General features: G+C 48.7%; 2 protein-coding genes across 3 annotated transcripts; both read left to right on the forward strand.

Moving 5' to 3' along the window:
* The first annotated feature begins 1,949 nt into the window (after window positions 1-1,949).
* Window positions 1,950-11,350, forward strand: SELPLG (selectin P ligand). Its single transcript, XM_075059933.1, has 2 exons — window positions 1,950-2,121; window positions 9,593-11,350. The coding sequence occupies exons 1-2, from the start codon at window positions 2,079-2,081 to the stop codon at window positions 10,717-10,719; spliced, it is 1,170 nt and encodes a 389-aa protein (XP_074916034.1). The 5' UTR covers window positions 1,950-2,078; the 3' UTR covers window positions 10,720-11,350.
* A 34,933-nt stretch (window positions 11,351-46,283) lies between these two features.
* On the forward strand, window positions 46,284-58,134 carry TMEM119 (transmembrane protein 119). Of its 2 annotated transcripts, none has more exons than XM_032805420.2 (2): window positions 46,284-46,562; window positions 55,855-58,134. In XM_032805420.2, exon 2 carries the CDS (start codon window positions 55,870-55,872, stop codon window positions 56,776-56,778), a length of 909 nt encoding a protein of 302 aa, XP_032661311.1. In that variant the 5' UTR covers window positions 46,284-46,562; window positions 55,855-55,869; the 3' UTR covers window positions 56,779-58,134. The 2 variants fall into 2 exon arrangements, with proteins under 2 accessions (XP_032661311.1, XP_032661312.1); XM_032805421.2 differs by lacking the exon at window positions 46,284-46,562 and adding an exon at window positions 52,034-52,093.
* Window positions 58,135-70,620: the final 12,486 nt, after the last annotated feature.

Below are 70,620 nucleotides of genomic sequence, written 5' to 3' on the forward strand. Positions count from 1 at the left end.
CATGGTCCCTGTGTCGAGAAGTACAGTAATAGCCTCAGGTTACAGATGGTGAAGAGGGAAGGAAAGGGACTTGCCAAAGGTCACACACTGTGTCTGTGGCAGATCCCCTCCCAGTTCCAGCCTCAAACGCACTCTTGTTGGTCAGATCTCAGCAACAGGCTTTAACTGTAGCTCGTCCCTGTCTTCAGCCTTCCCCTGAGCCCTGGGAAATCCTCGGGTTTGTGCTGCAGTAGCTGAGCGGGGCATGCACAGAGGGAGCCTGGTGCTGCATTGTTGTATTCGCTGGTGCTGAAGCATCTTCCAAACATGCCTGGATTTCAGTTCCTCATTCAGCTTGGGGATAGCGCTGCTGGTCCAGCCTCAGACATATGAAGTCGGGGCCAAATGAGGAAGCTGGGCGTGGAGTGGGAAAGGGATGGCACCGCCTATGTCCTTACCAGCTCCTGCTGTTCCAGGCAGCTGCCGAGATCCTGCTACAACAACGAGGAGACCAAAACAAGTCACTTTCCTTCTCTTGACAAAGGGCCAATTCCCTGCCTCCAGGGGAGTGCTGCAGAGAGACGACGGCTTCACGCGAGAGGAAGGCGTCGACTGACCCCCTAGCTCTGAGCACGGACACATCCGTATTCCAAAACCCTCTCTCTGCGGCCAGCACACGTGTTGGCTCAAGCTCTAGCCCTTCAAATTATTCTCCAGTCTCATGGACTCAGTGAGCCCTTGTACCCGCACTCGTGTGCATGAAATGGAGGGGAGGTGGGGATATAAAGGCTTTGTCAGCATAAGCTGCGCAGTGACTGCACTCCACACCTGTAGACCATCCCACAGGAGGGCTGAGGGGCCCTCCCCAGCTCCACAGCACCGCATGTGCTGTGTATGTCTGTGTTGCACACAATCTCCTTTTGGGAGTGTTACTGACTGGGCCATGGGTGGTCTTGCCTAGTGGTTAAAGCAGGAGTTCGGCCTCTGGGTGGGCAAAGTCCAGGAACAAGGGTCAGTGCCAGAGGAACAGAAGCCAAATGCTATAGCTGGAGGGTAACTGCAGTCATAGGTCACAGGTGGAGCCAAGAAGCAAGGACAATGCCAAGTGCATGCTGCACTCAGAGCAGCCAGAGAGGAGCTGCTGGGCTAAGAGCCAGCCAGCTGCCCTGCCTGACCAGTTGGGTGATGCGGTCAATCAGGCAGCCTGCTGCTGGCCAGCTGTTCTTGTTGGGAGCCTGGAGACTGACTCTGCCGTGGGCTCTGAGCGGGAGTTTTAAAACACATAATTGGGGTCACTGTTTTCTCCTTCTGCTTTTCAAAGCCGGGTTCCCTTTGCTGCCATGAATCCAACCAGGCAGGACTCAAAGAGCCCTTAACAGCAAAGATTTACCTGCCACATTTCAACAACCACTGCAAAACTGGCCCCCATTCCCCACCCGAAGCTCAGGGAATGCTGCAAGTACCAGTAAATGGCAAGAAACTAAGAGCACCCTCAGGCCTGGCTGTATGTAGCGTGTAGGGATGGTCTGGTGCCAGCAAAGTACGTACAGTGCAGACTGGGAGGAGTGAGACGCTGCTTCCGTCTGCCGTGGGCAAGGAGAGGCCGAGGTGTTGCCCAGTTGGAGCGGCCTTGCAGCTGACTTTGTAACATGTTTACCTCCTTGAATTCTGACTCTCTTGGGCCATTTAATTGGGGCTCAGTTGCAGGGTTTCCATCTTCTCCTGCCTCTGCCATTGCTCTGGGTAAGGTTTATCAGGCTGCTAAGCCCAGCGTGAGTCTGAGATGCCCTCTGACTTGCTGGCTCCCCAGCTAGTGACACGTCCCTTAAAAGCCGGTCTGTGGGCCTAGTGGCGATTCTCCTTTTCAGCTATGATGCACTCTTTCTGGGAGCAGCGTCATGTGTTCTCTCCAAACCACAACTTCTCTTCCGCCTTCGTCTCTTGCTCATACACGGGCAGGGAGGCTTCCTGAATTATCGCAGTAGCGCAGAGAACCAGTCGGGCTTGGAAAGGGCCACTTCTTCTTTCGGTGTTTTGCAGAGATGAGGCAGTGTTAAGCATTTCCCCCTGGCACACGCTGCACTGGGTCTCTGCGAGTGATGCCTGCTCCCATCCTTTGCCGGCAGCCCTCTTCAAGCCAGGGTAAGCAGCTATGGGGGTGGGGAAGGCGGCGCTGAGTGGGTGGGCTTGGAGCTCAGTCAGCTGGGGGCATGTTAAGAGCCCACCGAGTGATCTTCCTTAACAGCTGCAGCGCCTGGGGCCGCTCAGCCAGCAGCTCCTTGAGCGAGATGTGTTCAGCGAAGCACCAGGCAGATCTGTGGCTCCAGTATGACAATTGACTCAGGTTTATTTCAAATGCCAAACCTAAGACTTACCCTAGACCTAGGCTGATTTCCATGCAATGGGGTTTCATGGCTGTAGAGGAAGGCAAAAACCTCTTTCTGACTGATGCCATTGAGAACTAGCATTTGGGTAGGGCTCAGCTGTGGATCTGTGTGTGCTGTATTGAACTGAGTAAGTGCTGTTCTCCCCACCTGTAGAGATGGGGAAACCGAGGCACATGGAATGCAAAGGCTTACTAGTGTTAAGCATATGGATTAACCTGGAAAAGGTCACAAAGCAAGTCAGGGCAGAGGTGGGGTAGGACCCAGTCGGTCACCTTGACCATTGGAGAGCGCTGCCTTCCTAGACAGGGATCTTGATGCTTAATAGAACGCTACCTGGAAGGCTCTAGAGCCATTTTCCTTGTACGTTAGCCTCTGTGCAGATGTGACGGGTAATGGATTTCAAAGCAGTGCCCATGTTACCAGGGCTCCATGGCTCCCTGAGAGCTTCCGGAGTCCAGTTGTCGGGGTGGAGCCATTCTGCTGTGACAAGGGACCGGAAAGGCAGTGTCGCAGGCAGAGATTTATTATCTTTTGGCCTGAGATGTGGGTGGCATCCTGGTGATTGAATTCTTGCTGGCTTTGTAATAGCATCTTCGCCTGGCCCTTTGTAAGTGCGCCAGCCTTCCTCCCATGGATCAGCTTGTCCATTCTGAGCCAGTGTAATTCAGCACCGCTCCAGGGACTTAAACCTGCTCAGTGTCCACCTACTTCTGGGTGTCCCAGGGTGCCCTGACATGGGCTCGCACTGGAAAAACTTGGTTAGATCACGAAGAGCTCTGTTGGGAGACCCCTGGAAGGTACATCTCTGTAAGGGGCTGCGGATTTGTTTGGCCTAAATTCAGACCCACTGTGAATGTGGAAGTTCTCTGGAAGGCTGCTGTGCAGCATTTCGGTAAGGGGGACAGAACAAGGAACAGAGAGGGGAGGCCCGCCCAGAGAAATCAATCTCCTAGCTGCATTCACATTGCTTCCCCTGCCCCCCCCCCCACAAGACGGTGCGAGACACTTAGTCCTTCCTTGCTAATCCCAGGCCCGCTTTCTATTAGGCTGGAATCAGGGCCTTTTCATTTTTATTGAATCGCCTCTACAAGAAACCCTGGCCTTAAATTATAGGAAAATAATTGTTCCTCAGAGTCACAGCTCTCTCTCTGAACCTTAGAGTTTCAGAAAATTGAAGTGCTAGCGGAAATCTCCAATTGCTAATTACCAGCTTTTAAGATCTGATAGCGCTGCCACCGCAGGAATTCCAGTGCCTGGCTCACTTGGTCTCTCCAAAACCTTCCCTGGGGACCCCACAACTCAGATGCCTGAGTCTTCACAACAAGGGAAACACCCCCTCCTCTTGTCTCCTCGTTACTTTCTCCCAGGCTTCCCTCCCTGGATGGCCCTGGACGATCACCCTGTTTTCAATTCTTGAAACGCAACCAGGAGAGATCCAGGTCCTGTCTCACCACTCACTCCAAGTCCCTGCCAATGCAAGCTTTGTAACTCTAACACAAAGAGATTTTCTCTTCCCCTCTGTTTTCTTCCTCCCACCAATTCCTTGGTGAGCTGCAGAATCAATCCCCTTGAGCCCCAACTAGGAAAAAATCCAACAGGTCTTAAAAAGAAAGCTTTATATAAAAAGAAAGAAAAAGACATAAAAATGGTCTCTGTATCAAGGTGACAATATACAGGGTGATTGGCTTAAAAGAAAAAAATGAATAAACAGCCTTATCCGAAAAGAAATACAATTTAAAACATTCCAGCAAACTACACATATGTAAATACAAAAACAATATAAGCCTATTGTCTTTCTACCTTTGTACTCACACCTTGGAAATAGAAGATTAGAAAGCCTGGAGATAGTGATCCCCTCAGAGACTAGAAAGCAACAGACGAGACAAAGAACACACACCCAAAACTTCCCTCCCTTGAGATTTGAAAAATCTTGTTTTTGGTTGGTCCTCTGGTCAGGTGTTTGGTTCCCTTTGTTAACCCTTTACAGGTAAAAGAAACATTAACCCTTAGCTATCTGTTTGACACTTAGCTTTTCACTGTGTCCCCACCCCCAAAATGAGGGAGGAATTAGTGATTTAACTCACCTGTGCTAATCGTAGTTTAAAGCAGCAAGTAGGAAAGGTCGATTTAAGTGATCAATTTTAGTCTGGTTTTGAATTTGTGCTGTAGTAACCTTTTTCTGATTCTCACTGATTTGTATAATTTGTTACGACTTTTTGCTAAGCAGGAGGAGACACTATCTCTATATCACTTAAGCAATTAGCTAGCTTACTGTACATTTATTCAGATTCTTAATTTTTACATTTTTGATGGTAAGAAAATGGTGAATGATGCATTTCTTTCTTACGAGGTGATTAATTTTTTACTTGTGGCTTGGATCAAGCTGCATTTGTAGAGAAATTGGAATTAAATAAATGCACAAAACCAGTATTTTAAAAATTGTTTTTAAATAAAACTACATTAAATGTACTTGATACATAAGAAAAAAAAGTACATTTCTCAAACATCTTTTGCACTTAAAACTAAATGATTTATTAAACAAAGGAATTATTATCTATAGTTAATAAATAGAACTAATTTCTGGTGACCAGTCCCATCAAGATTTTAGAACCTAGTGGATCTTATCCGCTCTTGCTTCAATTTTATTCATAGATTGGAAGCAGAAAACAAGCTTTTCTGCTCTTTCAACTGCCACTCAGTTTCGCAACTTCAAATGAACTGGTCATTGAACTGAGTAAACTGAATTGAACCTAATATTCTGTCTGAACCAGCAGAAGAGATTACTGCTGTCAAAAGCTGCTTTAGCACTTCAGTGAACTCTGGTTCCAAGTGCTTAGCCAGGGACATCCACCAGTTCAGGAGTTTGACTTTCTTAAAAACTTTTGGCACCAAATGTACTGCTTGATTATTATTTATTTAATTTACTTTATTTTAATAGATTATAGTCAATTTAGGCCTTAATACAGGTTTTCATAATTTCAAATGTACATGGGTTTAATTTTAAAAAGAAAAAATATTTAAATAATAATCAGAGAAGCTTTTTTAAATTTATTTAAAATGTCCTTTTATTTTATTTTAAAAAGCCTGGATTTTATCCATCGTGTTACAAACCTTTCACCTCTCTGCATTTGGTTGCCTGTCCTGGTGTGAGAATAACCTCTCTGACAACAGGCTTGTGTCATGCTGAGTAACCCCCAGGAGTTACTCCTGATTGCCCCTAGTGTGAAGGAGAGAGAGATCAGCCTCAAGACCTCTATCCTGTCACAATATGTGGAACCATAGTGCAATGCATCCCATCTTGGTCCTGAACTCTTGTCTGCCCTAGAGAATCTCCAGCAGATGTTCCCAGTGGTAGCTCCCAGCAGCACAAATAAACCAGGCTCTGGTGGGCTCCTTGCTGCTGAGATCTGCTCCTGAGCACCAAATCCACAGTGGAGTGCTCAAAACCAGGGTCACGTTTGTGTCAATTGGGGATGCCCCTGACCCAAAAAGGGTGGAGTGCTGACCCTTGAAACCAAGGCAGAACTGATGGTTTCCTCCTTCACCCTAGCCTAGCTGCTGTTTACATCTGAAACTTGGCTCTGGGTGTGTTTGCTTTTCTGTAAACATCGTCTTTGTGGTTTGCCCCATCTTCCTGCCCATCCTGAAAACGTTTTCTCTCTACCTGTGAGTGGAGCCATTCTAGAGACCCAAACACACACCCAGGCTCCTTGCTGGGCTACTGCCTTGCTCAGTCCCTCTATAAATGTACCCCAAATCTCGCAGTCATTTGGAAGGCAGTGGCGCATGGCTTCCCTCTCTGCCCACAGCCTTCCAGGGCGGTAGACAGTGTGTGAACTCTGCACTGGGGTCTTTGCTTGAATATTGCAAGTCAAATTGCTGCTGAGGATCAGGAGCAAACAAACTGCACCTAAACCACGAGAATGAGATGGGCGTCATCTGCAGGAGGATTTAGGCAGCTGGAGTACAGAGTGCTGGAGGATCAGTAGGTGGGAGAGCTGTTTCTCCCTGAGATGACGGCGGCAGGGGCCGCTGAAAGAGCCATCTTTCTATTGAGGTGACAATTGAGGTGCTTCAAAAATATGCAGGCACTTTTCATAAGACTACAGTAGTAACATGCTGTCCAGACCAAATTCCTCCTTGGGTAATTACAGCCTGTTAACCTCAATCACTCTATAATTTCACTTGAATGTGAGCGTCATTTCCCGCAAAATTCTACAGTTCATCTTTTACAGAATCACTGTGTTCTGCCCCAGAGGAGGCTGCATTTCAGTGGTGACATGAGTTGTTTTTTTATATATATATATATAGAGGCAGTTTGAGTGCTTTGGGAGCTACCTGGAATGCCAGTGCTACAGCAGGGCAGGCTGTTGAGTTACGTCTAACCCTTTTAACATTGCTACTCATGAGTTAACAGGACTCCAGAGCTTTTACATGGTTATTTTTTGAGCTGGTTTGAGATTCTACTTCCTTAAAGTGCATTTTCTTGCAAACTTGCAAACTTTCTCTGGCTCCCCAGCAGAGATGTTATCTGCTCTCTGTCATAGCTACCTTCTCTCTCTGGGAAGGAAATCCTTGTAAGGTAATTAGTCTGTAACTTAAATTAATGACATCTGAAAGGGACATTTAAAACCACTCAGGAGTAACAGCCATTTGGACTCAAAATAATCCAATTGTTTGGCCTCCAAAGGCAGTGATCTCACTAGCCATGCTAGAGAACCCTCCCCCCCTACTCCCTGGTTTTCCATTAACTCTCTTTCCACAGCACTTGACTTAGGCTTTGTTTGTACAGGGGGTTTGACCTAGTGACTGCTCCCCAGTTAGTTGCACTGGTACCAGATTGCTCACAGTTGGGTTCTGAAAGCAATCCTGCAGCAGTGAGAGGAGCGGTGTGTGTGTGGGGAAGAGCCCCCTCAATGAAATCTGTACACCCCTCCACATGTAATAAAACTCCTATGGTGCATGGAGCCGGGGGCGGAGGGCAGATGGGGGAGGAAGAGGGATGCTGCAAAACAGGATGCATGCAAACCCAGGCCAGTGCATTGCTTTTATCTGCAGTTTCCACAGGTGGAGCCGATTCCTGTTTTGAAACAGGGTTTGTGGCACTGGAGCTAATTGTAGCAGATAGTGCAGTGGTTTTCTCTGCTAGGGTCTTGGAGCAGTGCAGGTGCATGGGTAGCTGACATGGGAGCAAATCCCTCCATGCCTGAGAGCTGCCATCCACAACACTATAAATGGCATGAATCCGAGAGATTCTTGCATGGTGTAAGAGCAGAGAGGCAGTGCCATGGATCAGTGCTGCAGGGAAGGGACAACACATCCGCCCCACAGAGCCAGTGGGGGGCATGCAATTGAAATTGGGGGAGTTCTGAAGTTTGCGGGAGACGAGCTCCCCATAGGACCCCATGGAGTCATTCCACTGTCCTCTGCCAAATCCCCGGGGCACTTGGCAATGGCTGTGCAGAGGGGTGAAGGGAGGCTGATTGGGGTTGCAGCCCTGCTCCCTTGGGTGCCCCACTCCTCTCCCCTGATTTTTGTGGGTCACGTGGCAGCCAGAGAGCTCAGTGAGGCAAGGCCCATCTCTTCGTAATGCGTAGAATACCTAGTACCATCCTCGACTGGGCTTTTAGGGCCTATCAAACAGAAGCATTGCGTCACCATCTCCAGCTCTGAGCAGCAGCAGAAGTCATGCAAGTGACCCATGACTGGGCCCAGGTAGCTGGTGTACGAGTCCCGGTCAAGGCTCATTGGTTTTCCCTGAGGGTAAAATATCCCAGATTTTTGAAAACCTTCGGGAGGTGGGGGAGGAAGCATTAAGGTTTTCATTTCCCAGCTGCTAATGAGGCAAAACCTCACCAAGGAGGGGGCCCCTCATAGAGTGGCGGATGATACGATCCATTCATTTAAGATGCAAGTGTAACGTGTTTCCATCAGTAGCCAGAGTCTTTGGGGTTTTAGTCAGTTCCATTTGCTACCCATCAGACAACTAGGCAGTGTTCTCCCTGGCATGGCTCCCTGATGGAGAAGCCCATTCTCTATAGCAGAGGCACTGCAACTGGGGGGCGCAGAATGTATACTGGCAGGGCATGAGAAGCCTTGGAGGTGGAGGGGTGGGAGACTGACTGCGCACATTCATGCTCTTGCATCCATGGATAGCAGCAGCTGCTGGCTGGGTGCCCAGCTCTGAAGGTATCACCTCCACCAGCGGCAGCACAGAAGTAAGGATGGCAATGCAATACTGTGCCACCCTTACTACTGCTGCTGGTGGCGGCGCTGCCTTCAGAGTTGGGTGCCCAGCTGGCAGGTGCTGCTTCTCTGCTCTGTGGCTGCTGGCCAGACACTCGGGGCGGAGGCATAAACTACCACAGGCACAAAGAAAGGGGGCACAATCAAACAAGTTTGAGAACCACTGCTCTATAGTGTAGTCAGAGGGAGGGAGGAGCCCTACAGAGATTGGCATGTGGTTAGCAAACCCAGGCTGCCTTCTGCATATACCTGCAAACTGAAGGCCCACGCTTGTTAGGATGCTGAAGGCAGCGGTCTCCAGGTGGCATGCTGGGGCGGCAGTCAGTCAGACGTACCTGTTCACTAACAGCTCTCTGGTAGCTCTAGCTTAAGGAGAGGTCTTGATCCTGCTCTGTCATGAGAAATACAGTCATTAGTAGCAAACACGCCTCCTGCGGAGCTGCCTGGTGCAGTTCTCCGTGCCACCTGGTACCCCTTGAATGACATGGACAGCTTTCTGAGCCCATGGGCTGAGACTCCGTTCTCTAGCCAAACACTGTTCATTGTCTCCCCTGCCTGAGAGTGTAGGCTTCCTGGGGCAGAGAGAGGTGTCTTTCTTTATCTGGACAGCACCTAGTGTACGGGGGTCTTCATCTAGGGCAGTGGTTTCTAAGTGCCACTGTAATCCTCCTCCTCCTCCTCCTCACAACTTGCACGTGCTGGAAGCAACAAAGGAGTTATTAGGCTGCGAAGGTGTGAGGTGGGGAGAAGAGGCAGCGAGTGCATTCTGCTGTAGTGACACTTTCAACCTGCGGTGTTGCCATTGGACACACCCAGTTAGCATCGGTGAGACAGAGAATGGAAATGCACAGCAGAATCCTCACACATGTTGAGACCTCATCTCTACTGGGATGTTTTATCAACTTCTCTGGCGCCTGCAGTTACCTTCTGAGCCTTTTCTTTTTTACCATTAATTTAATCTCTTTGTTTTCTCCTCCTAGATCAAATGGCTCCAATCCGGGCCACTCTGCTGCTGCTGTTTTCGAGCCTGCTCCAGGCCTCTGCTTACAAGCTGCCAGCCATCCAGCTCAGTGGCCAAGATGATACAGTTCGAGAGAGCATGGCAGCAGGCGGGCTTCCTGCAGCTGAGGGCTCTCAGCGGGGCCAGTGGCTGTGGGACACAGCAGGGGCTGGGAGCACTGACTTCTCTGTGTTTAACCGTGAGAAGAGGGAAGCTGAGGTGAAGTCATCCAATCATTCCACTGAAGAGACCACCACCACCACCACCAGCCACAACAACACATTCTCCATGACTCCTTCAGAGCATCCCATGGAAGAACCCAAGTCCTCTCCAGATCCTGACCAGTTAGACGAAAGTACGTCCCAAGAAAACCAATATAATGATTCTACCGCTACAGCAGAGCCATTGTTTGATGACAGTACTGACAACATCTCCACAGAAGTGGTCAAAGTTACAGCGGGCAGCCATCTTGATACCCTAGCCAAGGCGGCCCCAACTCAGGGCTGCAGCAATGTCTCCTCAGAAGCGGTAGTCGTTGGGACAGAAGAAATCCTCGTGAGCAGCACAGAGAGCATGGAACATGTCTCCTCTGTCGGGCCAATGGGAGTGAAGGAGCTGGGGGAGAGCTCACCTACTTCACCACCTGAATCTCAGACAGAGTCCTCTGACGGAGTTCTGCTTGTGAAGGAGTTGGCCAGTTGGAGGCCTGGCCTCTCTGTGGTGGGAAAGACGCATTCTCCTCACGCGAGGCCCACAGCGGGTGGCTCTGTCACAGCGAAACTCCCCTTGCAGGTTCTGCCCATTCACACAAATATCCTGGTGGGGAAGTGTTTGCTGGCCATCTTCATCCTAGCTCTTGTGGCTGCCACCTTCATCATCTGCACCGCCATCCTCGCCACCCTGCTGTGGCGCCAGAAGCGTGTCTGCCGGGTGCGCCGGCACAACAACACTGAGATGGTGTGTATCTCGGCCCTGCTGCCCAACAGCGAGCCAGTGGCCAATGGGGAGAAGACCAGCAAGATAAAGAGGATGAAGTTGTCCACAGACAACAGCTCGGAGAACGAAGGAGACAACCTGACTGTGAGCAGCTTCCTGCCAGACCATTAGACAACTTGCCACCTGCCCAGGGGTTCTCAGAGTCTCATTTCCTGGTCCATCCAGCCCCCTCCTGGCACTGGAGTGACCCTATCCATCCCGACATCTCTTGGGTGCAGTGTCCTAGGTAGACATCTAACTAGGCTTAAGGTTGCCTCAGTCTGTGTTACATAAGTACGGGACGTGCTGTATTTAGCCACAACAGGGCCTAGCCCTGAGAACTGCTGAGCAACCTCAACCCTAAAAGACACCTGGCATCCAGCAAGAGAGAGCCTTCAGCGAAGAGCATTTGCCAGGCGCAGACACTGCTGAGCATATGGAATGGGGGTCGTGGTGACCCTGGTTAGTTCTTCCACCTGGCTTGGGGATTTTGAAACTGCTGTTCTGTCCTCTTGACCTTCACTCGCCCGCTGCTTTTGATGCTATACGCAAGGGGCCAGTCGTTAGCTGGCGTGAATCAGACAGCTCCTGGGAAGCCGATGGAGTTACCCCAGCTGAGGAACTGGCCCAGACAGTATTACAACTGGGACGCTGCTTTAATTTATACTAATGTACAAGGGGCATGTTACTATTTTGCACTTAAATGGGTAAAGGAATCTCAGTTTTAATGTTCCTTGTTTAAATGAATAACATAAAAATCTCTCTGTACCTGTCTGTGGTTAAGTCTCTTCTGTGAACATCTTCAGGCATGGCCTGGGCCCTTTAAGACAGTGGCTCTCAACCCTTCTATACAGGGACCCACCTCCTATTCAGCAATCTGAGAAAGTCTGGGTGGTCACACCCCTGGCACCTCTTCAGGGGTCCTAGCCCTGGGCTCACATGCCACCACCTGGAGGGGAGTGTCAGGGCGAGCTGCTCAGAGACAGCCCTGGGCAACGTCACCCCCCGGCCCACTCTTCAGAGCCCGTTCCCTCTCCAGCGCTGCATGATGGGCTGTGGGCACCCCAATGCTGAACTCCAGGCAGTTGCTGGCAGTAACCGTAGGTATCAAACATGGGGCACGTACCCCACACTGGGAGGGAAATGTTGGGTAGTGTTTCTCTGACCCCATTCCTCTCTTGACCGTCCGAGTCATGGGCCTTTAGGTTCCAGTCTTTGTAATGTGTCCCTGTCCCATGGTCTCAAACATCTGACACTGGGTGAGCTTTTCTTATAGGAAGGCACAGGCCAGAGGACAGTTACTGTTTGCTGCATCTTCTCTTGTGATGAGCCTTTTGCCCTGGGGGCCGTAGTGTGCTATTCACAATGAAATTGCAGGCTTGTGGCTAAATGCTCTGATTATTTTTATGCCTCGTACCGAGTTTGCCGCTGTTGAAATCAATATTCTGGGGGCCTCCTAGCTCTGTTGAGCAGTGACTCACTGAGCCCTATCTGATCAGACACAGGGAAGGAAACGGTTCTTTGCACAGGAAAGTCCCAGGAGCTTGTGGTTAGGTAGGGCCCAACTTGGCAAACTGCAGAGCCCCTCCCTGCCTCATCTGTGCTGAGCTGCATGTTGCTTTTTTTGACCTGCTCGGTCACCATCAGCAGGAGCAGGGCTACTTTAGCTTCAGGAAGCTTGTAAGCCTGCCCGTTACATTTCTGCCTTCATCCCTAGCTCACCAGCCGCTAAGGAGAAAATGGGAGGGAGTGTGGATTCTCCCACAGAGCTGCACAATCCTGGAGGGGGTCACTTGGGGATTGGTCCCGCTTTGAGCAGGGGGTTGGACTAGATGATCTCTTGAGGTCCCTTCCAACCTTAATAATCTATGATCTATGTCTGTGCCGAGCGGCAAACTCCATCTGGCCTCTCTGCGGCAACTTGCAAACGGTGCGGGCGGGCAGGAATCTTGGGTAGAGCAGGAGGCGGTAGAGTGGAATTGGAGCCCAGGGTCAGGGATCGAGTCAGAGGCCAGGTGCCAGAGCCAAAGTCACCCAGAGTGAGACAAGGCAGGAGCAGGACTGGAACAAGGCGGGAGCTAGGCTGGGAACTCGGCTGTGGGTGAATGTTTTGGGCAGCCACCACTCTGCTGCTGCTTGGCTTAAGAGCTGGGCTGCTGCCTTTTCCAACCACGCTGGTCCAGCTGCCTGCTGCAGGCCAGTGCCACTCATTCGGTTGCCTGCAGACTGGCTCTGCTGCAGGCCTTGATTCTAGACAAAAGGATGGGCTCATGATTAAGATGCTTGACTAAGAGTCAGTCTGGGTTCAATTCCTGGCTGTGTGTCACTGTGAGCAAGGCAGGTCATCTCTCTCTGCCTCAGTTTCCTCCATCTGTAATACTGATTTAATGGCACTTCCTGTTACAGGAGTGCTTTGTACGTGTCAATAGCTAATAGAGAAGGTGTTCGTAGCTGGAGCTCAAGAATAGGTTGGGGTTTTGCAGGACCAATTCAACTCATGGTGGTTGTGCAACTGCGAGTGGCTTTCTCTAGCAGCCCCAGGAGGTGCCCCTCCCTCACTAGGGAGCTTCAGCTGATCCAAATAGGGTTTCTCTACAAGCACCGCACTCACTGAAAACCAGATTAAACACTCCATGCTAGTCCGTCCTCTGCCCTGATCTTGGAGCAATGGTTTGCTGCGATCAATAACAGTACAGGGAGCCCATGTCACCTGCTGGGGGAGGAGATAATTAAATCTCCATCCTGCGGGCGCTAGAATACTCCCCCGCCTGAAATAGGGGAGCTATCGCCCAGGGCTGCATCAAATGGAAAGTGAGCAGCTTGGCTGAGAAGGCAACAGTGACATCTAGGGCCCTCCAGAGGGACAGGCTGGTTCTTAGCTCATCCATCCACACTAGCTGTCCCGCTGGCTGGCCGCCTCTGTGGGATGGCCCTCTCCCCCCCGTTAGTGCTCTTTCGGCTATCCCCACCCGTGCAGAGGCCCTGCTCTATCTCTGTGCTTTCCCAGGCATGCAGCAGGGTCAAGGTGCTGCCTATCCCCTAGCCCCTGCTGCTCCTGGGCCTCCATTCCCACCCCACCCCTCCTTTCTAGAGCCTCTTCCTCAGGATATGGGCCTGGGCTACCACCTGGCCCATCACAAGCCCTGGGCACAGAGAGCTCCTCTGAGATTATGCCACTGCTGCGTGCCAGCCACTGGGATGTAACTGATGCCAATTCCTCTAACAACGATCATCTCCTAACGTGGTGCATGGCTCAGAGCCAGGCCACAGCTGGCAACCTGCCCAGCACTGAACTGGTCACACTCCCTGGCTGCGTCTTGTGTATCGGCGCAGCGCCCCTGTGAGGTGGGAGCAGTGATTCTTGGAGGGGGAATTCTGAGAGGCGCAAACCCAGAGAGACACCTGAGATAGTTCCTGATGGACTCACCCTGGCTTCTCTCTCTCTCTCAAGGGAAGTTTTGCAGCCCTGGCTCTGTGTGCCAGGTTAACTCAACATGGGCAGGTTTGGGGCCCTGTGTTGGAAAGGAGGGGACACTGAGAGGGGAGAGCCATGCTGGGACGATAACTGCTCCTCAGCCTGGCTAGCAGGCAGGTGATACAGGGAGCAGTGAAATTCCAGAGGAGAACAGGGTGGGGGCCCAGTTGCTAGGTGGGTGTATCTGGCACACCTGTAAGATAGGTGTGCCAGATACACCCTCCAGCAGAGACAGACATCAGCAATGGCTTCTGCACGGTACCCAAGTGGTGGTTTGGATCGACACTGACTTTGTCTGAACCAGTTAATGCAGCTGTCCAAGACCGTGTGCAGGAAAGTCTCTCTCTTCCAAGCACAACATCACCCAGGAAACTGCCCCTTCCAGGAACCTGCCTGGGCACTGTCTTCCCGCCACAGGCATCATTAATCAGTGGCTGAATCTGCCAGCATTATGCTCGCTTGTTTCTGAGCAGTATGTCCTGTGGAAGACAGGGACCACATGTCTGCTATGGGAAGGCACAGCTGGCCTTGCAAAAAGAACCCCTCACTGGCACAATCCTTTGGCTTCTTGGGGAAAAAATGTCTGGCTAGTGGGGAGGGACTTACATACAGGTGTTGAGGAGGACAGATGTTGGAAAATGTTTAGCAATAGCTGGTTTCTGGCTGCTTGCTTGAGTGGTTAACCACAGCAGCAAGCCGGCTCCCCGAAGGAGATAACTTGTTTCACAGGCTTTGCACCTCCCAACACAACTCAGCAAATAAACTGAGTATGTCCGAGCCCCATGTTATCTCATATGAAGTACAGTATACAATATGTGAGCCATTATGGTCTTCTGTTCTAGTAGGGAGCTTTGAAGCAGGCAAAGCAGCGGGACAGAGGCCACTGAACTTAGGTGAGAGCGATGAACCAGGGGAGACATCCTGCATGTTCCTGGGTAGAACTTTGGATTATAGACTAGACTGACCCAAGAGAATCTGTTTTGGCTTTCCTATCACATGGAACCCCTGCTTGCTGGGACAGGACTTTGGGAGTGCTATGGGCTCCCCTACAGGGCAGACATGATCAATAAACCCCATGGTTAATGTGTTTCAATAGACAGTCTCAATGTCTTGATTTGAGGAGCTTCTTGGAGAGAACCAGGATGCGCTTGGAACCTGCAGGCATTAAGCACTCCCAAGGTCCTGTAATTCCCTGTCTCCCTCTGAAGTGCAGATCCAGGGGAAAATAGCTCTTGTAGTCATGGCTGTGCAGCTCTGAGTGCCAGGGTAGCAGAGATTAGCAATGAGGAGATCTCAGAGGGTTTGGCAGCCAGCGCATGGAGATGCCTGGAGACAGCACAGTGCAACGATTGCTGTTCTTGGCTTTCTCTGGGGAAATACATTGGCGGGAATGTTTTTACTGAGGTTTGAAAGCCAAGAAATGGAATTTGAGAATAGGAGCTTCCCAGTGTTGGATCTTGTTCATCTGCCTACTAACCGAAATGAAATGCATGGAGCAATAGTCTCTCTTAGCCACTGTTCATGCCTTAGGTCTGCAACTTTCCACAGGACTCATGCAAAGCTGAGGCCTCTGCCTGTGTGCGGGGAGCAAAGTGACTGACCATTTATCTGGATGCCCACATTGGTAGAGTTTTCCTCCTGCAGACCGAGTGCAGCAGGAAGAAACCGCCTGGTTTATTTGAGAGGCTTGCTCAGCTCTGAATAAGATGCTGGTTGGTTTTATGCTAGAACATGGTGTTGTCACTAGAGGGCGCTTAGACTTTGCCCATTTCAGGGCTGCATTGGTGAGGTAGCACCAGCCAATGCAGGGAAGGAGAGCACCTGGGACAGATTCTGGTAGCTTGACTAAAGTGAAATCCCTGCAAGTTGCATGGGCCCTTTTTAAAGACAACATAATAGAGGCCCAACTTCAATGTATACCCCAAATTAAGAAACACAGTAAAAGGACTAAAAAAGAGCCTCCGTGGCTTAACAACCATGTAAAAGAAGCAGTGAGAGATAAAAAGACTTCCTTTAAAAAGTGGAAGTCAAATCCTAGTGAGGCAAATAGAAAGGAGCACAAACACTGCCAGCTTAAGTGCAAGAGTGTAATAAGAAAAGCCAAAGAGGAGTTTGAAGAACGGCTAGCCAAAAACTCCAAAGGTAATAACAAAATGTTTTTTAAGTACATCAGAAGCAGGAAGCCTGCTAAACAACCAGTGGGGCCCCTTGATGATCAAATACAAAAAGACGCTTAAAGATGATAAAGTCATTGCGGAGAAACTAATAAGAGATATCTTTGCTTCCAGTCTTTCCGGCAGAAGATGTTAGGAGATTCCCAAACCTGAGCCAGCTTTTGTAGGTGACAAATCTGAGGAACTGTCACCAGATTTGAAGTGCACTAGAGGTGGTTTTGGAATTAATTGATAAACTCAACATTTAACAAGTCACCAGCACCAGATGGCATTTACCAGAGTTTTCTTGAAAAAACTCAAATTGGAAAGTTGCGGAACTATTAACTAAGCCTTGTAACCTGTTCTTTAAATTGGCTTCGGTGTCCAATGACTGGAGTTAGCAATGTAACGCCAATTTATTTAAAAAAGGGCTCTAGAAGTTGATCTTGGCAATTCACAGACTGGTAAGTCTTAACATTGGTACTGGGCAAATTTAGTTCGAAACAATAGTTAAGAATAAAAAATTGTTCAGACACATTTAGAAAATATAAAACTGTTGAAGCATAGTCATGTCTTACTATCTATTAGAGTTCTTTGGAAGGGGTCAATATAACATGTGGACAGGGGGATCCAGTGGACATAGTGTACTTTAGATTTCCAGAAAGCCTTTGACAATAGTCCCTCACCAAAGGCTCTTACGGTAAAATTAAGCTGTTCATGGATAAAGGGAAGGCCTTTCATGGACTGAGAACTGGTTAAAAGGACAGGGACAAAGGGTAGGGAATTAATGGTAAATTCTCAGAATGGAGAGGCGTAACTAGGTGTGTTTCCCCAGGTGGTTCAGTCTAGGACCAATCCTATTTCAATTTTATTCATAAATGATCTAGAGAAAGGGGTAACACAGTGACTGTGGCAAAGTTTGCAATTGATACCTAACTACTCAAGACAGTTAAAGACCAAGCAGATTGTTGAAGAACTTTCAAAAGATCTCACAAAACTAAGTGATTGGGCAACAAAATGGCAAAATGATATTTAATGGGATATGTAAAGAATGCCACATTGGAAAAAATAACCCCAACTATACATACAATATTAATGGGGGGTAAATTTTAGCTACAACAAATCAGGAAACAAGATCTTTAGTGTCATCGTGGATAGTTTCTTTCTAAAGATGTCCACGCAGTGCGCAGAGGCGGTTCAAAAAAGCAACAGGATGTTAGGAATCATTAAAAAGGGGATATAAGATAAGACAGAGAATATCTTATTGCCCTTAATATAATCCATGGTACGCCACATCGTCGAATACTTGTGTACAATTTTATGGTCTTCCTCACTCAAAAAAGATATTCTAGCACTAGAAAAGGTTCAGAAGGGCAACTAAATGATTTAGGGGTTTTGGAGAGGTTCCCATACGAGGAAAGATTAGAGGCTAGGCCTCTTCAGCTTGGGAAAAGAGGAGACGAAGGGGGATATGATAGAGTATAATAAAATCATGAGTGATGTTTGGAAAGTGGATTTAAGGAAAAGTTATTGTATTTATTCCCATAATCAAAGAACTAGGGAGTCACCAAATGAAATTATAGGTAGCAGGTTTAAAAACAAATAAAAGGGAAGTTCTTCTTTCACACAGCCGCAAGTCAGACTTTGTGGAGCTCCTTACCTGAGGAGGTTGTGAAGGCTGGGACTATAACAATGTTTAAAAGGGAACTGGATAAATTCATGGTGGCTAAGTCCATAAATGGCTATTAGCCAGGAAGGGTAAAGAATGGTGTCCCTAGCCTCTGTTCATCAGAGGATGGAGATGGATGGCAGGAGACAGATCACTTGATCATTGCTTGTGAGCTTCATTCCCTCTGGGGCACCTGGCATTGGCCACTGTCGGTAGACAGATACTGGGCTAGATGGACCTTTGGTCTGACCCAGAACAGCTGTTCTTATGTTCTTATGTTATGAAGATTTTTTTCAATTCTATTTTTAAAAACTCATGTATTGAATTTAAAAATACCAATCTTTCAAGTATGCAACGGGGTTTTCTGCTGTGCTGCCAATGTTAGGAGGGTCTTTCCGTGTGGGTGGCCTACACCAAGAATACCAGCCACCCCTCCTACCCTTCCCCTCTCTTCACACGCTTGCCTGCAAGTTTTAGCTTTGCTGCTGCTCCTGGGAAGCGCCCCTTGCAAGGCCTGGGGCATAACTTGTACATGAGCTTGTGCAGGGCAGCGTGGGAGCGATGAGGTTACACTCGGGCAAGAGATGCCCAGTGCAAATGGCCATCAGCTGGGGCACAGCATAGTCCTGGAGCAGCCCTAGAGCCGAAAGGTGAAGAGTCAGAGCCGGTTAGCTCAGGATTAATAGCAATCATTGTCTCTCCTCAGACAGAGCTGATACCGATGGGCTCTGGGACTAGAACATACCCCATCGCTACACTTCCCCACACACTCCCTTCGTGGCTTTTGGTGATAGCTGGAATGAAAATAACATGATTATTAACCTCAGCTGATGCTTTCTGCCCATGCCTGCTCATCCCTAGAGTTTTCCTTGTAGAGACCTGGCTTCTCCTGTACACCTGCACATGTGCCCTACCATCACCACTCATCCCAAGCAACATGCCTCCCCTGTGATCTGCAGGCACCACCTACCTAACCAAACCGTGCGTTTCTCTATCCAGAGGGTCTGGCCTTCCCCTGAGCTAACAAGCCCATGCCTATCTCAATGAACCAGAAGAACTTACTCAGAAGCTAATTCCTGCTAACAGGTCGGGCCAGGAGAAGACTGTGATGGCTGGTTACTGAATTGGGGCCATAGTAAGTAAAGCATCCTTATTCAGCTGGAGTAGTTTGCTAAACAGGGATGGATGTGAGCACATCTTTAATTGCTTTCCTGAATCCTGGGCGATGTCTATTGTATATTCACTCCTATAAAAATAGCTTCTTCTAGGGACTGCTCCCACAGTGCTGTAACTGACTATAAAGAACAGGCCCTGTCCATCCATGACATGATAGTTTTGCGTGAATAGTCTTGTTGGATGTCATAGACTGCGTGTGAACAGCTGCATTATTTGTAGCTGTATTTTCTTCACTAACAGAATAATTTTAAAAAGCTTTTAAACTCCCAACCCTTGCCATTCACCCAGTTCTGTGGAAAGGACTTAGCTGCTCACAATGAGGCACAGATTTGACCCTTTAATCTTTGAGTGTCAAAGCATTTTCCCTCCTCCTGCTTTCCCCTCACAACAGAGCCTACCTCCTTTGTTTTTTCCCAGGATAGCAGCTGCTTATCTGAGATGGCTGCCAGCAAAGGTCTCCTTTGCTTTCTTGTTTAGCTAACTAGTAAATATTTCTCAAACATCATGCAATGCTTTCACTCTTCGTTTTTCGTGAGAAACTAGATGGGGAGACATGGAGCTCAGCACTACTTTTAAAAAGTAATATTTATCACTTTAAAATAATGACTCTCTCCTGTGGGGCCAGTTACATTTATGCACTAAATAATAATCCCTAGCTGTTGCACGGCTTTTTTCATCCATAGATCTCAGAGATTTACCAAGCAGATCAGTATTCTCTCCATTTTACTGAAGGGTGACCTTGGGCAAGTCACTTCCTCTCCCTGGCCCTCAGTTTCCCCAACAGGCCAGTGACAAGGCCAGGAATAGAATCCAGGTCTCCTGAGTTCCAGACCAATGTTCTATCCACTAGGCCATACTGCCTCCTGGAAGACACCTACAGGCCTAATCTGAAATTCAGTGAAATCAGTGGCAAGACTCTCATGTGCTCTAAGGGCTTTGGATAAGGCCCTGATTGAGTTTTTCTACTTTTAAGGCCTGCTCCTGCTTCCACTGAAGGTAATTAAAAATCTCCAACTGCTTTCAGTGGAAGCAAGATGAGGCATGAGTGCTTGTGCAGTCAGTGCAGCCAGGCGCTGTGCAAGCTTCTCCCGAGTTGCTCTGCAAGCCTGGCCCAGGATGCTATCACTCCTAGGCATCTCTTGTAGGCAGCCCGAAATCGGTGGGTGGGCAGGAGTTCCTTAGCGTGATACAAGGGGGTTCATCCAGGAGCCTGGAGCTGCAATAATGGAAGGGAGATATCAAGAGAAATGCCCCACCAGTGAGATCGGTTTGACTGTGGAAGAATCTCCTAGGGAAAGTGGTTAAATGAGATTGAAGCGACATCACTCTGACTCTGCTCTAGACGGGGTTCCTCCGGGTCTTTGCCTCTGAAATGCCCATTGACCTTGAGACCGTCATTCCTTTCACTTGTGGCTGCTGCTAGGGGAGGAGGGCCTAGGAGAGGGGTTTGGAGACAGGATTTCCTTTTCTTTAGCCATTGCAACATGTGTCCCACCCCGGATGAGGGCAGAACATGTGAGGCCTTTCCTGCTATTCCAGAAATGCTGCCTCTTGGGCCTTCTGATTGTTGAGATACTGCAGATAGAGGCCAGGATGTTGGAAGAATTTCCCCAGTAAGGCTAACCAGGAGCAAGAGAGAGCGCTTTGGATATCTGCCATGTGGATGCCAACTGCATAAGTCACGGAGGGTCTATTTGAAGCACTTCCTTCGTCAGTTGCCAGCAGAGTTTGTGTGCTCCTTAGACCCATGCTGGCTGCATCTGGCAGCTGGTGCCAAATCACTGGCTCAGATATGGTGGTTACAGATTTGAGTGAGGTGAGCAAGTTTGCCTCGATTGATACCTGATACTGTTTCCTTGCAGTATGTTTTTCAGCCACTTGGTGACTCTGCCTTCTGTACAGAGCTCCAGATGGGGTGTGGACTGCGGTACATGGTGAACAGAGGAGACCAAGCAGGAACCTGAGCTGTGTGGAGCCGATTTGCATGTGTAGTTGTAGCTGTCTTCTGTAATAAATGTCTCCTGTTTTAAGATGGACTGAGAGGGCTGAGACTACTGCAGTACAAAAGCACAAAATAACGCACAGACGCTTCACCCATGGTAGGAATTCCCCATGAATTGTCCGAACTTCTCCTTGCCTGGTCCTCCCGTTCAAATTCAGCATAGCCATTACCACCTCAGAGCTGCATGGGAGCCAGTGACAAGGACAGAGGGATGGGCATGTCTAAAACCACAATGATTAGCACCAACTGTGTCCCCCTTTGGGTGCTCTCAGGGGAGAAACCAAGGAATGAATGGGACATGCAGCCGGACATCTCCTTTCCCCCTCAGCAGCTGGTACCTGCAGATCAGAGGTGATCCCTATTGCCTGGGATGGGTGGGTATCTACTGGGTGCATGCATGGAACAATCCAGGGCACGTCTGCAGCACCTTCCATCTGAGGACCTGAGTGCTCACAGCTCTCCTTGGGGTCTGATCCCTGTCTTGTTTGCAGATGGCTCTGCCAAGGTCGCATTGCGAGTCTCTGGCAGCTCCAGAGGCAGAATCCAGCTCTCTTGATTCCACATTCTAGACAAAACCATCTTTCCCCCACTTCTCGGTGTGTAGATAAAACTTCCCGCTCCAGGACTGTCAACCAGGCACTTTTTGCTGAGAGGGGAACTGAACAAGGCAAACTCAGATCTCAGCAGTGGTGCCCACTTATCTAATAGATAATTGATAGATGTGCTGTCCCATAACAAGCCCTTCCATTCTTGGACATGAGCTGTAACCCTGAGATTCCACTCACAGACTTAGACTTAAATCCAGTCATTTAGTGTTTCCATTTCTGGGGGCTTTACTTTAAATGTTTCCTTTTCAGTGCTAATTAATAGAGGCCACAGTTTGCTCCTGAACTTGAGCCAGATGTTGGGAACGTGACACCAAGGCTGTTGACCCTGAAGGTGGCCCAGGTAAGTAGTCTTTTGTCACCAGAACTAAACACTGAGCTGGATTTCTTGGTCAAAGTTTGTAATTACACGTGTTATTTCTGGGTCTAAAGTGGCATTGCCACATGGCTGGGAGTTCTGGGTGCGGCCCAGCAAAGAATGCTGAGGGTAGGGGGGTGTGATCCTGGATTTAATGTTTGTAGCTGAAATCGTCCCATGTCTGACAGTGGGAGGGAGACGAATGCCTGTGACACAAAGGCAGCACTCAGTCAAAATAGGAAGGAGATTTAGGATTATTGCTGGGCCTGGATACCATGGGCCAAACTTTTAGAGAAGCCCCACACGGCGTGTGCCCTTCCTCTTGGCACTGCATCTGTTCACCCCATCCCAGTAGCTGGGTGTCTGTTTTCCCAGTGCAGCTCGCATGCCTGCAGTCAGTGTTCTGGTGGGGATGTGAAAAGTTGGCCCTGGCTGTCACTGAGATCACAGCCGTAATCTCAGAGAGGCAAGAAGTGCTAACTGGCTGACCCTAGCTCACCCTCATGCTGATTAACAGAACTGCTAAGTCTTCCCTGTTGTTCAGATGGGGGAAGAGATATACAATGGTCGCCAGCAGCGTTCCAGGGGGAGGCAAATCGGAAAAGAAAAGGCTGATAAAGGTTGGTCTTATTTTTCTTACTAATACACCAATTAACACCTAGGGTACTTAGTCCGTGTACAACTCATTGGCTTAGGTCATGTGACCGTGTCTCCCTCTAGTGGCGGCATCAGCAAGTACAATGGTGTGCCTATTACCACTAACTGCCGTTACTCCTCCAGCTCCCGTGGGAGGAGCTTGTGCTGTTCAGAGGCAATGATGGCCAGCAGAGAGGCCACTGGGCTGGGAATTGAGGGACCAAGTTCTAGTCCCATCTCTGCCTTGACTTGAAAGTCAGGCAACCTCGAGCAAGTCAACTCTCTGCTCTGCATCTCCGCTTCCCATCTGTAAAATGGGCACTGTGGTGCGGCCCTCTTTGTCTGAAATGCCTGGAGATCTGTGAAAAGCTGCTCTGTTGGAGCTAGTGTAAGTTTGGTGCTAAGGATCCCATGATCAAGCTCCATTTACAGCCCATAACATGTGGCTGTGGTTTGTTAGAGTCGGGCCAAATTTGTGTTGCAGATGACTGTCCTGCTTCAGCTTCCATGGAAGTCGAGGGGAATTTTGCCTGAATAAGGCATGCAGGGCTGGGCCCAGAACTGTAATAAATTGTGAGATATGTTGCTGCAATGGCCTTCAAAGGGATGTGAGTGAGCGCAGGAAGATGGTCTGTGATGGAAACTTTGCTCGTAATAGCCCTGCAAAGAATCTTCCTGTAAATAGAGAAGTGATGCCAGTTTGGTTGTTTATGTGGGCTGAGGATGGATGCTCCTTACCCACCCTGTGGGTGCTAAAGGCTTATGTTTCTTACAATGCGACTTGGAGCACAGCTGTGGTCAGCACCATCACCAGTGTCCTCAGAGCTCAGCAGTCTCAGCTTCAGGGGAACTGGTTTTGGGTCTGTTGTGAGAGGGATCGAATGCTGCAGTCTTTCCTCAGGCAAAACTCCTATTGAAAGCAGTGTTTGTTTTCCCCCCACCAACTGCGAACGAATGAATCTGACCTGTTAAGTGATTGCTAGTGGCACACGCTCAGCAGTGGGTTCAGCACTAGCACCTGGTGTGAGTGATGCAGTACACATCTGCTGTCCTGGGTTGCGAGATCATTTCACTCTGAAGGGATTTCCAAGACTCTTGTGGATGTTATTGTCATGGAGTCTGGGGAAGTCCGGCTCTGCACCCCTCTTCTTGGACCCCACAGTGACTTTTAGCCGGCCAGTAAAACAGAAGGTTTATTGGACAACAGGAACGCAGGTTACAGCAGAGCTTGCAGGCACAGTCAGGACCCCTCCATCGAGTCCTTCTGGGCTTTCAGGGTGCTTGGATCCTAGCTAGGATACCCTGAATTCTACCCACACAGCCCCAAAACCCAAACTGCCCTGCCCCTCCTCCCGCCGGCCGATTCCTTTGTCCCGCTTCCTGGGCACAGATGCTGACCCCCCTCCCCCCTGCCTGGCTCAGGTTACAGGCTTAAAGATCCTGTCCCTCACCTAAAGACATCCCCTGCTCTCCCATCCCCCACACCGACAGCCCCTACTCCATCACAGTTATTAACCAGCCCCATGGCAGGCTACAAATTGTAGACTTTAAAATACCATGACCAAGTTCTCCTCTGAGCTCCAGTGCCAGTCCTGGCAAAGGGAACTCCATGTGTGCAGAGAGAGGCAAATATCTGCATCGAGGTGGGATGGGAAATTTTGCCCTGACAGGTATTTTGGGCTAAATTTGGGAGCTTAAATCCCACTGTATTTTTTTCGTTGATTTAGTCCGATGTCCAGCTTGAACCAGCTGTTGCTATTTCGGCTTAAGCCCAAGTCCTGTTAACTTTAGTGAATAGTTTTAAAACATGCAAAGAAGTCTTAGATACAGTGTTTTGTTAGACCATTGGCTGCAACAGAGAGAAAATCTGCCTGCTTTACGAGCTCCATCTCAGAGGCCTAGGGGCTTATAGGAAGCCGTAAATACACAAGGGAAAGAGATTCATTAGCAAACTCATTGGTGTTAATTTTTTTTGTTTTTTAGCCCTCTTCATCTAGCAAAACCAGAAAGATTAAAAACCAGGACAAAACAGCAGTCGGGGAACTAAAATAACATTGGAGGGTAATTTTTCTCAGCAGGACACAGAGCAGACCCAAAGGCTGTCTCTTTTGGCACATTGCCCCTAGGACTGCTATGAATTCATCTCACAGCGCTGTTCTTCTGCGTAGTGGCTCTAAAAATGGCACAGTCTGGCTCCATGTTTATTGTCGTCTTGACTCCAACTCTTAGCTGCGCTTTGCTGACAAGTTGAAAGATGCAGAGTGGGGGTTCTGACTGCCAGCCCAGAAAACTTCTGCAGGGATCTGAGAATCAAGCTGGGTTCCTTTAGATTTCTGCAGCAGGGTCCTGCAACTGGAATTTAGTTAGCAGTTTTGCAGATGGCATATGAGACTGAATAGAATCCAGCTTCCTTTCCACTGCTGCAGAGCAAACAGGAGTAAAAAGGGGTAACGATGTATTTATGCCCCTGAAGTCATCAGCTGTAACTGCACATTTTTAGCGGGGCTGTGGAATAGGAAAGGCTCATTTCACATAGCCCCTTTCCAGATTAGAACCACATTTCAAATGACTGTCTCTGCATTAAAAAAAAAATTGCTGTTAACTCAGCTGCTTTTGCCTTCCTGGCAATGCCACTGACTGCAAGGCTGGGGGGGCTGACTGAGGAGAGTGGCATGTTGCTAGACCACAGTGGGTTTCTTCGAGCGGCAGAAGACATCTGATACAGCAGCCATCTCTGAAGTGTCTGGGCTGTGGGTGAACTTAAGGCAGCATTTTTTGCTTTCAGGGCTGAGAGTCCTTTAATTTTGGTGAGGGCTGGGCTCCCATCAAAGATCCAGCCCATCAAACCAAAGAGGAGGGAAAACTTACATATTTTTAGAGAGGAGCAGTATTTGCAAGCTTCCCACTCACCTTCTGGTCTGACATTCTCAGAATTCAGTCGAGGGGCATCAGAACAAATTGCTTGAAGATCACATTTGAAGATTTTGGTGTTTACATTCATACACTGCTTCAAATATTTTCCATCTGAGGCTATAAACCTCGCTCTCCCCTCGCTTTATCCTGGTGAATGTAAATGTTTACAAATGAGTCAGCAGCTGGTTAGCCTGTGGCCACAGGAAATGGGAGCTTTGAGCTCGTTAGTTTAAGCCCTGGGTCAGTAGGAATCTGCAGACTGTGATTTTTCCATTGCAGAAATCGAGCTTTGAGCAGCACTCTGACTTTGCAAATTAGAGGAAAACCAGAGACCATCCAGATGTTGGCCATGGCGACTTCCTCCCGGGAGGAGGAGGAAGGGGGTAGATAATTTGGCTTAGTTATGCAGCCTTGTATTTTAAAGCTGGGGCAAACGGATACTAAAACATTTCGGTACCTTGAAAAAGAGAAGCTTGTTCCACAGGTAGAATGGGCAGATTGGCACCTGGGCTCCTTCTGAATCCTGTCATCTCTGCCCTTTCTGAAAGATACAACCCCCAGCTCCCTTGGTAACCAGCCTTTTCCTGAGTCAGGCTGGTCTGCATATGTAAATCTCTCCCACTGAGAGAGACTATGTAAAATCAGCTCAGGCATAGATCTGTCTGTAATAGTCTTGTCCTCCAGAGACTGGAGTCTTACTCCTTTTCCTTGAGCTCCAGCGGCAGAATGTGGTGATTTGGGAGCAGTGGGGTGTGAGTTCTGCTCCCAACTCTGATGTCTGTTTTGTTTGGAGCCATGGACCCCTTCACATTATTTTGGATTGAGGTTGCTCTGGCATAGGTGTGACGTGGGTATTTTAGGTGCATCCATGAGTACAGGAGTATTTCAAATCTAGCCAGATTACAGACGAACAAAGGAGATGGTGGAGGCTTCACAGCTTGAGCCGTTTGACACTCACCTGGGGAAAGCAGTGAGGAAGATGCTGTAGGGAAGGATGCTGTCTCTGCTGAAGTTGTAATGGGTCATTCACATACCCAGCTAATGCACAAATGAGCAGAACTATCTGACTCCAGTAATTTTGTGAGCTGGGTTTTTTTTCAGTACCCAGTGTTCCCATTTCCTTGGTATATTGAGGGCCATGGAATATTGATTCAATAGAGAACTAATGCCTGTGGTCCCTGGATCTGGAAATCAAACTACCTCCTACCTGCACTTCGAGTTATAGGGTCTGAGATGAACCCCTAGTCTAAAGTTCTATTGAGAGTCAGATCCGTGCCAGGAAGGGACTATTTTCCAGCTCTGATTCAGAGCCACCTGCAATCTCATGGAAACTGTTCTCATGTGATTTGGCCTCCAGGCTGCAGAAATCTCAGATCAGGGGACTTCTATCATTCAGGGCAGAAATCTCACAAGAACAGCTCATGGGACGTCTGTGGCTGTTGAATCTGGACCTTTTATCACTGATATGGACTCAACTATGACCCCCTTCCTAAAGATCCTCCAGATCCCAGCACCACCCATTTGGTCATCCACTAGTTAATTACGCCACCTCCATCTTCACTGAATTTCCTAGGCTTTTTTACAAGAACACTCTTCCCTTTAGGTTATTTTTAAAAAGATCATGTTTCTTCATCACCTAGACCTTTCTGTCCACATGAAAAGTCTGTGGTTCCATAATGAAAGCTCCTGCTAGTTGTTATTACATTGTGTGACTGCCATCCACCCTGCTCTGCATAGTGTATTTATGGATTATAATTTGGCCATGTTTCTATAATTAAAGTGTTCTCAGCTGAGACACACATCAGAGGAACTCCTGCTACTGCAGATGGCTCTTAGTATTTCTGCTTTTAGAATTTCTTTAAAAGGCCTGCACTATAATTCCCTAGCCCCATGAAATACAACATGTTACAGAAAGCCTGTTTTCCAAAGATAGATGGGAATGCTGCTGTTTCTTGCCAGCTGAAGTTTTTGTCTCATGATGCAAGAAAATGGTCTTTTATAGAATATTTGTTCATTTGTAAAAGAATTTTCACTACTTTGAAAATTCCCATTCTTGGTAAATGCTGGATGCACAGATCCTTGAGTTTCTCTCTCAGTTGTATTCTCCTTTCCCATTTTAACAGCTATTAGGAATATCCAGTGAGCTCCCAGGGATTCAGTTCTCTGTTTGGAAGTCACTGGAGTGTGTTGGGAAAAGTCCTTCCAAGTTACTTTCAGCAACACATGTTAGTTCCCATCAAGTCCTGTCATGCCAAAGAATTCAACTTTAAGAGACAGCTCATATTTTTACAAGGCGATCTGTGAACGCTCGTCTGCAGAGAGATTTTAAATTTCTTTTGCTTTATTTTCTCCCCCTTCTGTTTGGAGTCCTGCTCACTCACTTAGAGCATGTGCTGAATTCTCTTCCCAGCCTTTTGGATTTACCTGTCTCTTACCCACACCACACCTTTGCTCTGGCAGCTTTAATTTGCTGTTGACTCTTTTATCCTGCAGCTACTGATTGTTCATGTTATATTGGACTTTCTCTGTATGGTACAATAACTTCTCCATTTACAAACATGATCACACTTTGATGCTTTGAATTCAAATACTCTCGTTGGAATTTTAAAAGGACTGGACAATATAGTCACATGTGCCCCACGAAGCATAAGTACCTTCTAAACAGTTCCTTACATGACACAATAATTGGTGCTCCCATGCTCACGAGCCAGCCTGCAGGTCATGGGGTGGAGAGCTGGGAGCTCATGGTGTCTGGAGGCATATGAACACAGCCCTTCTCAGTAAACCTGTGGAACTCCCTGCCAGAGAATGTTGTGAAGGCCAAGACTATAATAACAGGGTTCAAAAAAGAACTAGATAAGTTCATGGAGGACAGGTCCATCAATGGCTATTAGCCAGGATGTGCGGGGATCGTGTCCCTAGCCTCTGTTTGCCAGAAGCTGGGAATGGGTGACAGGGGATGGATCACTTGATTCCCTGTTCTATTCATTCCCTCTGTAGCACCTGGCATTGGCCACTGTCAGAAGACAGGATACTGGGCTAGATGGACCACTGATCTGACCCACTCTGGCCGTTCTTACGTTCTCCAGAGAAGTTGAACGGGTGGCTAGAAGGTGTTCCAATCCAGCTGTCACTGCCACTGGCTTGAGAGCTCTCAGAGCACTGTTTCAAGCCTTAGATTGGTTTCTGTCTTCTGAGGGTCTGTCCAGGGCCCCCCTGAGTTTTCCAAGCCACCCAGACGGGGAAGGAATCAGCTGTCTGTCTTAAGGATAGCATCAAAGGGGCATGTCCTCCTTTGAGGGGACAATGCCAGAGAGAGAGGCAGATCTCAGAGGGTCTGGTGTTTGGAGAAGCACCCAGGAGTGCTTCTCTGGCCAGCCCAGAGCTCCAGAATAGGACAAACCCATGAGAACAGGCCCTGTCTTCTGATCTTGTTGATTTTCCCCTCCTTTGGTGGCTTTGGAGATGGCCCAAGATGAGTCCCTTACACCGTGTTTCTGGTGCCACCACCGCTGTGCGGGAAATGAAAAGCAAAGGGGAAAACGGGAAACCAGAGGCTAGGCCTGATGGCAGCTCACACTGGTTCTAAATTAGTCCAGCTTGTTCGCACATTCCCCTTTACTGGCGTTACCCCCCCGGGGCCAGTCTTGTTGCAGCTGTGTGTGTCTGCCCCACGTCTCCTGTTTGCATTGCTCTTTCCCTTACCACAGCTTTGCCATCACAGTTCTCTGTCACAGAGAGCTCCGAGAACTACAGCATCCAGACCCTGGGCTCAGCTCGGCTCCCTGGCTGGCCCGTTCCCCAGCTACTCCGGTGTCTCAAGCCCCTCCCTGGGGCTGCTCCAGAACACTGCTGGCTTTCCCAGCGGGGCCTCGTCCCCTTGATTTCCTTCTGATAGGGGCGTGTGGGGAACTGGAGCTGAACAATCTGATCCTGCAAAGTGAGTCTCTGGCACAGGATCAGACCGAGGAGGCTGCAGGAAACCCTGCCCCCGTGTGAAGCCACAGGGGAGCAGGAGCTGGTGGGAAAGAACCCCCCACATAACCCCACAGCTGGTCCGATTAGCAATGGGCAGCCCCTGCGCTGTGCATGCGGAAAGCCCCCTGGGAGGCTGGGCGGATGTCCCTGTGAACTGCCCAGCTACCGGAGCAGGCTGCTGCTAGCACCTGAGGATGATTGCCTGAACCCGACTGCTCAGCACAACAGATGCTTCGCCAAGTCCCCTTTCCACCCCCAGTAGCCTCCCTCGCACCCAGGACTGCAGCATGGGATTGAAGCAGAGCCCTGGGCCTAGCCCCCTCCCCAACGTTAGGGCCAGGGGGGTTCAACATCCACACAGGGAGGCCAGTCTGTCTCCCCAGCTCTGTGCCGGCCAACCCAGCAGCTGAACTCTTCCTGACTCCAGGCTGTTCTAAATCTGGCCGGGAAGGTGTATCGCTCGTGCTGTGGCAAGCCAAGTCTGGTTTGGCAGAGGACATCGGTTGAGAGCCTGGGTTGGAAGATGGATCAATGGCCATTGTGCGACCCAGCCCTGAGGCTGCCTCAGAGAACAGACCTGCAGTGTCCACTCATGGGATTTCTTGGGGAGATGAGCTAGTTGGGGGCGTCTGTTAAACTCCCACAGCCGATTTTTACCCACTATGCAGGAGGAGACGGGTGGGCATAAGACGTGATTCTCCAGGGCTTGTGTGTGTGTGTGTGGGGGGCTGCCACTAAAGGGCAGGTCTGGAGGCCGCACTCCTCTTCCTAGTGGATCCTGCTGCTGAATTGTTTGATCTTCGATCACTGAGATCAGCCCTGGTGCGGCTGTTTGGATAACAAGCGAGAGAGCCCCAGTGTGCTGAAGCGATGTGACTCCTGGGCTTCCAGCAACATCTCCTGTCCTCCCCTCTCCCTGCAGCTTGCTCCGTGATTCCTTCCTGGGGGCTGCCTAGGTGCTGAGAGGGGTCTGGGATCCCTCCCCTCCTTCCTAAAGACCTTATGGTGGCCGGCACTGCGCCCGCATGGTTTATCCTGGGAGCGAGGGCGTGAGGCAAAGAGTGTAACAGTCGGGAGTTTGCAGATGGCAGATCATGTTGGGGGAGCAAAGAGAGTGGTCTCCTGGCTGCAGATGGTGGTGCCGGGTCTCCACTGCCGCTCAGAGCCATGCAAATGTCCTGCTCTTGTGCAGGGCCTCCAGCAAGCACTGTGCAGCCTGCCAGGCCTCCCTGGATGGGGCTTTATGAAAGTCACTGAACTGACTTCGGTTCCTCAGTAAAGTCACCCAGCGTGTCAGCTGCAGAACCAAGAGTCCTGGCTTCCTGCCCTGGCGCAGAGCCCCTGTGCTCCCTCCTTACATTCGAGATGGAACGAAGGATCCTGAGTTTGACTCCTGCTCTAAGCTCAGGAACCCTCCACTCCCTCCTAGGGTCAGGACAGAACGCAGAAGTCCTGAATCCCAGCTCTAAACCAGAGTCCTCACCGCTGCCTCTTGCTCTGTTGGATTATTACTAAATATTTGGGACGAATGTAACGATAGGGAAAGATGCTAGTGTCAATATCTCCCCCACCCCCCTGGCTCTGCCAGCATCCCTTGGCCTGGAGGGGCCGTGTCTAGCTTTCAGATGGCAGCTTACTCAGCAGGCCCATCAGTCCTTGGCCGAAATTGCCAACACAGGAATTTTTCTGGTGTGGCCACCTTCGCCGTCAGACATGCACTAAGCTCATTGCACTCAGGCCCCCGAATAGGGAGAGTCACTGCTGACTTAAGCTGGGTTTGAATTGGCAATCTAACACCAAAGGGCTCTGTAGTCTATTCTCCATTTTGTGGAGGTATCCTGCCCGGCTGCCAGTCGTTCTGAGTAGAGACTACCCAGCTGTGTGCTGCCTGCGTTCAGAGACCCTCACGTTCCTCTCAGGAGCTGATATGAGAGGGAAAAGGCCATTTCTTGCTGAGCCCCACACATCTGGTTGTCGCTTTTTCTGCATTAGCCGCATGGCCAGCAGCAGCATTCCTCAGTGTAATGCATAAAAGCAATAGCAAGGATTTTTGTTTGACGTGCCCTTTACTGCTAACACCAGAGCCCAGCTTTGGGTGGAATCACTTCATCCTCATGCAGGAATAACCCACCAGTGCTTGGAGAGATGGCCCAGGAAGGCGTTCCTATTGCAGGCTGAATGGCTTTCTCCGCGCATGGGCTCTGAATCTGTTCATTAACTGGCTCGCTGTACTGAACTCCAGGGCCCAGGAGGGAGTGTACCCAGAGAGTAGCTGATGCCATGTGAAGTAACTCTCAGGCCTGTGTGTGTCACGAACGTGGCTGGGTAGGGTGTTAGGGGGATTCTCCCAAATGGGGCTGGGATGGAATACAGGCTGTTTGTCAATGGGAGGGATCGATCTGGGTTTTCTCTGCCAACCCCTTCCCTGCAGCTGGGGAGCGAGGGGCACATGGCAACCTGTGCAAACTGTGATGTGCAGGGACAGTGACTGGGCTGGATCCTCAGCTGGTGTGAGTCCAGACAGTCAGTGGAGCTACAGTGGTTTCCACTAGCTGGCCCATTTAGTGTTTATACACGTCCCCTTTGCGCACCTCTGCCTCTTGCTGGGGGTGGCTCAGGCTGCCGCATAGCCCCTGCTACTCCTCACAGCTGGGGGAAGTGCCTGGGGCCAGCAGTGGATGGGGTCCAGTGGCTTCCCCTTTGTGGTCTGAGAGTGTGAAGGGCATGTGGCTCAAGGCTGCTGTTCACTTGAAAGCTGAGAGTCATACTCAGTGTCTGTCCAACTTCCACGGCTTTCTTCGGGGCGATCTGAGTCCCCCGGCCATGTGACCAACATAGACTATTGATGATGCAAGAGAAATATCTGTGAAATCCTCAGGCTGGATTCCTGGCTGGGATCGAACGGACTTCAGCTGGGTTCTGCTGATTGACACCCTGGTCATGGGGCCATCCATCCTTCCATCTTCACCCATTCCGTTGTAGATGTTTTCACAGAGCCTTTCACGGGGGTGTCTCAGGGCTGCTGCCTAGGCCCATCTTCAGTTTTCTGAGATTTTGGGTGAGTTTTCAAAGCTGGGAGTGGGCATTAAGCAATGCAGTCGTATGGGCAGCTATCACCGGGGGGCTTCTCTCGATGTTCGTAGTGCACCGGAGTTCTGATCTCAGCTGAGCCCTCAAGGAGCTATGGAATAGTGAGAATTCTGTTTTAATACAGTAACTGGCTCATGGTCAGCTCCGTTTGTTCCCTGGAGAAATCAAGAACCAAACCAAGGACAAACCAGGGAGGCTGCAGAATATCACTGGCTGAGGGTGCACGCCCCGTGATCCCAGCTCTACCAGGTTCAGATAATCGACTCTTTGTGCATGGGGAAAGGAATCTCTCTGTGCCCTGCAAATTACTTTTCTACCTTCAAGTAATTAAAAATCACATGCTATGAGTATTCCATTGTGAGAGCCGTGGATAGACGCTGGCGTCGGTTTCTGCCCCTTTATCGGAGGCTTTGGCTAGCGAAGACGCACGTTTCCAGATAACCCCCCTTGAATTCTTTCTGTAAGTCAAAGCAGCCTGAATCCACCCCCTACCCCCAATGCTGTCTCCTTTTCACCAACCACGGGGCTCTGTTACTGTATGCAGGAACACATAGTGGTGAGCCAACTTCTAGACATGGAGAAATGCAAAGCTGCTATTAATCACAGTTTGCATTTCCAGCAGGGATTCATGGGTGTGTGATGTCAGCAATGCAAGATAGTGATATGGCCTCCATCACCATCTTATGAGAACCCCATGCACGCTTCATCCTGGGCTATTATCCCCAGTTTGCTGATGGGAAACTGAGGCACAGAGACTAAGGGACTTGCCTAAGTTTGCACCAGGAAGTCACTAGCAGAGCGAGGAACTGAACTGAGGTCTCTTGTGGGCTAGGTTAGGGCCCTAACCACTGGACCATCCTTCCTCATCTGCCTAGCTCAGGGCTCTGTGTCCAGATTCAGCCTGTCAGTTGCAGTGTGAGGTAGGTAGGGAGGAAGCTGTTCTAGCCCCCAAGGCACCATGAGTTGAGAAAATAGTCCAACGTGTCCACTGCAGAGGTAAGTGTGGATGCCAGCAGGATGACTCTTGTTTCTCTGTTGTACCCATCAGGCCTGGGGCCCTCCCAGATACCTGGGACAGGAAACTCTGGCATGTGCCATCTCCTAGGGCTTCTCTCCATGTTTCTGGGGCATTGTTCTGCTGGCAGAGTTTTTGAGGTTTTCTTTGGAGTTTTGCTCTGAGCTGGTTTTTGTGTGGTGGTGGTTATCTGCCAGGCAATAGGTATCTGAGTGTCCACTTAGCCTTTCCTTTCAGCCCATGTGCTTTGGAATGGAGGGACTGGGTTTTGAGTGCACAAGAAAGGGGAAAGGGGGGTGAAAGGTATCTTTGTTCTAATGTTACTTCCAGGAGATACACCTTCTGCTTCTACAAGCCTGACCTTTTCCTCTGCTAGCAGAGGAGACAGCTAGCTCGTAACTTGCTGGTCCGGCAGGCGGCTGCTTCTCCTACAGCTCCAGAGGTATGGTAAGGGGAAGAATGAAAACAATACTGCTAGGTGGCTGAATGATAATACTAAGCATCTCCCAGAGCTTCACACTGGCAGGGCCTCTCCCATCCAAGGATCTCAGAGCTCTTTATGGATAGCAGTTAACCCTCACAGCTTTGCTGTGAAGGACAGGGCTGAAGCCTGAAATTCCCCCGTGTTTTGTAGGGTATTTCCTGCTTTGCAGGGTGAATTCCACTGAAGTACTTGTCAAAAGACACTCCCTCTGAAGGAGAGGGCTTTCTAAGATTCCAGGGCTGTGGGTAATCAGTGTTTTTTATCCCCGTTTCACAGGGAGGGGAACCGTGGCACAGAGATTATTGAAGATGAAGGTCACACAATGAATGTCCTGGCCCTGTGATGAGCACACAGGCGGTCCTGGCCCCACACCTGTTCTCAGACCATGAGTAGGGGCCATTTTCTCAGCTTCAGGTAAGGAGAGCACCACGTTTCGCTGCACTGCGTCTGGTTTTGTTGCTCTCAGCTGTCCCTCATTCTACCCCAGGTTTATCTCCATCCCATAAAACCCTGCTGGCATGTCCCTGACACCACAGGAAGTGAGTCACCTGCACAACGCAGCCCCCCTAGAGTGCAGGCCACAGAAGATAGGGTTTATGCAAATCAAACTGATGTTATTTGCAGTCTCCTGTCCTGGTCACTCATTTGTGCCCATTGTTTAGGGCAGGGGCGGGCAAACTTTTTGGCCTGAGGGCCACACAGGGTTCTGAAACTGTATGGAGGGCCAGGTAGGGAACGCTGTGCCTCCCCAAACAGCCTGGCCCCCACCCTCATCTGCCCCCTCCCACTTCCCGCCTCCGCCCCTAACTGCCCTCCCCTTCAGAACCAGAAACTAGACCATCATACAACCCCCTGCTCCTCGTCCCCGACTGCCCCCTCCTGGGACCCCGCCCTAACCACCCCCAGGACCCCATCTCCCTATCTAACCCCCCTGCTCCCTGTCCCCTGACTGCCACAACCCCCTATCCACACTCCTGCCCCGACAGGCCCCTTGGGACTCCCATGCCTATCCAACCTCCCCGTCCCTGACCACATCCCTTCCCCGAACCTCCGCCCCATCCTCCTCTGTTCCCTGACTGCCCCCCAGGACTCCCTGCCCCTTATCCAACCACCCCACTCCCCGCCCCTTACCGTGCCGCTCAGAGCACCAGGGCTGGCAGCGCACTGCCTAGCCAGAGCCAGCTAGGCGGCCGTGCAGTCTAGAGCACCGGGACAGGCCGGCGGTTCTCGCAGCCACGCTGCCCGGCAGGAGCTCACAGCCCCCCATCCGGAGTGCTGGTGGCACAGTGAGCTAAGGCTGTGGGGGAGGGGGACAGCAGGGGAGGGGCCAGGGGCTGGCCTCCCCGGCCGGGAGCTCAAGGGCCAGGCAGGACAGTTGCACGGGCTGTAGTTTGGCCACTTCTGGTTTAGGGCCTTAACACGCTTACTGGGGCCTTGCGGGGATTTGGAAAGGGGGAAAAACGACGTGCTTTTATGAGCCTCCACAAAGAGTAGACGCTTGGCTACCCTTGGAACAAGAGCCTGAGTTTAGAAGCTTGGCATTGCCCTGTTTGGCGTCGTTAATAACTCCCGTGTTGTTTGCCAGGTTGGAGCGCAGAACAGAAGAATCTGAAAGCCTAACGCTGCTGGGCCAGTGGGGTCTAGTGAGCTCACTCACTGTCTGCACTGTGCGTTTGTTAGCATTGGCTGGGCTGGTGAGGTTGTTAATAACCAGAAGCTTTTGAAACTGTAGCTTCCATAGAAATGTCAGCTCGAGGCCTGTAGCAAACAGCCCATGCTGCCTTTGAAACACTCATGGAAAATCAGGGGGCTCTGGGCATCACGCTGTATAGTGATAGTGGAAATGGCTTTGGCTGCTACTGAGTCCTTCTGCTCACAAGTCTCCGTGCTGGAGCATGTCACGGTCTGGACATGTAGAACGATCCTGTATTGTTATGAAAAGGATAGTTTATTATTTTGATAGTGCCAGAGATAGGCATGGCACTTTGCAAACACATTGACAAGGGTGATATGCTTCTTCTAGCTTAAGGGCCATGGCTGATGAGGTGCTAGAGCTGAAGGATCTCCGGGCTTTGCCAGATCAGGTCCCATATCATATAACGCAGGAGTTAATGAGCAGACATGAATGGGGAGCAGCAGCGATTAATAATGGGAAGGGGAAGGTGACAGTGAGGTCAGTCTGTGCACAGGAATTCGTCCTGTGTGTGTACAGACACAGACACACACACATTCTTTATGCTATGCATAGGGCAGCAGTATAGGCAGCCTGTGCAGCACATGCTTTGGTAAGCTCTCCATGGAGCTCTGCAGGGAGCCGTGCCAGCAAACATCCACCAAGAAAAGCAAATGACAAGCAGAGAGGGGCTGAAATTTGTAAAATTGCACAGTAGAGCTAAGCCTGGCTTGCAAAGGGTCCCGCAGAGCCCAGACAGCTGCAGGCACCCTCATTTCATCTGGGCTAAATTACAAAGCAGGAGTAGAGCAGTGAGACCTGCCCAGCTTCAGAAAGCTGAGCCACCCCATCCCGCAAGCTAAAATGGCATCCTAATGTCTGGGCTGCAGTGCTGCTGTGCGTGTCATGTCCAGGCTGTCTCACGTGGCTGCGGGGGGCTGACAGTTAGACGTGATCTTAGCCAGAGGTTGCAGAATCAATGTGCAGCAGCTGAGATCTGCTTCCAAGTGCCGAGTGGAGGACGGGGAGTGACTTAGAGGCCCCAAGTGGGCAAATGAAACAAACTGATGATGATAAAAGGGGACTTCCCGGGTTCTGTTGGGCACCCCCAGTCACAGCATCCTCTTCAGCGCGTTTTTGGCCCACAAGGAAACTCTGGGGTCATTCTGGGTGACCTTGGGCCGATCTCTGTAACATGCTGATAATGACACTAATCTCCTTTGTAAAGTGCTTTGAGAGCGACTGATGAAAAGTGCTACAGAAGCTCTCAGGATTAGTATTTTCTTCTCCATTCTCTGCACCTGTTTAGCACATGTTCCATACAATGCAGTGTGGGCTGGGCGGCCGGCTGAGCCCTCACCAGCTCCTGACAGCTGGGCCAGCAGACACCGAATGCATTTACGATTGCACTAGCCCAGCTCGATGACCTGAGGTGAGCTAAGTTTTTAAGGTTCAGGGTCAAAACGGTGAGTGAGAGAGCCATGAAAACGCCCGTGTCCCCCACATGGAGGATGGGGGAGCTGGATGCGGTGTCACACTCATCTACGTTTACCTTACATGGAATAGCTCTACTGGAAATACTAAAGGGACAGTGTCAAGGCCCCACAGGTCCCTTCATCAAGCTGATAGGGAGAGGAAAGACTCAGGACTTCTCCTTTGCAACTGCCGGGCAGCTATGCTGTGTTCTCTCTAATGCCGAATACATACCGCATGGGCCAAGGAGAACCAGCACTGAAGCTCCCTTTAGCTTTAGACAGAGTACTCCATGCAAAGGCCCTGGGGAAGAAACTCCTTGTTTTTTTATGGTCAGGAAATTGGTGGAGGAATCAATGATTTGGGACATGCCATACAACAAAGAATATTTGACTCAAGCAATGGGGAAATCGCACCTGGCTCGACGAAGAGCTGTGTCAGCAGGACTGTCGAAGCCTTGGAGTTTTTGCAGATCTTACTGATGGAGAAGGAGGAGCCGCTGGAGATTTCCTGCTGTCGTGCTTTGTGGCCCGACCTCCCAGCATTCCTTGGGCATGTGGCTTGGCTGGTTTGTGCGTGGCATCGATATGGCATGAATGCAGGCTGGCTAAGCGTCTGGCCAGGCTGTCGCTGATGCTGCCCTGGCTGAAATGGTCCTTCAGCATTCAACACAGCTTCTCTTTATTAAACAGGAAAGAAGAAACTTAGTGGCAGTGAAAGGGCCCTGGGGGCTGGAATCTCCTGACTGTGGACAGCAGCAGCCCAATAAGCTTCCCCACAAATGCCTCTTCGTTCTGGAATTCACAGCCTCATCTGGGCTGGAGCTTTGTCTCCCTGCCCCAAGCAAACCCTCAGCCTCTGGGCCAATCGGTGCTACCATGAGACAGGCCCAAGCTGCAAAATTCAGGCCTAGATCCGTGTGCTGCTTCCAAACCCTCTAATGGTCATAGGGGGCAGTCTGGGGAGTTTCAAAGTCAGCCTCTTCTGGCAATATAAAAAAAAAAAAAAAGTCCTCAAATCGATCTTACTTTTCTCCCTGCTTCTTTTTGGGGGAAGGGTGGAACATGTCTTGTTTGTCTGAAGATTTTATTTATCATTTATCTGATACTTCCCATTCCCTTCCTATTGTGAAAGGTTTGGATCCCTAGGGAAGGGAAAATGAAAATAAATTGAAGTCTCTTGTATTTGTGGCCGTTGTTATGCAGATGTTCGTGGCACAGCAGGTAGAATAGGGCCCTAGACGACTTCCTTGTGGTGGCCCGAGGCACAGTGTGATGTTTACTGGGCTGCTTTTAGCACAGCCAAGATTCAACATGAAAATTCCAAGGGAAAGTGCATCCTGGTGAGCTCAGGGAGGTAGAAGCACTTGTGGGCTGGGACATGAGAGGCACCTGTAGATCTGAGGGGAGACTCTTTCTCTGTGAGAAGAAATGATGGATGGAGCATGACTGGCTTGACTAGTTATTGTTCCTTGATCAAACCTGGATGGTTCAGCTGCAGGGCCCTTTCTCAGCTATGCTCTGGCTCCTTGACCAGTTCAGATGTGTGTTAGTACTAGGGGACGTGTATACTCCACGGTGCTTAGACGACTCTGTTGTATATTCATCTGCTCCAGGCGCATCATCTAATAATCCTGCAGCATGTCTTGGATAGCGAGTTTATAGCTGTTTTGCAACCCAATCATCAAAGTATGCAGAGCTCCATTAATAAACTACGAGGACTTCATTTTAGTGGCTGAAATTGTATGCAGGGTATTAAGGTTCATTGCCTGAACTGTGTGCTTCATGGCAGTTGCTGAGTTTTAATATACTCCATTGATCCAGCTGTTTGTGTGTCTTTTTTTAAACCCAAACATTGTCCACACCAGAATGACCAACACGGATTGGATAATCGACTACTTAATGGGCAAACGGCATAATCCTTTCTCAGCCTAAACGCCCATTGTACTTTGCCTGAGGGAAGGACCTCAGGATTTTGCCCTCAGTGAGTAATATTTGCACGTGCACCCCAAATAGTGGAAACTGCAGCTTAACTTGCAACATATGCAGGTTCACACAGATGAGTGTGTAACTCCACGAAGCAGGAGTTAATGGGCTTCCAGCCCTTGTTTCCCTTGTTCTGTGTTAATGGTAAAACCAAGAGAGTGAAGAAGCCACAGTAAAATTCATGCTGCAATGCCTGTCAATATAAAACCAACTCCCTTTGTGCAGGAAGGAGAAAATATGCGTCGAATCCCAAAAGAGAGAGAGAGAGACGTGCTTTTCAAGTGTGGTGCACTTCGGAAACCTTGTCCACTCCAAATTCCAGGCAAGAATGTGGGTAGCTTGATTATGAGAGCACCTTTGTCAAAGTGGGGACTAGCAAAGAGTGGAGGTCAGTAGGTGAAATATGTAGCTTAATCAGCAAGTTATGGAAACAAGCACAAATCAGGTGCACGATGCAGCCCCCATGCTTGGCGAAGAATGAAGCTTAGGGATAGCATATGAAAATGCAGCTACTGAAATACATTGCTCAGGCTGATAAGCATGCAAATACTCCACTGCTACGTTGTTCAGGTAACAAAACGCCGCTTGGGTGATAAAGCATGGAACTCAGCTAATGGGACTTGCTCTTTGCTGCAGAAATATCTCACTTTCTCTAGGGTGCATCCAAAAAAAGGCGAGGCTAACAGCTTCCAGTGACCAGCTGTGATTTTAAAGCCTGCCATGTCTACGTAGGGCTGGAGGTCCCTTTGGTTTGCCTCCCTCAAACCAGAGTCTTTCCAATGCTGTAGAATTGCACTGGGGGCACTTCTCTTCTACTGACAGGGACACCATAGTCTTTTTGTTTAAAAAACAAACAAACAAACAAAAAATTAGCTTCGCCAGTACAAGTGCCTCATGCCCAGCCTCAGACATCTAAAGCTCAGCTCTTCTTGGTATCAGAGTAGCAGGCAAAGGCTGCTTTTAACTTTGGAGACTAAAGTGAACAATACAATGATTCATGTCCCAAGGGACAAGGAGAATTCCCCTTGCTGACAGAGAACTGCCTTAGAAATCCCCGTCTGCAGAGGACTGCTAGCTTATTATGAGGGCTGTCGATTAATCGTAGTTAAATTAACTGCGATTAAAAAAATGAATCGTGTTTAATCGCACTGTTAAACAATAGAATACCAATTGAAATGTATTCATTTTTGATGTTTTTCCACATTTTCAAATATATTGATTTCTATTACAACACAGAATACAAAGTACACAGTGCTCACTATATATTTGTGATTACAAATATTTGCACTGTAAAAATCATAAACAAAATATACTATTTCTTAATTCACCTCATGCAAGTACTGTAGTGCAACTAAACATTTTCATATGCCCCTTCATGCTTCAGCCACCATTCCAGAGGACATGCTTCCATGCTGATGATGCTCTTGTTAAAAAAATAATGCATTAATTAAATTTGTGACTGAACTCCTTGGGGGAGAATTGTATGTCTCCTGCTCTGTTTTACCCCACATTCTGCCATATATTTCATGTTATAGCAGTCTCGGATGATGACCCAGCACATGTTTTTTAAGAACACTTTCACTGCAGATTTGACAAAAATGCAAAGAAGGTACCAATGTGAGATTTCTAAAAATAGCTACAGCACTTGACCCAAGGTTTAAGAATCTGAAGTGCCTTTCCAAAATCTGAGAGGGACGAGGTGTGGAGCATGCTTTCAGAAGTCTTAAAAGAGCAACACTCGATCTTGTCCCCCCCCCCCCCCCCCCGCCCCCGCAAAATCAACCTTCTGCTGGTGGCATCTGACTCAGATGATGAAAACGAACATGCATCAGTCCACACTGCTTTGGATTGTTATCTAGTAGAATCCGTCATTAGCATGGATGCATGTCCTCTGGAAAGTGGTTGAAGCATGAAGGGACATATGAATCTTTAGCGCATTTGGCACGTAAATGTCTTGCTACAACTGGTTACAGCAATGCCATGCGAATGCCTGTTCTCACTTTCAGGTGACATTGTAAACAAGAAGCAGGCAGTATTATCTCCTGCAAATGTAACCAAACTTGTTTGTCTGAGCGATTGGCTGAAGTAGGATTGAGTCGACTTGTAAGCTCTAAAGTTTTATACTGTTTTATTTTTGAATGCAGTTATTTTTTTGTACATAATTTGACATTTGTAAGTTCAACTTTCATGATAAAGAGATTGCACTACAGAACTTGTATTAGGTGAGTTGAAATATACTATTTCTTTTGTTTTTTTACAGTGCAAATATTTGTATTACAAATAAATAGAAAGTGAGCACTGCGCTTTGTATTCTGTATTGTAATTGAAATAAATATATTTCAAAATGTAGAAAACATCCAAAAATATTTAAATAAGTGGTATTCTATTGTTTAATAGTGCAATTAATTGCACAATTAATTACAATTACTTTTTTAATCACTTGACAGTCTTACTTGTTATAGTTAGAAATGACGGGTGACAGCCCTTCCTAAACATTTTGAATACACAGAGCTGGCCAGTTATTTCAGTCACTGCTGAATTTGATCCAAACCTCTGGAACCTTTCTGCAATACAAATAGTGCAGATTTCACCCTTTTGTTCTGATCACTTTCAGGAAGGGATTACAAATTAGTTCTCAGTTGTAACCTAGAGTAATTCTAGATCTAATGCCTAGAGAAAGTTGTTGTGTTGTTAACAAGCAAAGAGACAGACTTCAGACTTAAAAAGAGTCCAGGAGGAAGCCAGGTGATAACATTCTGCAATGAAAAGCTCTGCTGTTCAGACTTCCAAAATTATGGGCTCATTGCCTCAGGCTCTGAAGTTGATGGGACGTTTGCCTGTGGCAGCTGCAGGACCATCCAGCTGAGCTCCCTAGCCTCTGCCATGACCTTCCTCTGCAGGCATAAAAGGATCAAGGGTTTATTTCTAAGCAGCTAGAAACAGACTTGGTTGGAATCAGGACGGACGGACTCTTACGCACAAACTTGACTGGAGAAAGGGTAATGGCTCAGCAGATCAGAATTGTGAGGGCACACGTTAAAAATATTTAGTGCTTCTCTAGCGCCTTTCACAGGATCTCAGGCACTTTAGCTCTATGAATTAAATCTTGTAATGCTTCTGTGAAAGAAGTAGTTATTTTTGTTTGGATTTTATAGGTGGGGAAACTGAGGCAGAGAGCGGTGACATGGCTCCCCTCCAAGGTATCATGGTAGATTCATGGCAGAACTAGGACTTGAAGCAAGATGTCTTGACTGTCAGTCCACCCCTTAGCCACAAGACCATCCTTCCTTCTTTTCCCACTAGGGAACGCAACATTCAGCAAACTGAAACTGGCGTTCCTGTTCAGAGGGGCTGTGATGGGAGGTGCTCCTCCCTGGCGTCATGGTGTGACTCCACTGTTTTTCAGGGTGGGTTGCTGTAGCACCCAGTTCTGCTCCATGCATTTAGATCCTCATGCCGAAGGCAAGGGAGAGGGACCACCTTCAGAGATGGCCCTTTTCCAGGCTAGTTAAATGCTGGTTTCCTGTTCTTGAGTTGTTTTTTTTTTAAAGAAACTGACAGCTCAGCCTCACCCAGAGCCATCTGGAAAACCTTGCAGTACGGACTGACCGAAACCACAGACTCTGTTCTCATGTTGGGACTGGTCACTACGGGTTAATGATGGACCAGACCTGAGGGACCTGAATGATAACATCTCTCCAAGCGGTGTGTCGGGCGCAGGGAGGAATTAGTGGCTGTCCCCAGGGTTGCTCTCTGGGGGTGCTGTCACAAAGGCACCCAGACAGCTAGGTCTGGAAACTGAGGACAGACAGACAGTCTTCCAACTGTGCCAGGTATCCCTGGAGGTCTAGTGAAGCTCCACCATACTAATTATTACAGGAAAGCCAATGTTGACCCATCTCCCCATTCTATCCCAGATTCCTAACAATACATTTCTGGAAGCATGGTCTTGAAACCTTTCAAGTGCTGCCAAATTAGTTCAGAGAAATAGAAGATTCTCCACAGCTCTCTTCCTTCCTCCCCATCTTTCTTTTTCCTTCTCTGCTTTCCTGGAAGGCTTGGGTCCAGTTATTTGATTCACAGAAGAGCATTCGCAGCAGCTGGGGTGAATTATGCTGCTGGATGCAATAATTGGACAACGCATAAGACTGACTAGTTATTTCTGAAAGGAATGAATTTGATTCAGTTTGGCAACAGGGGTGAAATCTGAGACCCAACGGCTTTCCTTTGAATTGCCCTGGGACCCAAGTAGAGAACTGCTAAAATTCCAGCAGGGAGGATCAAGGGTTACAGGGCTCCTATTTCCATCTCAAATCATCCCAGCACTGCAGTTAATGTCCTGGGTGCAATGTTCTCACAGCCTAGATCCCCTCAAGGGGGCATGTTCGCTCCATTCCTTTGGGAAAAGAAAAGGGGAATGAAATCAAGAAAGTGTTTTTTATCACAAGCTTTTTAGGGGGTTATTTAAAAAATGCTGGGAAAAAGCTCAGAAATAAAATACCAAGTGGATGAACTCACCCGAGGACAGTTAACATGTGTCCCAAACAATTTCGCTCATTGCATGGGACAACGAAAACATATGTCGTTCGTTGTAATGTTAGGGTCTTGTTTGGGAAAAAGTGTAGAGTTATTAGGAACCTACAATCACCCATCGTTAAAGCCCAAAGCAACCAGGGCAACTTCTTAGCCTTACGCTCTAATTGTCTCTTCTATTATAGCTGTAACTTTGCTCAGGTTGTGCCTAGTATGTAAACACTCCAGAACTTACTATTTTGGCTTTTCTATTCAGGGCTCAGGGACCTGAGCCTGAAGGCCTCTATGTGCCTTCATGACACAGCAGCCTGTTCAAAGCTAGTAGGCGATCTGCCCAGATAAACTCCAGAACAGGAGTGAGGGCACGCCAATTTCCAACAAATCCATGGCTGCTTTTGTTGAGTCTGCAAAACGTGCAAGCACGTCAGTTTCATATGCACGACACCAGCATGCGCATGGGGCAGAACCACGTGGATTTTTAACCCACTGGTCCCAGCAATGAATATGGGAAACACCCAGCTTGGATGAGCTTAGCTGAGAAGGATGCCACAGATGGGCTGTGTAGGGAAAATACCCTTGGTCCATATAGAAAGAGAGAGCATCATATGGGCCTTAATCTATGCCAATTTGGCCAGTGGGGAGACACATGCATCCTTCTTAGTACAGGTGCTTTCTGGCTCAAGCTTTTGGGAAATGGCCTCTTGGAGACAAGGAGTTCAGTGCCTGTCAAACTGTGTCCTACAAGAGTGACTTTTCCAGCAATGCTTCCAGAAGAAGTCCAGACACTCTTTCCCTTCATGAGTTTAACGGTGCACCCCTGGCCCTGCCTTGGGTTAAGGCCAGGTAGGTAACCTTTTAACTCTTTATTTCTCCTTTGTGCCCCTTGCAAATCACTGGTTCTGAATGCAAGGCTGGCTCTGGAGAGGGGTTCCCCTTCCCCCATGTTCTGTACCACTCTGTCTCCATTGGGAGCAGCGCTGGGTGGCCTGCAAGACATCACTGAGCTAACTGGAGATGCACTTTGCTTAACTCTGTCAGTGGCTCCATGCTAAACTCTTCTGCGGGTGATTGGCAAGTCCAGCAGCCATGGGGAAACCGAAAGCAAGGGAAACGGACTGATAGAAGCAGCCCCAGGGTTTGCAGGTCAAAGGCTGACCTTTTGTTTCTGGAATTTTGGATGAACTCCAGCCTCAGTTCTCGAGCCAGATGTCTGACCTCCGTTCGGTCTCTGTTAAGCTGTGGTTTAATTAGCAGGGACCAGCTCCTGAGAGGGGCTTCGTGTGGGCCAAATCCTGAAGGGCCTCCTTTGGCAAACTTCTGTTGATTTCAGCAAGAGCTTGAGGGTGCACTTGGGCCTTTCCAGAGGCCTTGCAGAGGGCCCCAGAACTGGCCAGAGAGTGAGTGGGGAGCAGAGCAGCTGCTTGCAGAGCCAATGGCTGGTGCGGGAGGATGGTGGGAAGTATCTCGGGAGAGGAGTGGGGTGTGTGCAGAAGGAGTCCCCTGGAGGGAAGAAGAGTGGAGGGGATGTAAAGAATCTGCTGCTCCCAGGTAACACTATAGAAGTATGGATGCCTGGAAGTGGCTGAGGCTCTGAGCAGGCTGGCCAGGCCCAGATTTTGCCCAGCTGAGGGCTGCACTGGCAGCTTGCTGGGCAGCCCCAGGGTTGGAGTGAATGTGCATCAAAAGGAGCAGGTGGCAGCCGTCCTCTCCTGGATTGCAGAGTGTTGGCCTGCAGAGGGGACTGGTCCCAGAGGCGCTTCTACATATGCTTTGGGGACTGGGGAGATAGACTAATACTGTATGAGGAGCCCTGTCCTGACAGTGGGGGCTCAGAAATGTCCAGCTGCAAGGGATCACATGAGACCATCATGCTGGGCACGTTCCTGGTCGCTGAGCTCTCCTGGCAGCTAGGGGACCCATGGGCAGCTCTCCTAATGCACTTGGCTTTCTTAGGAGTATGTCAGAAAATCCATAGCCTTCCGCTGCTTGTATCCTGGCCAATTCGCCCACTTGGACAAGGTGAAGAACAGCTGGGAGGGATGGCCGGGCATGCCAAGCCAAGGTTTTATCCTCCCCCGCCCCAACGCTTTCCATCATGGTAAGTAATAAAGCCTTCGTTAGCCCCCCCACAGGCCCCCATCATCGCCCCTGGAGGCTCCCAGATCAGTTCAATAGTGGTGCTGTGAAAGGGTGTTTGATTCCTGTTCTGTCCTGGTGGTTAATGAAGGGGCACTACGGGCGAGAGAGATTTGCTGGAAGGAATTAAAGACAAAACTTTTCCCAGATTGCTTTTGTCTGGGGCTGCAGCTTTGATGGGGCTCAGGCTTTGCCTTTGACAGATCTCAAGTAAAGAACAAGCTCCTTGCCTCTGCCTGCCCCCCCCCCCCACTTCTTTTGCAGATGTGGGAGTGAAAGCTCAGGGCTTCCCAAGCTTGGAGGGAGCTGCCAGCAGGCGGGGGAGACACTGAGGGTCTCCCTGCCCCCTCTTCTCTCCCTCCCTTGTCCCCACATGAAACCAGCCTTAATGAAAACAAGCTGCTCCGCAGCGATCCTAGTCAGTGAGCTCAAGGCTGCAGAGGAGGAGGGCTCCAGGCTGGGCTCAGATAGACACCGTCCCAAGGAGCCAGAAGAAACTGGGCAAGGAGTGCAGGACAAGCAAACTTTTCCCCTTTGCTTTTACATTCTTTCAAGCTCTGCAGACAGACCCCCCTGGCAGGAGGGTTCTGGGAGACTGTAGCCTCTATCTAACCTGCAGCTGGTAAGTACATGCAACTCCTCCCTCTTTCAGATCCTTCACTTTGCTTTGCAATATTTAATCTACAAACAAAATTGCATTGGATCCCCCCGCCCCAGCAACCTTCTCTTTTCCTTTTTTGAACTCCTCACTGCAGCGTTTACTGCAGCACAGTTCTGGGCTGGTTTGACTGTTTTTCTTTGCCATAGGGATGTGTATATACATTTCCCCCAGTGTGTTGATGTTAGGATTTCATGCTCATTTGTGAACCAAGCTGAGTGTGCTCAACTAGACAGGCAGGCTGGCAGAGTTCTGTTTGGAATAAGAGTTCAGCCTGGTGCAAAGATTTCATCTTGGAGTTGCTTGCAGAATACCAGAGAGACAAAGGGAGCCAGATGCTTAGCTCTGGATCCTTGAGAACTTGCAAGTGCCACTGAAGCGAGCAGACTGAGCTTGCCTGGGCAAAGCGGGGTGCGCGTGTGAGAGGCCGGACGTGCATTTGCATGAAGGGAGCATAACTCAGTGGGCTTGGGGGGTTGCCAAGCAGAGGAAAATTGCGTTCGATTTGCTTCCTTTGCTTTACAATTAAAAATCCCTGCTGTGGATCGAAGCAGCTGTTCAGGGGGAGAGGAGTGTGCTGGGGGCTCAGGGAGAAATGTGGGGGCTACGTTAGGGTACTGGGGAGGAGTTTGGGGTGTGACTGGACAAGAGTTTGGGGACAATGTGCTGAGAGGGCTGGGGGAGATCTGGCGCTTGGCTGGGCAATGGGCTGCCCAGGCAGTGGGTGCTCAGCGCTCCATGTCTCTGTATTTTCTTGTGGTCAAAGGAACATGGCCCAAGCAGCATGTGCTGAGAAATGCGATGGCTGGAAAGGACGACCTACCTAGCAGGGAGCAATCTGGGTGCAGGCAGGTTTTTGGGTGGCAGGGGAAGAGAGTGAAAATGTGCAGCTTTCCCCCTGTTCTCTTTTTGCCCAGGCTGCACGTTGCAAAGCATTGAACAGAGTCGGGTGCCATTTTAAAGGCGGGGGGAAGAGACGCGGGGCTCGGCCTTCTGTTTGCATTAAGCTTCAGTGGCTGAAACCTGCCGCTGCTCCCTTCGTAGCTCAGGGCTACTAGATGGCTTCTTAGTTATGTTGCAGCCAGGAGGTCAGAAAAGTCACAGTCTACTGCTGTGCAGCCTTCTCGCCAACGACCCCTTTGGAGGGGAGTCCGGCACTGAACTAAATAACACGGGTGGAGGAAAACTTCACTCCAAACGGAGCTTACGGTGTAATCCAAGTGGTAGTGAAGCCATTCAGGGCTATTGATCTGCTGCCGCAAAAACTGCCTGTGAGATGAATGTGGCTCCAACACTGCGCAGACTCCTGGTGAAGTCACTGGGAGTTTTGCCCGAATAACGACTGCAGGATGTTGGCCTGTGGCTCCTGGAGTATATTATCCCTTATCTTTGCGAAGTTTAGCTCCAGCTGTGAAGCTCCCTCTGAATTTAAGGTGTGGGTGGTTTCATCATGTTGATCTGGGCCCACGTCAAATTCCTTAACTCCACTTTTCTCAGTGCTTTATAAAGCCATGTGAACAAAGGCTGAATGGGAATCATCATTAGCCTCCTCGTTTCTCCTGCTGGTCCCTGCTCGGGGCTTTTTTTGCTCTGTAGTTGAGGGTCGCAGCGCAGCACCTGGATCCAGGAGAAGAAGGTGGGGCTGGAGGACAAGGCGACCAAATGGGAAAAGTATTCACAAAATAAAGAAATTTAATTTAATAAATACATAAAAGGCCAGTTATAGCAGGTTAGAAGGACCCTAGCGCCCCTGAGAGCAGCTGCTTGTTTTGCTAGTTGCCATGACTCTGGCCTTCAGAACAAAACCCTGGCTCCCTGACTGACTTTGGAGAAGTTGGCATCTGGATTTAGGGTGACCAGATGTCCCGATTTTTATAGGGACAGTTCCGATTTTTGGGTCGTTTTCTTATATAGGCTCCTGTTACCCCCCACTCCCTGTCCCGATTTTTCACATTTGCTGTCTGGTCACCCTATCTGGATTCAAAGTTTGCAGCTTGAGCTGGTCTCAAGCATCCACCTGGGTGACCACAGAAACACGTGCTCCTTTCCTCCTTGCTGGCTGCAAAGCCTCTTTGCAAAGATGGGAGAGGAGAGACGCTGGTCTTTTCTTCTGTGTTTGAATGGGAACCGGATTTCGGGGAGAGTTACTGTGGGATTTTTTTTTTTAAAGTGCAGCTTCTGTTGTTTTCTTCTAATTTTTTTCAAAATATGTTTTCTTTTGTTTAAAATCAGCTTTTTTTTTTTTTTTTTTTTTAAACGAAGGCTATAGGATGGGGTGGGGAGCACTGAAACTGGGGACGGGCACACTGGGAATGGAGTGCAGCTGGGTCCTGGGTTTCCCTGCGGGCTGACTGCTGGGGCAAGGAAGGCAGGGAAATCTGCTGCTGCCCATCTACAGAACGTGGACACGCACCAGGGTGGCCGGGCGACTGCTCTTTGTAGCTCATCGCATGCAGAGAGGGAAAAATAGAACCATTAATGGCAGAACTAACCGAGAGCGAGGCTGTTCGTTCTTTAGCTACTTTTCTGGCACCTCAAGATCTTTATCCTCATAACACCCCTGTGAGGGAGGACACTAGCTTCATTTTACAGATGGGGAAACTGAGGCAGAGAGTGGCCTAAGATGGCACAAGAGCTGGGAAATGAACCCTCATCTCCTGAGCCTTGGGCCAGCAGCCTAACCCCGGAGGCATCCTTCCTCTGAGCTCTTTCACTGAGCCAGCTAGTGATCAATGCAGGTGAGTTCAGGCATGTGATCGCTTCTCTTTTAGGAGCGGGTCAGTGGTGAGAGCTGGGTGAGATGTTGGCTGAGGGCTGACTCAGCTGTGAGGATGTTAGGTTACATCCTGCCTGACCACATGTGGACTACGCAGATCTGGGTGGTCGGGGGAGTGACAACACAGCAGGGCTGAGGTGTGGATTGGAGCGTCTGCTTGCATAGCTCTGTCTAGGTTACACTGATCCCAGGTTAAATCCATCCCAGCAAAGAGAATGGGGGAGGATAACACACAGGAGCAGTAACAATGGAGGGGAAACCCCTCCCTAAGTTAATCAGCTAGCTGAGTCGGTGTAGCTACTTATAGGGCGTGAGGAACTGTGTGCGCCAGTCCTTGGGCCAATACATGTGAGCATTTAGCTATCTGGGATCTGGATGGTTTTAGAATTCCCTGCTGCCTATGGGAGAGGTGAGATTGGGGCGGAGTGCGCTCCCCGTCTGGGAGAAATACCCCTTCCCTGTGTGGTTTGCCTGAGGGAAGCTGCAGGTGTCCATTCTGGTCTATCATGTCACTGATCATCCCTTGGTGGCTTGCAGCCCATGCTGCTTGGAGAGCAAGAAACTGCTCGCCGCAGCCGGAGTGTCTTTCCTGTTGGGAGTTAAAGCTGGTTGCCTGGGGAATGTGGGGGGGATTACACTGGTCCTGCCATCCCAGAGCCTCCCATGTGAACTGGCAGGGTGCAGTGACCCCCATGCAATTTGGGAGTGGGCAAAAGGGGAAATGCTGTTGGTTGTGATGACCTGCAGCAGCGTCAGGCCATGAAACAGCTTTGGCAGAACAGCATGGAGATCTGAGGTCACACCCCACACACCTCGAGAGCTGTTCCTGCCTCCTGCAGGGTAATGCACATGTAACCCTGCTCACTAAGCACCACTGCGCATCGCCTGGTGAGCCCAAATATCTGTCTTGGTGATTGCAGGGAAATTTGGGTTTGCTGGCAGGGCAGGAAACCCCCGAGGCTAACCTCGTCTCTAGCACGACGGGGCTAATCCCTCAACAGCAGCAGGTGACTGGGAGAACTGAATGGTGCTGCCAGATCAGCTCCTGCACTATTAGCCAGGGAGAGCTCGCACCCGGGATCGGTGTGGTGTAGACAAGGCTCCAGCAGCTTGTGGTGGCGCTTTTTACCTCCTGCACTGATTTACCAACGAAAAGGCCGTTTGCACTCGTCACTCTGGTAATGGAACTGAGACCCACAACTCACTTCACACAGGCTGGGCTAAGGGCCGGCAGATGCAGCGGCATTCGGTTACTCCCTGTACCCTGTTACCAATACCCTACGCCATCCCATCCCTGCTGCACCACTTCTACTGGTGTAATGCAGAGATTCTACAGGGCAGCAAGTCAGCAATGAAGCTGGGAAACGGTCTTTGTTATCGCTCTAATATACCCCCGTGCCCACAGGGAAACATCACTTGTACAAAGCACTGCCCGAGGTCGTGTGTAACGTCCTTTTCTGCTGAGCACAGCATCATTTCCTCTAGACAAATGTAAGTGCATCTTACCTCTTGTGTTACATCATTCCTGATGAAGACTGTGAGGCACTGGCAGCCTTTGTTTGCTGAACATGCCAGGTCCTCCTGTAATGCCTCTGTTCAAGGCACACAGGGTCAAGACCGCAAAAGTCACTGCTCTCATAGGCACCTGGCAAATGTTACTCTCTTGTCCTCCACTGGATCAATAGCTGTAATATATGTTAAGTGGTCCTGCTGGCAGTTTGTTTCTCCAGGGCTGTCTGAAATGCTGTTCATAGCGAGGATTGTGGCAATCGAGGCATTGTAGGGGTGTCTGGGTACATTCTCCTGGCCCAGTAGGTGCTAATCTGAAGTGTTGGTCATTGGGAGGATCTTGGTTGTGGAGCTGGTAGCGGGGAGCCTGCAAACATCTCTTTGTCTCTCTTAGGTACCAGCCTGAGTTGTGCTGACCATGGTGCTCTGGAGATCTGGGCAATCCTAAATGCATGAGAATCTCTCCTAGCCCTGCAAAGCCTGCTAATTTAGGAAAGGGATTGAGTGTGGGGAGGGGGAAACCTTTGTGTAAATTGTCCCTGTCCTTTAATGTGGATCAACTCAAAGAATGGGTGAAGCTCCACTGGGTTTTTATTAAAGCAAACCACCTGTCCCATGAGCGGTGTGAATAATCTTGCAAGGAGCTGCGGGCAGAATTGCTTCTACCAGTTCCATTCCCAGGTTTGAAGCCTGGCATGCCCAGATGGAACAAATCACCCCCAGATTTCAGTAACGATCTAATAGGAAATCACAACCCTTGCAGTGCAGAACACTTGGCATTGGCTGGGGCAGCAGTGCTACCCCAAAGCAACCTATCTGAAAAGGGCCATCTGGACAGATTTTAGACTGGGAGGAGGTGCCTGAAGTCCCATTTCTGACCCTGATAGAATGGAGAGTTTCTTCTCCTCTCTTCCCGTGGCCTGGAGTTTTGGCAGAGGAGGGAGCTGTCTGTGATCTCTCTTCCAACAGTGAGTTCTCTGAAGCTGACCGCGCTCATATGTGCAGCTCACATCTTCCAGCACCCACGTTACACTCCACTTAAAATTACTGCTGTGGTTTTTTTCTCTGTTTCTTTTGTTGCTCTTCTCGTGCTTTCCAAACTCACAGAAAGCCACGCTTCAAACCCAGAACTATTCCGGACTGGGCTCTGGCTCTCCATCAGCATGCAAGAGGTCGCTCAGGCAGCAATTCAGCAAGCGCTTCCGGAAATGTGAGCTCTTAGCCCCAAAAGCCCCTGACTCAGTTTCTCCCAGCCATAGAGCTGAAATGTGTTTTTCATACTCATTTATGTAAAATGTAATAAATGATAGAATATGTGAAGTGAGCTGGTTAGCTCCTAGTGGCCCCATTCAGGAAAACATCCCTATTCAGTGCAGCACAGTTGAATTCAATGGGACTTCACTTAAGTGCATGTTAAAGTTAAGCAGGTATTCAAGTGCTCTCCTGAATAGGTATGAACCTTAGCACATGGGTAGGTGCTGTCTGACTTCTGGGCTTGCAAACTTGAATGAGCTACAAATGTTGTGGTCTCTCCATCCAAGGGATGAGGGGCAGTGTAGCAGAAACTTGCCGTGGATGTTCTCCGAGTGGTAACATCCTGGGACTATTCCCAGCAATCATGTCCAAGGGGAGTTCAATCATTGTGTGAATCTGTTTCTAACCATGCATGAGGCTGCTGATCATTGCACCATTGTTCCAGCTACACACGTGGCTCTAACAATTAGTAAACAAAGTGTGGGATGGATCAGTGAAGCTGCACGTTTGCCCTTCTGTAGTTAAGTCTGTTCAAAGTTTCCATTGTCAACCTCAGGTTTCAGGAATTTATTAATCAGCCAAACTAATTTTGCTTGCGCCAGGATCTTGGCGCGCAGCACTCCCACCCCAGCCGTGCATTTATAAATAACACGAAGGGGAAAAATCATTTCATCTGTTTTTAAAGTACGTCAGCGAAAAACTGGTGGAATGTTGCACTTTACAATGCTTCTTTGCCATCACAAAAATGAAATCAAAGTTCGGGCTGTTTTTTCTTTAAGAAATGAAACTTGGCAAGTAACTCAGTGCCTAAAATAATCAACATGCTTTCGTTATTTTGGAAAGAAAGCAATACCATAAAATATTTAAAAGGGGTTGCTTGGTAGCTGCTGTGTCTGCTTTGAATGTGATAATGTAAGGTGCACGTTGTGACTCAGATGTTGTTACTAAAAGTTGTCCCGAGAGAGTCCTACGGCAGGGTGGGGTGGCGGTGCTGTGTGTGTGTGTGTGTTGTGGGAGAGGAGAGTGGAATCCCTAAGGGGTTGCAGACGTGGCAATAGAAAAGGTGTTTTATATTGAGCTGGGTCGCTGCAGGGTGCACTGCTGCTCCTGGATTAAGATACTCCCCCACTTTTTCCAGACGACTTTAAGACCTCTAGAGTGAGTGATAAATCCAGTCTTTTGGTGCCATCCGCTGGTGTTATAACCAGCCACATGTTCTGCCCAATTATGTGGCAAGAGCAACCAGTCAAGCATACTTTAGCCTAGCAACCTGGAGGTCGAGACACCTCTTATCAAGGCCTGCCAGCAAGGGGCTGTACCTGGAAGGGCGTTGCCTGCTGCCACCGACTGTTGAGGGATTAGTTAAAGGGGCCCCTGGCTAAAATCATCGCTGTGCAGGTGTGCACTGGGGCCCCTCCCACCCAGACCCACATCCACATGGTGCAGTGTGGCAGGCTTGCAACCCATCCAGTGCCTGGCCACAGACCGCTCTCCCAGGGCCCGAGCCTTTCAGGGCCCAGGGACCCCTCAGAGTCCCTCAAGCTGCAAACGCACCACACACACTGCTATTTAAAGAGCCTGGCCTCCTAGCTTCCCCCTGGTAAAGAAGTTTGCAGCGCATGGCCGGGAAGAGCTGTAATCGACAGGGGAGTGCAGCATACAGCTTCTTCCCCATAAAAATAAGCAAGCAGGAATTATGTGTCAGTTTCCTAGGGTGTGCTTGTGGGTTATCTTTTGCAAATGCACTTTCTGCTGTGAGACATGCCCAGGCCCATGGCACTTAAAGTAATTTATTGCCAGGTCTGGTTTCCACCAGAAATATCTTTATAGCTGCTAGAACGCACAGAGCTTCCCAGGGTCTAGTGAGATTTGCACAGCATCAGCCTCCCAGCCATACAGCCGTTTCCCTCATTAAAAGTGGGTTTGAGAAACAGCCCGGTACAAGCAAAGTCAGGTCACTGGGAGTTCCAGGGGTTGTAACCTCCAGAACAGGGGCCTCGTCCAGGAAGCAGGATACAGTGTGTTTGGAGGTCTTGCGTCAAACCACTGCTTAAACTGTGCAGCCTGTTTACTGGTAGGCTGGGAGGCTTCATCCTAGCAGAGGGCCACATGGTTAGAAAACGCCAGGCACACGGGACTGAGTTAACGATCCTGTGGTGGTCTTCTTTGCGAGATTCCTTGGGCTTGGTGGTGGTGGTGGTACATCTTCTGATGGTCACTCATTTCCACTGGCTGAATGTCATTGCTAGTCAGTGGGTGCCGGTAACATTGTCTGGGGAGGTTCCAGACAGCTTGGTCAATGGGCTGAAGCCCAGCCCTGCTTTCTTGGAGGTACAAATTGGAGTGGCGCTCCTGAAAATTGGCCCCAATCATCCTCCGTATGAAAAAAGGAAGCAAAACGGAGTAGAGGATTTGCAGCTTGTTGTGAAAGAGATTTTGGATGCACATCCACCTGCATCTGATTGTGTGGAGATGCACATGTACGGGGTCGGGGGGAGGTCCTCACATTCTTCTCCCCTTCCCAAACTGAGGATACACAAGCTTTGGTCAGAGGGAGTCACTCACTGCTCCCTGCATCTTCCTCAGCATTCAGTGTGCTGCCTCCACAGTGCTCCTAGCCCGTGATGATCCACCATAGGGACTGGGCTCAAGATCTGAACTTGGCTCTGGCAAGGGGTAGGTGTCCCATTGCCACGACTGTGCTTTGGTGTCTGTCATACGCAGTATTTGCTCTTTATCATTGGCGATTTCCTACAGGCAGTACATCTATGCAACTTGAATAATAAAAAGCTTGTGATGTAGCTAGCAGTGCGGAGGGCATGGGCAGGGGCTTTGCTGAAATATCAACAGTAGCCATGTGCGCTCTGCAAGATCATGAAAATTACACTCAGGATAGGCAGGTGTGGAGGGCCAGGGCACTGATCGCAAAGTCCAGCTAAGAAAGACAGCTCAAGAAAGTGCAGCTGCTTCCTCTGGCTTCTCTGCAGCACCATTTCCTAAAGCTCTGGCTGATGTTTAAAGCAATAATGTCCTGAGACCTCCTTTTCTCACCCTTTCTCTATCATTTATTATAGAGGGACCTGATAACCATTCCATTGTTAAAATTACGTCTTAATGTGGGTTGACAGTGGAGCATAAATTTCTGTTTCACTCCAAAAGCCTGAGGCCAATCAATGTGAAATTTCACTCTGGGTTAGTTTTGTGTCCTTTGAGTTTTTTGGGCAGGGTTTCGTTTGGTTAATAGAAAGTCTCTGAAATTGGGCTGTGGCTGAAATTTCTACTTGAAAGCCCTCCTATTTTACTGGTGACCACTATCTCTTAAAGACCCATGTCCCAAAATAAAACCCCACCATACTCTAGCTACATAAAACAGCAGAGAGATGGACCTTCTGCGCCCCTCCTGCAAACTAACCACCCCCACTTAAAGCATTAAAATAAACGTAGGAAATGAATACACCTGAACGGTCATTGAGAAGCAGTCAGGGTTGTTTCACAAGCAATGTACCTGACACAAACCGCAAAATCAAGGGCATGGAAAGTGAAGCCACCTGCCAGGTCACACCTGTCATTTCTTTACCCAAAAGCACACACCATACCACAACTCATTGTCATTGTCCATTGTCCATTGGCACAACTCCCAGGCATCTCAGATGATGCATCAGAACTTTGCCCAGGACAGATACTAACTTGTCCCTGTTTTCTTTCTGTTCGTGGCAGAGTCCTGTCTGGGAAATGGCTGCTCCAGCTACGGTCTGTTTGCTCCTTATGCTCATGGCACCTCTGTGCACCACGCGATCAACACTCAACCAGGCGACTGTCCTGGATGATCATAGTGGGAGTGGAGACAATCTGGGTGCCTCCATCCTCCCCTCTGCTAGTGTGAATTTGGGAGTGAATCCTACATCCGGGACTATTGCTGTGAACTCTGTCAATGGCACCTCGACTTCAATCAACATCTTCGATAGGATTGTGAACTTCTTTAAAGAGTACATGCTGCTAATCATTGTGGTAGGGTCCTTAGTTTTTGTGCTGCTCTTCATTGTATGTGCAGCTGCCATCGTCCGGCAGAAACACAAGGCCTCTGCCTATTACCCATCTTCCTTTCCTAAGAAGAAGTATGTGGACCAGAATGATCGTTCGGGGGGTGCCAAAGCTTTCAGTGAAGTTCCTGAAAAGGCTCCCGAGACACACACGGAGGAGCCCATGGACTCATCCAAACAGCTGCAAGCTGATATATTGGCTGCTGCCCAGAACTTGAAATCCCCAGCCAAGGTCTCCATGGCAAATGGAGATGAGACCAAAATAGAGGATAAGCCCCCAAAAGAACAGGAGGAAGGAACCAAAGTGGAGGACGACAAACAAACAGCTGAGTGTGTTTCTAAAGAAGAGGCGGCTCCCCAGGAGAAAGCTGAACCAGCAAAAGAGACGCCAGCTCCAAGTTGTGCAGCAGAAATGGAGGCCAAAGGAGAAGAACCTCCCTCCACTGAGGAAGTTCAGCATGTGCAACAGGCCAATGAGTCATTGCCGGAAGAGCTCAAAGAATGCCCAGGGGCTGCCGATCCCGTCATGCAAACCCCTGAAGATGAGAATCAAGATGTGTCTGTTCTAGCGGCTCCCGATATCGGTGCTGCAGGTGTCTAACACAGGAACTCAGGCGCTAGAAAAAAGGACCTTCGTTCCTAAACAGCGCTAAAGCAATGGACAATCTCTATTCATCAGCTCACCATGTTAATTGATTTGGAAATTGATTCAACACGCGACGGGCTATTTTTCCATTAAGTGGGCATGATAGATACCCCTGTCATTATACCAGCCATGGTGCCCAGCTCTAATATCAAAACATATTCGCTTTAGTACAGTGTGTTTTACATTAACAGACCATTCAGTTACTGTGTAATTGCTTAGTAGCTCTCACTTACAGTAAGTACATATGTAGTGGTTAGAGGTGGCCTTGATCAGAATCCATGACCTAGCTTTCAGGGTGAGTGACAGAGCTGGAATGAAATGTTGGGGCTTAAGCCTGTCTCGAATAGTGGCCTTTAATTAAAAATGGTATGACCAGTCATTTATATGGTGCAAATCCTGTGGCTCCTTACCCAGGTATCTAGGGGAAAGCAATGCGAGTGTTGCCTGAATAAAAACTGTGTGAGCATCTATGGATTTGAACTCTACTTGATGGGAAATCTAGGGCCTTTATCCATTAGGGTCAACATGTAGTTCCGGAAGAATTTCCAGGCAATTCTTTGTTCTCTGTAAAATAAACTGTTGCTGGCTTTCTTGCAAATGTTATTTTTCTAATTCATTTTTATACTATTCCATGGAGGAATTTGTGTGGAAAGGAAATTGTGTGTGTGTGTGTAACGAGCGACACTACATGGGATTTTCGGACCTCGCCCTCTCGACTAGTCTGAAAAGAGGAGGGTGCTTCATATAATGGGCAGCTGGACCATGTAATTCCATCTAGTGTGAAGAATCTTGTTTTCAAACATAACCTCAGACTTTTCGTCTAGCATCGTAAAGGCTTTACCGATATTTATGACCTTCTGTGATATTTTTTTCAAACATCCTGATCTTCAAAGGACTATGAGAGGGAACCTGCAGGTCTTTGTAGACTTCCACAACTGATAGTTTTACAGTTGTTTTCTTTGGCCTCCATATTTTGTAGCAGTGTATAATAATTATTATAGATTAAAAAGAGTGAGCTTCTTATATCCACTGATTAACTGTTCCAGAAAAGATGTTAATATGACTCACAGAAATATATTTTACTCAGGGTTTCCATTAAAAAAAAAAACAAAACCCAAACACAACCATAACAGCTTGCCTAAAGATACTAGGTAATGGAGGGGGGAGAAAGAGAAATCTAATGATCAGAAGTTAACTTTTAAGTTTTATGCCAACATTCCACTCATTTTTTAAACAAGAAAATTCCTGTTTTCAATTTTTTTTCTTGCCTCCCTTTTCCACCATTATTAATAAAGAAATTTTCTATGCAGATTTGTTTTGTTTCTGTGACTTGAAAATGAGGAGGGTGACTTGTTAGTTTGGTTATTGTATATTTGTTTTATGAGGTTGCTTAGAAGCGCCTGTTACCTGTCTGGAGTAGTTCACAACCTTGAGTGTCTACCTCAGGGCAGAATGTCAAAAACAGGGCAGACCCCCCAAACTGGTGGGATGTTCTGTAATTAGATTTCACCAAGCCAGTCAAGTGCTCCAGGAGTTCACATAACAGTCTTACCAGGGAATCACAAACAGTCCCCTTAGACCCTCCAGTACGTCTTGCCACCTAGGCACGCTGGACTTAGTGACAAATGGTCACTTACACCAAAAATCACTAAATATTCAGATTGCTTCCAGTCCCAGGCGACCAGTCACTCACCCAGATCAACTGGTACCCTAGATCTTACACCAAAGACACCACCTGTAGCCAATCCTCTAATAAACTATCTAAAGGGTTACTAACTAGGAAAAAGAAATGAGTTTTTTTACAGGTTAAAACTAGCAAACACACACACAAATGAGTTACCATCTAAGGTTCCTGAAGATGACAGAGACATGGTAACCTGTCAATTCAAAATGTCTTTCAAGGTGGATCCACAGGTAACCCCTGGGGATCTCTGCCTTAGTTCAATATCTCAGGCCCTGTGAGAGTTCAGACAGCATAGAGATGAAAAATCTTCATGTCAGCTATTTTTACGTCCCTCTTCTGGCATTCAAATCAATAAAACAAGGTCTTCTGCACGTACTTCTCCATGGGTGGATGGAGCAATTAACAAAGCTTTTGTTTTCTGAAGAGGGGGGAGAAGAGGACAGTTCCCATGTCTGGGTTCACAAGTGCAGTGCAAACATTTTCAAAGTTATAAATCAAAATCAGTGTATTTTTGATAGCGTGGAATACAGACATGACAAATGAGATTAATGCACGCAGCGATTTACATGCAGTTCATAGAGTCTAAATATGTTCTCAGAAGACTAACGCTTATTTTGAACAAAACTAACCGGGAGGTGACCAGGTTTGGTTTCCAGCTATGAGTTTGTCAGTTCTTAGCTAATGCCTATGGCCTTGGCCAGCGTGTCAGTCCCAACCAAGAGCAAGGCTCAAGATTTAGTGCATACATTGCACACACACACACACACACACATATGCATGGCTACACCATAGCAGGCAATCTGCCTACCAACTGCCACCCCACCCATCTCTTGTGATTCATTATCTGTCCAGCTCTCCTAGACGTCCTAAATAGTAGCAAACAATTTTAGTGGCGACTTCTGCTTAAACCTCAGAATGTCTCAGTGCCACGTCTGGAAAAAGCTGCCTTAAATGTATTTCTCCCTTGGGATTAAAACAGGAAATAGCCGGCATAGCTCTGGCCATAGGAAAGAGCTGAGTGGGAACAGCTGAGAGGCCTTAGTACTGATTTCCTTTGCTTTTAGCCTGGTTCTCTGCAGGCGAGTAATGCTGGAGGGCAAGGGGAGCATGAATGGTTACTACTCACTGCAGTAAGACAGGACTCTTTCCAGGAAGAGATTTTCAAATGGATTTCTCTCTATTTCAGTCCGGGTGTCGCTGCAGCAGTTGTCAAATTAAAGAGTGAGCCAGCAAAGCTGAGATAAATGGTACAACCAAATCAGCACTTTTTCTACTCTCCAGATGTTGGGCAATGTTCTGCTCTCTGTTTCAGCTGTGTGAATCCCCCATCAGCCCACTGGCTTTACTGATATGGGGGATTCACAGCAGAGACTGGCTCTTGGCATGTGCACTGTGGTCAGGGCCCCCTCTCAGCCCCCACCACCTGCAACCACATCTGGAACGATGAACCAGTTCCCTAAACCTACAGTGAGAGACGAATGGAAAGAGCATTGCAGGAGTGGATCTTAAGGGCTCAGTCCCAGATCCTCAGAGGTATTTAAGTGTCTCACTTCCATAGGTTAGGGGCTCTGGGCCTCAATCTCCATCCCAGGACCAAGCATTCCACCAGCAGATGACAAAACCCTGCAAATGTTGAGAGCTGGATCTAGACACCCCCTTGTGGCTTGCAGGAGTTTCTGGAGCTGGGGCTTTCTTTGGTCTCACTACAGAGATGGAAATCAACAAGGACATCTGGAGCTGGATTCAAAATATACAGAGTTTGGAGTGTCTTGGAGTACCCTGTCAGCTGGAGTACGGTGTAAATCTTGGAGGAAGGGTAAGGGAAGGGGAAATATATTGAGGGTTGTACCACTACACTACAATCCTCAAAATATATTATATATATAATATATATATTATATTATATTTAGGAGTAGTGGGATGAAATGGATAGATCAGGATAAACTCCATGGACTGAGGGATCATCTCTCAAGTGAAGAAGATGGGGGAGCCCCAATGCTTAGAATGTCTAAACTAGGCTGCACAGAACCCTGGTGAGTAAGGGACACCCCAACTTCCCACCCTGTCTCCAGGGGGTGGGCTAGGTGGGATGTAATAAGCCTCTTCCACCTCTAATTACTATAGTTTTCAGATGTGGACAATAATGAATGCAAATAAGACATCAACAGGGCTGGTCAAGGCCTTTGCCCTGTGATGAAGGTTAATGGGGGCAGAAACAAGAACATAAACCACACCTGAGCCCAGCAGTTTTTGCCTTCTGCTCTATCCAAAGCGTGTGTGTGTGTGTGTGTGTGTGTATATATATATATATATAGCTGGAGGACAACTGCAGTCTTTGTCAAATGGAAAAGCACAAAAGAGGTAAGGGATAGTCATGAGTCAATTAAAGTGTTATAAATATGAGGGAGATTTTTAAAGTCCTTTTATCTCTGCAAAGAAGCAGCTCCTTACTAGACCCTGGAGTCTTAACCAACCTGCTGCAAAACTCAAAAGCTCCCCTCTTTGACCACTGGCTAGGAGAGTGTGGGGTGGGGCAGTGTGTATGGGGGAACACACCTGTGAATGGGTTTATGTATGGGGGAGGTGTATGCTGGCATGTGGGCCACATGTATATGCATGTGTGGGAGGGTGTGCAGGTAGGGGCACATGCATGTGGCTAGGTATGTCTGTGGGGGCATGCACACACAATTATTTCAATTGTTCCTCCTTGCTGGATTGAAATACCAAATCAGAACTTCTCTCCAAGCTGGGACGACATGGCTTTTTGAAGCTTTCCCTTGGTTTTAAACACTACCTCTCACACCTGTGTTTTAAATGGAGCGTATCTGAAGCAAACTGTGGTCACTTTAATAAACAGCTGCAACACAATTAAATGAATAGTCAAAATGCTCTTAATACACCTCCTTTGTGCCGCGACAATGGAAACCGAACAAGGCCACTTCCACACTCACTCTCTACCGACCTACTTTCCCTGCCTCTTTACATCCTCTTTCTTTTATTCCAGGGCTGTTGCTACAACTCAGAGTTCTACCCCACCATTCAGCGCTCAGTTCTGCCATAGGCCTCGCCCCTCTCAGGGCACGGCTGGTAGTAATTTAAAGTAGCTTCTCCTCCTAATATGGGAGCTCTCAGACTCTCCTCTCCAGTGACTCTAAACCTGGTCTCTGTTTAGTGAGCTGATTATCCCACTTCCACAACTCTTTGTGGTCAGAGCCCACAACAATTTGCACCCATAAACTACAACCCTTTGCACCTGTTTGATTCTGAATGTGTGATGAGTGAGTGGGAGGTGGATTTTGGGTGAGGCTGGGAGTTAGCACTGAGGGAGTGTTAGGTGTGGGTTTTGGGTGTTGTTAGCCACTAGCTGATTTTTTATTATTTGGGCTGTGACCCCCAGGACGCATGGTGACCTAGACAAGAAAGGGAAAAGGGGGCTTTAAGTAATTTGAACCCTTCACAATATAAAACACACCCCAGCATCAAATGCTATGAGGCAGTACTTGAGAGCAAGAGAAGGAAATGATTGGAACCTATGCCCAGTAGAAATGATCAAAGGCTGATGACACATCAAGGCGGACCAGAGAAATTGCAAAGAAATGCAGCAGCCCTTTCCACATAAAGCGCCTCGGGTTTTTTTTTTTTTTTTTTTTCTCTTTAATTAACCAGTCACCATGAGGAAATCTGGCGGTTGAGTTCTGTATGTCAGCTCACAGCTTTGAGGACACAGAGCGGAAGTGAAAGATGAAATGTTTGCTAATGGACACAACATATAAACAAGGTCTGGCAAAAGGCAATGGAGCTGCACTTAGCTTTTTGGTAAGTTTTATGTGCTCTGGGATATGGATTAACTGTCTTCGCTTGATATTTATGTGTTTCCCCTACCTTGGAACTGGAGGGCTTTGATAAATGCATTGAGATGTGGCTGGTTTTACTGTAACTCTGGCTAGTGCCTTTGCATCTTGCACTTCCCTGCAATTCATACTGCACCGGTCTTTGGTAAGGGCCTGCAAAGTAAATGGAAAAATTCTAACCCAGTGGTTGGGGCACTGGGAGTGAGGGCATAATGGGTGTGTTAGCAGGTAAGACCGCTTGTATCATAACCGTTTACATACATACTCTTCTGACCGGAGGCATCAAGGGGACTAATATAAAAAGCCATGCAAATTCCAGTGTCAGTGCAGGCACACAACATGTAAAACTGGCATCCGAACTCCCTTCTTCAAAACCAGATTCCATATAACTCCAGTAGTGGAAGAATCCCAGGAGATTCAGAGCTTGGATGATTATTCGAACCTACAGAGGATCTACCAGATCTCACAGGGCTCTGGCCCCATAAAATACTTCTCCACTCCCATCTGGTGGTTTCCCTCTCCATTGACTTTGCTGGAGGGAACTAATGTCCCTTTCAATGGCTAGAGGGAGCCACAAGATGGATTGGTGACCCCTTAAATTCCTGGCCCTTGTAGGGATAGAGTGAGATAAACAGCCCTCTTCATGATGCACAGGGAGGTAGAAATGAATACAGAGTCCCCATCAATCACATACCCAGCCCCCGACGGTCATTCAGGCTTGCTGCATCCAGCACAAGTCACTCGAGTTTATGCAAACCTGGCTGAATGCTGAGGAAGGGAAGTGCAGGGAGTGGTGAGTGACTCCCTCTGGCCAAAGCTTGTGTATCCTCAGTTAGAGGAGGCTTGGCTTGTCCCAGGACTGGGCAGGGCATTGGTAGGGGAGTGAATGGGAGAAGAATGCACAGATGCAGGATCTCCAGACGTGTATCATGCTTCCTTCACTAGGCCCAAGTTCCTGAGGCTACAGAGACTTTTAGCTCAGAATCTCTTTGCTTTTGAGGGTTTATTTCTCAGAAGAGATTTATTATTGTCAGGTGGGTTTTATAGTACTGCAAACCCAAACCATCCAAATATCATGAGTCAGGCCCCCCTAAAGCACCCAATACTAACTGGGTTTTTAAAATTGCCTTCTGGTTTTCAACCCTTTATGGTGCACTTGCTGCATGATTATAACGCTATTCTCTGCAACCAAGCGGGCTAGAATCTTTATTTTGGAAAAAAATGAAACTGAGACTCTCATGATTCCAGCAACTGGGGATTTAAGCAAAACACCAATTATTACATAGCCAGAGATAAAACCATGCGAGGTGGCAGTGCTGGATCCGCTTGCAATGGGAACTACGTTTTGACTTGCAGGTGATGCTGTGAAGCTGTCACTAGACCAGAGGTGGGCAAACTTTTTGGCCCAAGGGCCACATCGGGGAATAGAAATTGTATGGCGGGCCATGAATGCTCACAAAATTGGGGTTGGGGTGTGGGAGGGGGTGCAGGCTCTGGGATAGGGCTGGGGATGAGGCGTTTGGGGTGTAGGACGGTGCTCTGGGCTGGGACCGAGGGGTTCTGAGGGCAGGGGGGGATTAGGGCTGGGCAGGGGTGCAGGAAGCAATGCAGGTTCTGTCTGGTGGTGAAGGCTCTGGGATGGGGCTGGGGATGAGAGGTTTGGGGTGCAGGAGGGTGCTCTGGGCTGGGACTGATGGTTTCAGAGGGTGGAAGGGGGATCAGGGCTGGGGCAGGGGTGCGGGAAGCAGTGCAGGTTCTGGATGGCGGTGCAGGCTGGGGATGAAGATGAGAGGTTTGGGGTGCAGGAGGGGCTCCAGGCTAGGATCGAGGGATTCGGAGGGCAGGAGGGGGATCAGGACTGTGGCAGGGGGTTGGGGCATGGGGAGAGGCTTGGGGTGTAAGCTCTGGGTGGCGCTTACCTCAAGTGGCTCCCGGAAGCAGTGGCATGTCCCTTTCTGGCTTCTGTATGGCGGTGCAGCCAGGCCCCTCTGTGTGGTGCCCATCTGCAGGCACCACCCCTGCAGCTCCCATTGGAGCACGTAGGAGCCATAGCGGGGCCATGCCGTGGCTTCTGGGAGCCATGTAGGGTGGCCCTCGCCCCAGTGTCCTGGCCAGGGCGCTAGAGCTGGGCTGAGCCATATGGTGCAGCTCGCGGGCTGGCTTAAAACAGCTCGCAGGCCAGATCCGGCCTGCGGGCCATAGTTTGCCTATCCCTGCACTAGACCCTGAGAAGTGACCTGCACTGTAGCATCTGTAAAGATTTTTCTGTTGGAAACTGGAGCAAGCAATGAATCATTTCAAGCGCTGCAGGGCCCATGTGCATCTCACACCAGCAACTGGCCTTTGCAAAATACAACACGGATGCAGTGCTGTCAGCTCTTGCAATGTCTATGCCAGTCACGTGATGCAGGCTGGCAATTCAGTCTCCTCTGATTGGCTGCTTTTCCCAATTCCCTACCTCCTAGGGAAGAGCAGCCAATCGTAGCTGCTGCCAGTGGAGTTCTGCCCCGCTTGTGAGCAGTGGGGACAGGCTCGTTCCTCTGGTCCTTCCCTTGCCTCCCTGCAACACCCAGCCCGGGAAGGTGGCGGTGGTGGGGGTAAAGAGCACCAAGAGCTGGAAGAGGAGCAGAGGTGGAGGGAAAGGGGCAGACTTGATGGGAATTTGGGAGCAGAATAGGGCATGGTCAGATGGGGCTGAGAACACCTGCAACGGGGGCCAGAATCACCATGATACATTTGAGTGTTGTCACATACAAGGGGCCAGAGACGGGGCCAGCTGGGCCTAGGGAGGGGACCTGTATCTACGGTACTGGGCTCCATCGTCCCCATGCCCATCCCCTTCCCCAAACCTGCATCAAACTGATCTGCTAAGGTCACAGGGAAACTCATGCAGCGATGGGTGGTAGGGCAAACAACTTTGGGAAGTCTGTACCGTGAATGCAGCAGCGGGACGGGGGATTTGCTGAGCCTGCTTCAGAGTTTGGGACCCAACCAGGCAGCCTCAGTCGATAGCGTGAAGGTGCCTGAAGATGGCTGTATGCTGGCTTCCAGCTGCCCTTACATGGGTTGGAGGGTGCAGCTGGCATGTTGCTATTCCAATCCCCTGCAGTGCTGCCATGCTAAGCAAGTGACTCATGACTAAGGTGGAGACATGGGCTCACGTGCCAGAGCATCACAGCCAGCCAGTTGTGCTGCCAATGGAGGGTGCCCCACAGAATGAATTGGTGTCAATTTGGGGATTATGCTCATGGGTTTGGCCTGCCCCGGGGGTGGGGTGAAGACAGCTCTTCCCTCCCAGAGCGTAGGTTGGGAGCCTTAGGGTTCAAGCCTCGGCTATGAGCCCTGTTCAGCTTTAAGGTACTTTCTATGGCAACATCTAAGTCGTGGATGAAGATATTGAACAGAGCTGGTCCCAAAACAGACCCCTGCGGAACCCCACTTGTTATACCTTTCCAGCAGGATTGGGAGCCATTAATAACTACTCTCTCGAGTCGGTTATCCAGCAGTGTATGCCCCCCGCCTTTATATAGGCCCGATCTAGATTGTATTTGCCTAGTGTATCGATAAGGATATCATGTTGAGGACCGTATCAAATACGCTTACAGTCGAGTATACCACATCACCGCTTCTCCACATCCACGGCTCGTCTATCCTATCAAAGAAAAGTGTCAGATTGGTTTGACATTATTTTTCATTTAACAAATCCATTGCTGGGGTATTCCTATCACCTTACGCACCTTACCAACGTTTTGCAATTGATTTCTTTATTACTGCTCCATATATACTTCCGTGGCACAGAGATTAAACTAACTGGTCTGTAGTTTCCTGGGGTTGTTTTTATTTCCCTTTATAGTATGGCACTATAGTTTGCCTTTTGCAGTTCTTCTTGGATCTCTCCATCTCCTGTGACTTTCCAAAGACTAATAGTGAGCTCAGATACCTCCTCTATTAACTCCTTAATTGAGGTATTCTAGCTGGTGACTTGGCAGTATCTAACTTTCTAGTGATTTTTAACTTGCTCTTTTTTTTTTATCTTCTAACACTACCCGCTTCATAGCATTCACTGTGTTTAGACATTCTTCAGACTTCTCATGAAGACTGAACATAAGTCATTAAGCATCTTCTGCATTTCCAAGTTTCCTGTTACGTTTCTCCCTCCTCACTGACATGTGGCCTACCTTCCTTGGCTCTCTCTTTAATGTGACTATCTTTTTGGACCAGCTGCGTGTTCATATTTCATTCAACGACTTAGATGTTGCATTAGAATAGTACGCTTTAATGTCGGCAGACGATACCAAACTGGGGACTGCAACACTGCTTCATGGAGGACAGGGTCAAAATGTGTGTCAAATGTCTGGACAAATTGGAGGAAATGTTAGGTTAAACCGGTCAATCGAATAAAGACAGAATGCAGAGCTGCTTGAGGTGGAACAATTCAGTTTTCACCATCAATTGAATGGGTAGAGTTTGTGCTGGCGAAGACGTAGCGAGAGATCGGTCATAGTGGACCACAGAGTAATATGAGTCAACGGGTGATACTGTTGCACAAAAAGCAAACGTGATTCTGGGAGTGCAATTACAACACACCAGGGGGGGTTGTGTGTAACGAACACGAGGAAGTCTTCTTCCGCTCTAACCTCTCTGCTATTAGGCCTCACTGCGATGTATGGGTCATCGTTCTGAGGACCACATTCAAAGAAAATGTGGGAAAACTGGAGAGCGTCGAGATGAAGAGCAACAAGAATTGATTAAAGGGTCTTGAAAATGATCCTATGAAGAAGGCTGAAAGAATGTTTTATTAGTGGAAAAAAGAAGACAGGGGGACTGTCAGTTTCGTCATTAAAGGTGTGTCATCAGGAGGAGGGAAAAACTTGTTCACTTAGTCCTAAAGTAGAGCAAGAAGCAATGGGCTTAAACTGCAGCAAGGGGATTAGGTGACATCAGGAAAAGTCCTAACTGTCAGGTAGTTAAACACTGGAATAAATTGCCTAGGGAGGTTGTGGAATCTCCATCTCTGGAGATATTTAAGAGTAGGTTAGATAAATGTCTATCAGGGATGGTCTAGACAGTATTTGGTCCTGCCATGAGGGCAGGGGAATGGACTCGATGACTTCTCGAGGTCCCTTCCAGTCCTAGAGTCTATAAGGTGTTCCTCAACTGAGCTGAGGAAAGTGTTGCCCCCTGGGCCAGCTGAGGGCACTCACCAGGGTCGGTTGCACTTTGGAGACTGGGAGGAGAGGGCAGGACTAAGGTTGGGGGTTGGAGGGACAGGGAGATGGCAGATCTGGGGGAGAGGAGAATTGATGTAGGGCACAATTAATCCTGGGGACTGGAGGATAGGCAGATGTGGGGGCAGAACTGATGTGGAATCTGGGGGCACACAGGGAAGTGGCAGGGTAGGTGCCTTTGAGGCTCATGCTGGAGCCATAGGTGGTCTTGGTGTGGAGCGCCCCCCCCCCCAATGCTGGAATCCCACACATGCTTCCCTCCTGTGGGCAGGATCTGTGGTGCAGGCTCTGACCTAGTCAACACCAGCCTACCAGAGTTGGGGTAGGTTGGGTGGCTCTTGCCTCCCAGCGTCCTCCCCACCACCCTCCTTCTAAGCAGCTTTCTCTCCCATTTCCCCCCGTGAACAGCCTCAGCCCCTGCAGGACTAATGGACTAGTACCCTGTTCTGCATTAGACTGGAGAAGGGACGGCCCAGTGCCCTGCTCCCTTCATACGGAAAGGAGGGGATGTGTAATATTTGATTCTAAAGCCCACTTTTTTCTTGATATAACGCTGCCTATAGACAAACACATTGTTCCCACCCCCCAACACAAGTTTACAAAGCATCTGGAGTAACGCCAGCTTCCAGGACTCAAAACTCTTTAGACAAAGCCCCACCAAACAAGAATTTATTAATAAAATGTGTTTTTAATTTGCCTTTTTAAGATGGGAGGGAACCAGAACTTCCTCTGAAAACGTGCATTTCTAAATCTGAATGGAAAGTTAAAAATTCAACATTTTCTGAGGGAAGGAAACTTTTTTAAAAAAGCTAATAAACAAACCCAAAGGGGATTTCTGGAAAAATTCCAGGCACCATGTGGCCAGCCTATCTGCAGAGCTGGCCAGCCAGGGAACCCAAGAGCCCAAGGCTGGGCTGGCCAGTTTCATGGCCCCGTCAGCCCAGGGTGCAGGGCAGCCTGCAGAGGTTGGCAGCTGGAAAGCTGGTTGGCCCACTTCCCCACCAGGTGGGAGAGGCCTAGGTAATCAGCAGCCCACCACACAGGCTGCTGACAAGCCTGGGAGTTCCCATTCCCAAACTCCCAGCCGAGTGGGCTGCTGCACAGCCTCTACAACCTTAATTCAGCCTCCTTGGGCTGATGCATGATGATACATTTAACTACATGATCACACGTTTTCCCCCTACAAGCTTCCTGCCTCATTCAGTGCATGGGATGGATGGTGCTCACTTAATGAGCATCTAGTCAATATTTTGTTGGTCAGGGTGTGGCCCCATGCTTTACTTACCGCTGACTGTTCTGACCCTGCGCTGGAGAGAGAATCAACTTTCTTATGGGCATTCCTACAGTATTTGAGTGCTTTGCAAATACACATTTATTTTCACAGCACCCTGTAAGAGGGAGCATTGTCCCAATTTTACAGAAGGGGAACAGAGGCACAAAGAATAAAGTCAAAAGTATCTGCTAATTTTGAGCGTCCAGTGTGTCACCTAGGACCGGAGTGATCGTGTAATTAGGCTGTAATGCCTACAGGAGATGAATTAAGATTTTATAGGCAACTTTAACTCTGCTGTTCCCTAACATTTGATTGGTGGACTTTGCAACATTAATATAGTTTTATATATAATAGATTTCTAGGAGTTGGGTTTTAAACAATACAAGATCTAGTTGAGCAGACCTCTAATACCAGTGAGCAGGAGTTCTATAATTAGGTGTCACTTTGAAAATGAAGACTTGCAGGTGATAAAACAGCACCTTCTTGAAGTTTCTGGACTAGTTAAGCTGAAGCTCTCTGGTATCCTACAAGGTGAACAGTGCTGTGTAATGGAAGTTAAAAGCAGCTCAAAAAGTGCATCTTTGCCAGTGAGTTTAGTTTAGAGGAGGAAAGATGTTCCATTTTGTGGAGATTTATTTTATATACATTCTACATAGTACACTGCATAAGATCATTCTCCCAGCCCATTGCTAAGCCTTTAAGAATCCTGCCAGTGGCTCCCAGTGCTCTATTAGTCTCCCCTCCTGCTCCCAGCTACTCTCTCTCATTCGCAATCAAAATGTCAACTCCTATCTCCACTGCCCACTTGTTTTTCCAGACAAGCACCTTCATGCTTTCTTCCATAATGGCTCTTGTGTTTGGGAATAGTTCTCTGTAAACCTCCCCACAAGTACTTCTATCTTCAACTCTGTCCATAGCCATAATGCCTATAAAAAAACTCAGCAGGTCATGGTACCACTTCATATCATGTTGACAACTATTGTTTCAGTTTGCTTGTTTTCCCCAGCTATATCCCTCTGTTGTCCATCCTATATTTTGGGGTAGAGCCAAAGTTTGTACAGGGCCTAGCAAAATGGGGTCCTGGGCCCCACTGTAACAAACAAATAGTAGTTAATGGAAGCTCTCTTCCTGTATCCAGCATGAAAGACAGCATTAAGGAACTTGCCGCCTGCAAGCCGTTTTGTATGAACAGACATTCTACTATGGCCACGGATACCAGCAGGAGACACTCATTGTCTAGATAGCAGAGTCAAGCCTTTATAAACTAGACTGCTTTTCCTCCATCAGATTGTCATCCGAGAAAGAAGGTGCAAAGGGGCAGGGTGGCTAGCTTTCTATTTGTCTCAAGTCAGACGCTATGAGAGTCCTAGATAGTTAAGTGTTTTCTTGAAGTCGGTTGTAGTACCCTGTTTCTGAAACTCATCAGTTTCAACTGGACTTTATCAAGGCCTTTGAGAACTTTAATGATAGGAAATGGGAACTATATGGAGAGTTCTGTTTTTTTCCTACATTTAGATCAGGAAACATTATAAGGTAGAAGCTGCTATCATCCTAAACAAGAATGTCTCACTTAAATTCAGACATGAATCCACATTAATAGGAGGGACTCAAACTTGGTAGACCTTACCTGTTACATGTGACCTAGTGTTCAAAGGTCCACCTCTCAGATTTGGTACCCCTTGTTTAAACTACTGCATAGACTGATGGCAAAAGTGGTACTTTAACTAGAAAAATCAGTATATTGTTCCTGCCTATTCTTAA

The sequence above is a fragment of the Chelonoidis abingdonii genome, chromosome 22, assembly GCF_003597395.2.
Source record: "Chelonoidis abingdonii isolate Lonesome George chromosome 22, CheloAbing_2.0, whole genome shotgun sequence".
Taxonomy (NCBI): domain Eukaryota; kingdom Metazoa; phylum Chordata; order Testudines; family Testudinidae; genus Chelonoidis; species Chelonoidis abingdonii.

What these genes read in the sequence shown, in the direction of transcription:
- SELPLG (XM_075059933.1), top strand. Translation starts at nt 2,079, where the DNA reads ATGCCTGCTCCCATCCTTTGCCGGCAGCCCTCTTCAAGCCAGG. An exon ending in GCAGCCCTCTTCAAGCCAGG is followed by an intron (nt 2,122 to 9,592) that starts GTAAGCAGCTAT and finishes TTCTCCTCCTAG; the next exon opens with ATCAAATGGCTCCAATCCGG.
- TMEM119 (XM_032805420.2), top strand. Translation starts at nt 55,870, where the DNA reads ATGGCTGCTCCAGCTACGGTCTGTTTGCTCCTTATGCTCATGGCACCT.